This window comes from Talpa europaea, assembly GCF_964194135.1.
Source record: "Talpa europaea genome assembly, chromosome: 16".
Lineage (NCBI taxonomy): Eukaryota > Metazoa > Chordata > Mammalia > Eulipotyphla > Talpidae > Talpa > Talpa europaea.
The window spans coordinates 24,995,593-25,066,462 of NC_140084.1; the positions used below are offsets into that span (position 1 = coordinate 24,995,593).

At 50.0% G+C, this 70,870-nt stretch overlaps 2 protein-coding genes and 1 pseudogene across 3 annotated transcripts; all 3 read left to right on the plus strand.

Moving 5' to 3' along the window:
* The first annotated feature begins 13,177 nt into the window (after positions 1–13,177).
* LOC311185963 (keratin, type II cytoskeletal 8-like) lies at positions 13,178–14,104 on the plus strand (annotated as a pseudogene). Its single transcript has one exon. The product of its transcript is annotated as a keratin, type II cytoskeletal 8-like (transcript).
* A 6,392-nt stretch (positions 14,105–20,496) lies between these two features.
* Positions 20,497–27,886, plus strand: POP4 (POP4 homolog, ribonuclease P/MRP subunit; the record flags this gene model as incomplete). Its single annotated transcript, XM_084256850.1, has 7 exons — positions 20,497–20,503; positions 21,480–21,532; positions 23,312–23,535; positions 24,937–25,014; positions 25,184–25,245; positions 26,760–26,861; positions 27,750–27,886. The coding sequence occupies 7 exons, from the start codon at positions 20,497–20,499 to the stop codon at positions 27,884–27,886; spliced, it is 663 nt and encodes a 220-aa protein (XP_084112976.1).
* Positions 27,887–67,931: 40,045 nt separating this feature from the next.
* Positions 67,932–68,979, plus strand: PLEKHF1 (pleckstrin homology and FYVE domain containing 1; the record flags this gene model as incomplete). Its single annotated transcript, XM_084257519.1, has 1 exon — positions 67,932–68,979. Exon 1 carries the CDS (start codon positions 68,155–68,157, stop codon positions 68,977–68,979), a length of 825 nt encoding a protein of 274 aa, XP_084113645.1. The 5' UTR covers positions 67,932–68,154.
* Between the last annotated feature and the right edge of the window lie 1,891 nt (positions 68,980–70,870).

Genomic DNA, 70,870 nt, shown 5'->3' on the forward strand with positions numbered 1-70,870 from the left:
ACTGCAAGTGATAGAAAAACAACTCAGCAATGAGAAGTGTAGGCCCAGCTGGGTCTGGGGTGTAAACACCATCACCAGCCCTAACTCTTCCTCCACCTCCCATCTCTGCCTTCCTCTCGCGAGCATGAGTCCTGGCAGGCCCCTCTCCTGGTGGTGACTCCTCAGCTCCTGGCTTACTTCCTACGAGCTTAGCATCCAGGAAGGAACCACCTCTTCTATCAAAGCTGCAGCAAGAGCCCTGGGTCTCCTCTCATTGGTCCAGTCTGGGTACGAACCACAGCAACCAACGCACGGTGCTCTCGTTAGCCAGACGTGAGTCATGAACCTACCATTAGAGGTAAGGAATGAGGTGAAAGCAGCATGCTCCCCAAAGGGAAGGTGAGGGGCTGCTCACAAAAGCAAGTAAATGAACAACTTGACTAAAACAACCAAGTCTCTGGGCACGATGAAGAAGTTCTTACAACTGCAGTTGTTATAAATAATAGCACGCTAAGCAGTTAACCAGCACGTTCAAGAGTTAGTATCTCCTGGGTAATCCTACGCTTCTAGCTAATATGGCACGCTCCACACCCACCATGTCTGGGTCACTGAATGGCTTGGTTTGGGGTGCCCCAGATGCAGATTCCAAGACAAAAATTTGAGCAAAAATTATTTTGTTTGAGAGATTGGGAATCTCTGTAGGGGTGAGGGAAAGTGAGGCAGGACAGGGAAGGTAGTGGAGAAGAGAAGGTTAGGAGTCTGCTTAGCAGTGAGGACTCGGGGAGACGGCAAATCACACCCAGTCATCACACCCAAGGGGTGAGCCTGGAGTCCACTCACCCGTTCCTGTGTGTCATTCTGAGAATGGCTCATTCCCTTGCACTGCCAGCTGCCGCGCCTGTGACATAAGAGACGCAGGTGCTGGGTGCTGGGAAGGGGCCTCATGCACCAAAGCACCTTGGCAGGGAACAGCAACACCTGCAGTTTCCAAAGACTAACTCGACTGAACTACATTGTCTTGGAGGTCCTAAAGTCACTGAGAATCTTGCCCTTTCTCCAAGTCTATAATAGGAATCATTTACCATTATACCAAGCCCTTTACAAAAATACAGTTAGTAGAGATTTTGGATAAGTAGAATGCTGAGTAAAGTCATTTTATGAGATTTAAAAGTTAGAAATGTCTTCTTAGAGAATGATACTTTTCCCTCTTTGATATTATTCTCACTAAGAATTTCAAAACATTTTATAAATAACATGGTCTCTAAGCCACTCTGAGCAGGGAAAACTGAATTTCAAGGGTTTTTTTTAAGTCAATTTCTTTTTTTAAAGATCCAAACTGGTTGCATAACCTTCTAGAGACAAAGTAACTGACAGATTGATTTTTGCACTTTTTAACCCAATTGTTCTAACTTTTGATGAGATGCCGCCATAGCAAATATGTGACACGGCTTCTCAGAGATCACTTTGGCCAGTCCCTAGAGTGGGTCCCTCAGTGTCTTCAGCCCAAAGAGAAAGAAACGGGAGGTTAAAGAAGGAACACTTTGCTCCTGAGAGCCCAGCAGAGACTGTGATCATTACACAGGACAGTCACCCACTGCAGGTCATTGATGCGACAGGCCCCGGGCACTCTGCTATTTAAAAGGCAATTTAATGCCCATCATCTTGTAACCCTGTGAGATGGGAGGATGTGGATCATGAGTTCCACACACCAAGGGCCGAGCCTCATCCAGGCATGGGGGCTCCAAGGTCACCGGAAGAGGCAGAAACCAAACTCAACTCCAGACCCACCAGGTCCTAGTGTAAAGGTCTTTCCACAAAACTTCTGGGTCCTAGATGCCTAGTTTCTCAGGAACTAGTAAAATCATTAGATTGAACCATCCAAAATTTCCTATTTTCCAGCAATCCAATAGTAGCAAATTTATGATCAAATAATGTCAAATTTGTCATTTTTATCGTCAAAAACTGTGGAATACCAGTAGTTTCACATAGTAACTAAATACAAAACAATTCAGGAAACTGATTTTTATGAGCAAGAACATGGTGGAGGGACTCCATTATTACTACTATTTCAAATAGGAAAGACTGTTTTAATCAAAAGGTAGGAAGGCTCCATCTCAGACTGCACGACTTCATGCTACGAAGCACCTGCTGTGCTGCCTGCCCTGGGCTCGCTGGACCAAGACAGACTTTCCCCATCTTGACAAAGACCAGCCAGGGAGCCCATCCTAGGCCAATGTCATGGACACTCTGCTTCAGTGAGGCTGGCACTGCTACCCTGGCCCCTCCTCCACTGCAGTGACTCAGCACCCACCCCACTGGCCCCAGAGAAAGAAGTGGGTAGAAGGTAGGAGGCAGCTGTCATCGGGTCCCCGGGCACAGCCTGGCAAGGCACGGGAGGGACCACACCAATGGTGACGATGTGACTGCCTGGGAACCACCCCCACTGCATGGTGGAGACGAGGGAAGTGGAGCCACAGAGGAGGCTCCTCCCATGCATCTCACAGCAAAGCTACGGGCTGAACAGAAGTGATGACTCATAAAGCTCACAACTGTTTGGAGACCAATTCCTTTATAAAAAAAAAGAAGAAGAAGAAGAAATATGTCTGTTTATTCTTTCTCTGCACCAAGCTCAATATTTAAATGGAGCATTTTCATGAACAGGCCCCACAGATCATCATCTTTGCTGCATTAGTTCTAATTGCATTATTGCTTAATTGCAGAGCAATAGAGTGTGTAATTTGGGAACTGTAATGCCTGGGGGGCTGGGAATGATTTAACTTTTCATGCAAAGCTCAGAGTTGGGAAAACTGGCCTGAAGACAGCAGCCAATGTCCAGCCTCCCTCTCCAGCTGCCTTGTGGGACATCTCAGCTCCTCACATCAGGGGCAGCAGAGACCAAAGACCTCCCTCCCCTCCCTGGTGGCATTCATGCTACCTTTGCAGCAGAACCTCACGAAGAGGTTCTACACTTCTAAGAAGCTTGTCTGAGAAGGGAAGTAGATGAGAAGCTTCAGAAAGGCTGGGTCCACAGTTGCTGCATACCTGCCTGCGGGCTGGTGAGTGCGGATGGATGTGGCTTTGTGTCTGGCTGCAAAAGAGACAGACTAGCGAGGGGAAATGTGTCACAGAGTCCCTTGTGAGGGAACAGGCTGAGGAGGTTTCTTCATAAAAGGAAGCATATACCTTAGTCGCTAAAAGGAAAGTTAGACAAAAAAGGAGCTGCCAAGACGACCAATCCTTTCTTCTCTTGAGTGCAACTGCTTTTGCTGAAAAAGCATTGCTAAGAAGCCTGTAAGGGTTTAGGGAGAAGAAGCAGAAGGGGGATGGCTTCCAAGGGTGTGGGTCTAAAACCTGGCATGCCACCATGATGAAAACCCTGGAAACAATCAACCCAATAGATGATGTGTGTGTTCTGCTACATCTTACCTAATGGTGAAAGATGAAGTGCTTTTGCCACCAGACCAGGAAGGAGACAAAGATTTCTGTTTTAACCACTGTTATTCACTCTGTGCTGGAGGTGCTAGTTAGTGCAATAAGGCATGAAAAGAAGAAAATAGCATACAATTGGCCAAGGAAGGAGCAAAGTCATCCACAGTTGCTGACTGCATCTTCAGCTATGTTGAAAACCCTAAGGAATCTATGAAAAATCTACAGAAATTATGGATTTTGTAGAGCTGTAAGGAAAGGATCAATATACACAAATACATTGTATTTATATTCCCTACCTACAGTCATCAATTTAAACATGAAATAATACCATTTACATTAGCATCAAAAATTTGAAATAAATGTGGCAAGAGATACGCGAGTCCTAAGCTCACCAAACTTTGAGAGAAATGGAGGAGACAGAAACAAATGGGAAGAGAGACGCCAGCCACCACAGCCTAGAGTTTTCTTAGTAAACAGGTTTTTAACCGTAACTTTAATTTGTTAATAGACATAGGACTATTTGAATTACCTTACATTTTCTTGAGTAAACTTTGGTATTTTGTATCTTCAAAAAAATTTGCCCACTTTATGTAAATTATGGGCACTGAGTAATTTTCCTGATACTTCTGTGCTATCAGCTTTCTCCACTCTGGCCATTGGAAATGTGACCTATTCCAGCCCTATGTGAGTTCCAGAGACTGTTCCACCTGCTTCCTTCTGAGGGTTCTTTCAGTGGCCACTACCCAGGAACCCCGGGCATCAGGAGGGCGCAGTGCCCCTCACAGCCCTCGCGCTGCTCTGCTGTGGCTTTGTGATGTGCTGGTTTTGCCAGCACTGCAAACTGGCCCTCTTCCCCAGAGAAGACTTGTGGGGGGGTGGTAAATGAACAAAATTGAGAAAATGGCACAAACCACGCTTCCAAGAAGCTTGTCTGAGAAGGGAAGTAGATGAGTAGCTAACGGAAGACAGGACCGAGGGATGGGTGGGGATGCTTTCTGCTCAGTGTCCAAGTCTGAAATCTGTGCATCGTCTAAGGAGGAAAAGGCATTTACAGGTAGAGACTAAGAGGTGGAAGAAGGAGGATACTTGAGGAAGCAAGATCCCAGGGGTGAGAGCAGCAGGGAAGGACCAGCGCCAAAGGAGAAAAGATCAAAAAGAGCAAGCCTGAGGCCTAAGCACTGCTCTCCCTGACCCCAAGAGAGGTTGACCACGCATGGCAGCTCCCATGCTGGGCGATGGCCGTCTGACCATCAGGCAGAGTCATTTCTACCAACCCAAGCCTACAAGTCTGAGAGCTGCTTTGGCAGCAAGAGGCAGGAAGCCCCAAAGTGCACTGAGGAAGCCCCCAAAGTGCACACTGCCCTACCACACAGTTCAGGTCTGCCTGGGGTGGCCCCAATACTGAGGCACATACAAGACGGTAGCATTAGGTCCCACAGAGGAGGGCGGAACCACCTGATTTCTACCAAGTAAAAATGTGTCATAGTGACAGAATATGGAGCACAGACTGGTTCAGCCAAAAGAGAACAATGGGGCTGGATTTCACTCTGGCTGGTTCCAAAGCACAGCAGTGCCCAGGTCTAGCCCCATCTTCACCTCTCAGGACTCTGAACTGATGCAAATAAGGTGGGAAGCTGGGCCTCCCTGGTGGCACAAGGGGTTAAGACACAACCTATGAAGCTGTCCGCAGCCACTGCAGCCGAGTTCGATCCCCAGGCAGAGAGCTCACCCACATGGCACAGCAGACCTCTCCTGACTCGCCTGCTGCTCCCCTCAGCAGTGTATTTCAGTCAATCCACCTGTTCTTTTCCCCACTCTGTCTCTGGTGAATCCTCTTCCCTTCTGCACCTTTGGCCTGTACCCCAGTTCTTGTATGAATAAATAAATAAATCGTTAAAAAAGATGGGGAGCTGATGGCAGTGAGTCCACCAGGTCAAGGAAAGTTCCAGAGTTGAGTCCTGGTTCTGATGCCCCTGGCCTGGGTCATATGCTCAGTTGAAAACAATCACCAGAGCCAAAGGGTGGACCAAATGTGCTGTCCTGGTAAGCCCTCCCAGGATGCACAAGGGCTGAGGGGTGAAGCTCAGGTAAGTTTTTCCCGAGAGGGCCATGTGCTGGGGGCATAAACAGTTAGCATACATGGCCTACGGGAAACCTGAGGGGCTGCTCCGAGGCAGCAGGCAGGGGGGGACTGCTCCACAAGGAGCTGAGGCCTAACATACGTTTTTGTGGTGGAATTTGGTCCCACAAGGAAGATATGAGAAGGAGAGACAGCCAGCCACAGCTGGGAAAATGGAAATGTCATTCTGGAAACATTGCATTTTTCAGAAGGTGCATCACGTCTGCTTCGGAAACAGTGTTCATTAACTTCTCTTCGACCTTTGAGTTTGGTGCACCTTCTACTTTGCTTCAAATGAACCCATAATTCCATCTCGAGAATCCAACTGGAACTAATTCCCTTATTAAATAAACTTCACTGGGGGCTGACTACCTTGGCCCTGGGAGAAAATGCATCTTGCTTTTACTGAGACCAATCTAGGTCAGCAATGCAAAAGTTGCTTGTTGAGAGAGGTAACCACAGCTTAAATGAAGGTGCAGAGTGGAGAGGAGAGGGTGGTGCATGACTATGATTAGGGCGGGCAGCCTGACCCTCTGGGGAGCCCTTTGAAACAGAAGGCACCAGCAGGATCTCGGGAGCAGACTCCAGCTCTCCCTGCTGCATGGGCCCGAGGTAGGGGTTCCCAAAGTGGTTCCCACAGGGGCTGTCAGCTTGGCTAACAATTAAGTGGGTACCCCTCTCTCTGTTCCCAACTAAAGGCCGTAAGTCATGGGTCAAGATGCAGCTGATCTGGTCTTGTAAAGACAATGCTGTCTCCAGACAAACCAGTAACTTCAAAGAATGTCAACTCCAAGGATTGTGACATTGCTAAAACTCCCAGATCCCAGATGATAAGGTTCTCAATAGATAGGGCAAATTTTAACATCCCTCTTTGTCTTCCTCAATGAATATTCATCAGACAAATAGATTAACTGGACCCCAACCAGGATTTTCTTTGCAGAAATCCGGCATGTCTCATGTTGCAAACTGCTTATCATCCTCCCTGAGAAGCTCAGAGGTTGGGCTGCTTTCCTAGAGTTAACCAGAGGCTGTGCAGGGCTTGAATTCTCGCTCTGGATTCTTTTATAAACTCACTTGCTTTTGCTTGCCTCAGTTTACTTAAGTCAACCGTTTGCTCCTGTGTAAGAACAGACACTGGAAAATTGGGGGGCTGTGCCTTCTGCTCCTGGGCCCTTTGTTAGCAGATATGACCCTGGTGGCCAGCTTTCAAGATAGGCACCAATGATTCCTGTCTCCTGGCATTGTTGCCCTACCCACACTGAGTAGGACTGGCCTATGCAACCAACAGAAGTTTGCAGAAATGATGTCTTTGGAGGGGAGCTCATGAAAAAATACTGCAGCTTCTGCCTGGCTCTCTTGGCTCATTCACTCTGGGAGAAGCCAGCGGCCATTTTAAGATACTGGTGGAAAGGCAAGGGGCGGGGGTGGGGGAGTTCCACGGGCCATCTAGGGAGTTGGTCTTCCAGCCCAGCCAAGTTTGTAGATGGCTGAACCCTCACTGATGTTTGGGCTACAAGATGAGAAACCCAGTTAAGCTACCCTCAAATTCCTGACTTAGACACAGAGACAGTAAGTGTTCCTTCAAGCCACTCAGTTCAGGGGTAATTTATTACTCAGTAATAAATAACACAGCTCCACTTCCACATGCAGGCAAACAAGTCTTGTTTCCTTGTATGTCTCAGAGTTGGAGGACTGGCTCTCACTCAGCACGGTGTTCACCTCCTGCTGAGTGGAAGCTTCTGGAAGGCAGACACCAGGTTGTCATTAGTGCCCTCTGTCTCTTGACAGGAGAAACCCTGTAGGCATAAAGGTGTTTCCTCCCCAGGCAGCTCCCTTCCAGAACTCAATACGAGGAATGTAAAAGCTCTTCAGTTAAAGGAAAACATCTGGGCTCAGATTCAGTGTGATTCAGGGACTGCGTCTTGCAGAAACAAAAGCTACTTGCAAAAGAGCCAACAAGCCAGTGCAACAGTTTCGGGAGGCTGTGTCCAGCCGGCCACCTCCCCAGTCCACAAGGGCGCCCCGAAACCAATCAGCAGCACACGTCTCTTGGCCAACTGGCTGTCCCTGCTGAGTCACACAGGCTGCAGAGTACACTAGACGCCCCTCCTCCTCAAGGAATTCACAAATCTCCTGGGGAAAGCTCGAGGGAGGGCCTTCCAACCCACCCTAGAACAGTAACCTTTCAGCTGAGTCACAAAGCTAAGCAGACATCTGGGAGGAAGAAAGCCAGTCTGCGCTGCAGCAGTGGCGTGAATGAACACACATCTCTCCCCTACAAGATGCAGAAACAACGGCAGCTTGTCATGGCTGAGCATGGACCGTGAGGCAGGGTGGTGACAGGTTAAGTGGGACATGGGTCGTGTAAATGTGGGGAGACAGTGCCTCACCGGTCTCACAGCCTGTAAGCAGAGGTGCTGTCAACCTTTGTCCTGGACAATCTCTTCAAGGATATTTATGTAGTGAGCAGGCTGTGAAGAGAGACACACTCGTTCTACCACTGAGCACACTGACTCACTGTTACAAGAGTCAGGGTTGCTCGGGGTGTCTCTCCTATAACACCACCCACTGTGCATGCACTGAGCCAATACAAGAAAATGTGGGTCCTCTGGTTATTGCTACTTCTATGAGAACACAGCCCTTCCTCTCTTACCAGCATGCAAGAAACGGTGACAAGCTAAGCAGGTAACTTACAATCAGGGTGGCTCTCAGACCATCACAGTTTCTGCCAGGAAAGCCCTGGATGCCAGGTTGTGTGTCCTGCTGTTTCTTGGGCAGGAAAACTACCATGCCATTTCTATGGTCACTAACCACAGAGACTGGAGGAACATACAGGGTGTTTTGATAAAGGGTTATTTATTTGGTTGTTTGGGTTTGTTTTTCAAGATATATAGAAACATCTTAAGGAAAATTTAAAATCCTCTAGGTTTTATTTCTTAGCAGGAGTTAAATAAGAATCTGCAGGGTTAGAAGGGGAGGCAGCCTGGTGTCCCTAACCATGTTCACTGAGCCTCCAGCACCAATGCCTGGAGGATTAACCAACCTCCCATTGCCTACAGCGAAGGGCTTATGACCCCCCATCAGGATCCCCTGCAAAGAGCACCCCACTGTGGGCCTCCTTGGGCAGTGTCTTAGTCTTCTCAGGAGCTGTACAAAAAATGACAGGCAGGTGGCTAACACAGCAGAAACTTACCCCTCACAGTTCTGAAGGCAGGAAGTCCAACATGGCTGGGCTCACGTGTGGACCCTCTCCTTGGCTTGCACACAGCTACCTCCTCCGTGTCCTCAGATGGCGGAAGGAGTGTGAGTCTGCTGGCCTCTCTGCTCACAAGGGCACTAATCCCACTATGGGAGCACCACCCTGAGAATCTCACCTAACCCTAAATATCTCACAAAAGCCCCATCTCCAAATACCACCCCATTGGGGGGTATGGCTTCAACATATGAATTCTGGGGACAATATTCAGCCCACAGCAGGAGTCTGAGGTCCTGACTCCCAAGAGCTCACAGGACATACTTGCATCCACCAGTTTACCCTACAGCAGCACAAGGCTCCTCGAGCCCTCACCCGAGGGAGCTGAACATCTGCTAGTTCAGCTCCTGTTCCTGGGTGGCAATGGCAATGGTCTCCGAAGTAGGTGGCTGGTTATCCATTTTTAAAATCTCAAGGAAGCAGGTACACTCCTCCTTCTTTCTCTCAACCAGCCAGTGCACTCTGGTGGTCAAATTGGTCAAATCATCTGACTACATTCCCTTTCAATTTCATCTAAACCCAATTTCATTCATTTTTCTTCCCTGGAAAGTACTCCCTGGTCTTAGAAGCAAGATGTACTAATTGGATGGTTTCCAGTGGTGGGGGCTTCCTCCTTCATAGTCAGGATGGCCTCACCTCAACAGGGGTCACTGTGAACTATCCCCTGAGAAGAGTTACCTATGAACAGTGTTTTGCAAAGTTTACCTAAAGTTACGCCCCCAATTCCATTCTTAAAGGAATGGAATTTTTTTAACGATTTATTTATTTATGCATACAAGAACTGGGGTACAGGCCAGAGGTGTGGGAGGTGAGAGGATTCACCAGAGACAGAGTGGGGAACAGAACATGCAGATTGACTGAAATACACTGTTGAGGGGAGCAGTGGGCGAGACAGGAGATGTCTGCTGTGCCATGTGGGTACCTCCCTGGCTGGGGATCGAACTCATGCTGCAGTGACTGCAAATGGCTTCACAGGTTGCGTCTTAACCCCTTGCGCCACCAGGGAGACCCAGGAATGGAATTCTTAGAGAGGATGGAAACCCAATTTCTTGACATTTTGTCCCCGCTAAAAATAACAGTTAGTTGTTCTAACAATAATTTCTGCTGAAACCCCCTCTGCATTGTTTTTTGGAGTCAAGGGAGCCACTGGAAAAAGAAAATGTTAAGGTACTTAACACATTCTGAGACACTCTGCCATCACATTCAACTCGCAGTGCGAGGGGGATGTCACAGGTGAGGAGCCTCCCAGTTTAGCTTCTGAGAATCCAGAAGCTTCTGGGCCTAGAAAAGTGACCAGAGCAACAACCAGGCCAGATGAGTCTGTGGTACAAGGGCCACCACCATGGCACCTCCTCCTCTCCATGACCTCTCCAGGTAACGGTCCAGGACGCAGCACCAGGAGTCCCCATGACAGCCCACAAGCCAGGAGCCCTTGACTTGCACCCACTTCCCACCAGCTGGCCACACCCTGCACCCTCCCTCACAGGGGGGCAAGCATTTCTCAGGAGAATGAAATTACTCAAGAAGCTCAAAACAAAAGCTACAACTTTAAAAAAATAAGGCAACAGGGCCTCCCCGGTGGCGCAGCAGTTGAACGCTGGGTTGCAAAGTGCCCGTAGCCTCTGCAGCGCCGGTTCAATACCCGGCTGCCAGGAGAGAATCCCACATGGCACGCAGACCTCTCCTGTCGCGCCCGCTGCTCCCCTCAGCAGTGTACTTCTGTCCTTCTGCCTGTTCTGCTCCCCGCTCTGGCTCTGGTGAAATTCTCTCACTCTCCGCGCTTCTGACTGTACCCAGTGCATGTATAAATAAATTAATTAATTAAAAAAAAAAGAAAGAAAGAAAAAGAAAAAAAGATCAGGCAACAAGTCAACACTCAAACAATCCTACGAGCCTTTGCTGGAAGACTCTCCAGTTTTCTCTATATTTGACACAGTTAATTGTCATCTCTTAGCTTAATTTGCTGACAATCGTGGCAAGATATGGAGTTTAGGAAAAAAAATAGATGCAAGGATGGGGAGGGACCTGGGGTACCAGGGGCAGGTTGCTGTCATCCCTCGTCCTCAGGAAGGAGGCCCGGGAAGCACAAGATGGCCTCCTTGCCAGGGGACAGTTCAGCTGTCAGCCCTCGTGGTCACGGCCCATCTCCCCGGCCCAGTTTCCCTCTTTATTATCTGTTGAGTCAGTTGATAAAATCAAATCTCCTTTAAGGATGCAATTGCCCTAAGTCCCACCCAGTGACACATCACACAACTTAATCCCTTCCCATTAGTGCCCAGTGCGCGAATTGATGTGCTGAAAATTAATGTCATTGATCTTCATTTGAGAATATGGTCAACAAGGCATAATTTTTTCTGATCAATGTTGCTGATCAATTACTTAATAAAAGGATAAAAGGCCGGGCCTCCCTGGCAGAATGAATGTCTGTGTCTCCCACGCAGCGCTCAGACCTCGGGTGGCTTCTCTGCTCTGGTCTCGGCATGAGTAACTGATGACCCTTCATGCACAGTGACAAACTTGGGGAAGGGAACAGAAGGAGGGAAGCTCCTAAAGCCAACAGCTGGGGGCAAACTGGACACAGCAGCTGCCTTGGGGGAACACTTCACAGAAAAGCCCCTGAGGCTCACACCCCTGCCCCTCTAGTCTCTGCACCCCAGTGCATCAGCTCCTCAGTGCAGGGGAGGCCAGAGGAAAACCTGGACAAACACAATTTACTTCTCCCCCATCACACGCAAAGGAGGTGAGCCAACTTCTCTGAATTCTGACCATGTCAGAGGCAAGTCCTAGTCCAGGTCTTTGAAAGGCAAAATCACCCAGGTGTGTTCAGTCCTGCCTGCCCCTGGCCCTCTCACACTCAGACTCCAAGTCAGGGCTCAGCTGCCAGGCCTGGGCTGTCCTGTCACAGGGTAGGTTTATTTTTCTGCCCTCCCCACAGGAATTTGCATTTCAAAATAAATGGGGAGAAAGCAGTGCTCCCCTTTGAGAGAATGAGCCCACTGTTTGAATTCCAGGGTCCAGGGTTCCTGAGGCAGGAGCTTGGGAGTGGGGCACAGGAGGGCCCAGGGGCCTGTTTCAAAAGCCCCCTGTTCAGCAATGGGGCTGCACCTCTGCCTTTCTGCTGGTTTGGGACATTCTGTCACTCCCACATTCCTCCCTGTGTCCTGGGTTCCAGCGCTGAGGCTACGTGTGGTTTTGACCGACAGCGCGGTAATGACAGGGGGTGTTGCCATGCCCGCTGGCTCTCCTCCACAGGCACTTGTCCCGTGATAAAGAGGAGGGAAATTGCAATCAAGTGGCTCCAAACCCAGATGTCATGAATAAATGTCATCACATAGTTACTAATGTCAAAAAAACAAATAAAGCTTAATTGGTAGCAATTTTGCTAAGTAACTTTGGCTCCCTTTGTCTCAATTTCTACCTCTATAAACACAGAAAAGGACACTTGTCACACGAAGTTCATGAGCTCATGTTCATATATCACTGCCCAGCGTTGGGTCATTTACTCTGCGGGTTTGACTGCCCCTTTCCGTGGTAATAAAGTCATTGTTAGCCAAGTCATTGCCTTGGGGCAGAAAATCATTTCATGACAAAATAATAATAATAACAATAACAATAACAATAATAATAATAATAATAATAAAGGGCGCTTACAAAAAAACCTGAGAGGGGTAAAACTCATGTCTCACCTTCCCCCAGGTTAGGCGAGAGTCCCGTCTCACTGGCCATGATACTGCTGGCTGTGAACCCTGCCAGCACGCTGGCTCCTGCCTCCTCCCCTCCTGCCTCCTTGACGCGCCATCAATTTCTGAATGTCATCAACACTCACACTCCACCTCCTCCCCACGGTCTCAGTGTATCTCTCCTTTTAGTCTCTGTCTTATTATTTAAACCACTTGACTAACAGGGAAGGGGCTGCTCAAAATCGTTACATTCTTTGTAGAAAAACCACCCCCAGCTCATAGATGTCAGTTGTTTCAGTCCTGAGGGCTGCAATTCTTTGAAGTGGCCAGTAAACCCCATTTTCAGGAGGCTTGAAGGGAAATCTAACTCCAAGACCAGAGGAGCTGGCCATGTCAATCCTTGTGCTAGGCTGCCATCTAGTGGTGGCTGGGCTATCCTGCTGCAGACCTGGGGCATCTGTGCTAAGATTCTAAAACCTCCCTAAAATCCCTGTCAGCAAGCAGCTTCTCTGCTCCTTCTTGATTGTCTGTCCGCCTCAGCCTACTCACTTCTACTTCAGTCCCCACCATGTCTAGCAGGGGGACTCAGAAGTCCTACAAGATGCCCAGCTCCAGGCCCCAGGCCTTGAACAGACACTCCTACTCAAGTGTGCCTGGTGGCCACATCAGCTCCTCAGCCTTCTCCCAGGTGGGCAACAGCAGCATCCGGTCACCCACATGAGTCTGGTTGGGAGCTACATGGAGCTGGGGGTATACACGGCATCACAGCTGTCACAGTTACCCAGAGCATGCTGGTTCACTTAAGCTAGAGGTGGACTCCAAAATCAGGCTGTGTGCACCCAGAAGAGGCAGATCAAGACCCTCAGCAACAAGTTTGCCTCCCTCACTGACAAGGTGCGGCTCCTGGAGCAGCAGAACAAGATGCAGGAGTTGCTGAAGGTGGAGATGGAGCCTGGTAGTATGCAGGGGCTGGGAGGACTTCAAAAGTATGACGATGTTATCAATAAGCGCAGAGATGGAGGAGGATGTAGCTGAAGCTGAACAAGGTAGGTCTGGAGTCCTGCCTTGAAGGGCTGACCAGTGAGATGAGCTTCGTCAAGCAGCTGGGTAAGAAGAGATCCATGAACTGCAGACCCAGATCCCAGACACATCTGTGGTCCTGTCCATGGACAGCCACCGACCCCTAGACCTGGATGGCATCATCGCCAAAGCCAAGGCACGGTACGAGGAGATGGCCAACCACAGCCAGGCCCAGGCTGAGACCACGCACCAGACCAAGTACGAGATGCTGCAGATGCTGGCTGGGAAGCACAGGCATGACCTCCAATGCACAGAGACAGAAATAACTGAGGTGGACTGGGACATCAGCAGACTCCAGCTGAGATTGAGGGCCTCAAAGGCCAGAGAATTTTTCCAGAGGCCATCATCACTGATGCTGAGCAGCATAGGGAGCTGGCCATTAAGGATGCCAATTCCAAGATGGCTGAGCCAGAGGCTACACTGCAGCAGGCCAAGCAGGACATGGCCTAGCAGCTGCATAAGCACCAGATCATGAACATGAAGCTTGCCCTAGACATCAAATGGCTACGTACTGCAAGCTGCTGGAGGATGAGAGATAGCTGGAGCTTGAGACGCAGAATTTGAGTATCCACACCAGTGTCACTCAGCTGGGCTGAGCTCAGCCTGTGGAAGCTCACAAACCCGGCCTCAGCTGTAGCCCTATCCAACCCAGCTGTGGATCAGGCAGCGGGGCAGGGTGGGTGTCTGGCTCCTTCAACCATGTCAGCTCCTCCAAGACATGGTTGTGGAAATAGAGACCTGTGATGGGGAGCTGTGTCCCAGTCACTTGACGTCCCTCCCAAATACATGGCCACTGCAGCCCCTTCCAGCCCTGCCCCTCCCCATGGCTGCCATGGAGCTGTGGAAGTCGGGGTGGCAGGAGGGGAACCTGTGCAGGGGAACTTTGGGTTCCCTGTTGGCCCACCCTTGGGAAGTCTGCTGCCTCAAGCACCTCTTTCTCATGCTCCCAACTAAAAGTCAATTCTCAAGTGTTTTTGTTGCTTTTTTTTTCAAAATAAAGTTTCAAAAAAATAAAAACCTCCCTAGAAACAAAATATAGACCAATAAATAATGCCAATACAGGGCTTCCCCAGTGGTGCAGCAGTTGAGCTCTGGGTTACTAAGCTGCCCGCAGCCTCTGCAGTGCCAGTTGGATCCCTGGCCACCGGGCAAGGGCCCCACATGGTACGCAGACCTCTCCTGCTGAGCCCGCTGCTCCCCTCAGCAGTGTACTTCATCAGTCTGCCTGCTCTGCTCCCCACTCTGGCTCTGGTGAATTCTCTCACCCTCCCACGCTTCTGACTGTACCCCATGCTTGTATAAATAAATAAATAAATCTTAAAATATATATATATTAAAAAAAATGCCAATACAACCTGCCATAGTGCAAATGGCCAAATTAATATGAAATCCAATAATTCTTCAGGCATCAAGGAACTGCACTAGATAGAAAAATAGACTTCACAGCAGACAGTCTTTGTCAAAAACTTGAAGTTTGCCATGTCACTGAGATTTCCAGCCACTCTCTCCTTCCCATTCCACCCCCATTATCCCACCACCCACCCCCATGGGTCTCAGCCCTCTTCTCCACTCCTGATGGGACTAGTGTGGGGGCGCCCCTCTCGGCCATCAGTCCTACAAGAGCAGAAATCCACGGGCCTCGAGGCATACATTAGAGATGTGTCCTGGTCCCCATTCAGTCCACAGACCTGAGAGGAAGAGGCGCCACTCCAAGCTCACAGGGCTGCTGAGCCCTCCGGGGCCCTGACTGCCACACAACCCAATGCTCTGGGCAAACGGGGGCCAATCCTCCCCGTGATCACACTGATAGGCAAGGATAGGGCCTCGGTTGTGAGGACTGACATGGACATGGGAGATGAAAAACGATGTGGAGTCCAGCCTGGACTGAGCCATTCTCAGCTGCCAACATCCCGTCCCAGCTCTTCAGATGGCTAAAGGCTCTCAGAGGAAAAGGCCCTGCAAAGCAGCACACACACTGCCAGCCTCCCCAGGGACCTCCCCTCCGGCACCTTGGCACAGGGGCTGCAGGAGGCTGCTCCCAGCACCCAGGACTCCATCATTTAACAAGCAAGATACAGGCCCAGAGAGGCCTCAGGCTTGTCAGATTCCTATTTGTTTATCAAATGATTAAAAAGGACAGGCGTGTGTGGTCTGCGGACATTATCTCAGTCATTATGAAAAAGGTCAGTCTGAACGTGTGGGCATTTGATGGCCATCACAGGAAACACTAAATGTATTTTTTAACTCAAGAGTTTCCATCGCTCTGCTAAAACTCCTTGCTTTTCACCATTTGTCTGCCTTTTTCTAGGTTATTAGATGTGTGCACAATAGTATTTTAAAGGCCTTGTCATCAAACATCTGGTCATCTATGCTTCTATTTTAGTGACAATTCTCTTGACTGGCTCAATTACCACAACTTTATGCATAATATATATTTTGTTTTTCACATTTTAAGCTGGAGGCTGTCTATTAAAGAATGGAAGAGACTGGAGAAGACTAAAAAGCACATCCATCTCCCAGGATGGACACATCTTTTCCTGCCAGGTGGCTGTGCTCTGGCCTGACTTCACCAAAGCAAGTTTTCCTCAATAGGCTCAGGTCATGGTGAAACTTCTTCAGGGCACTGCAAGAGTCTACTATAGTTGCAACTACAGTAGCATAGTATAGTACTATTTTAGACATTTGGGATCAAGGTAACCTTGAAGAGTGACTTTTGGAGGTTCAAAGACTGGGAAACCTGGTTTCCAGAAATTGCTATTTGACCATATATGCCAAGTGTCACAGGCCTGCCATTTCCAAACAGTTGGTCTTAAATTGACTGAGAGTGCAGTGCTATCTCCTGATCAGAAGGGACTGAGCTGTCATTCTCCTGCAAGCATCTGGGGTTCTTTGATTCTTGAAGCCAGAGCACCCACTAACCCAGCAGAAAAGGGTTTGCTATCGGGAATGTCCATCAGCACTGGCACTTTACAACCTGCCTATCTCTTGCTATCAGTGCAGCTGGTCTCTTGTAACACCACCAAGCCTAAGGAATAATTCCCCTTGCCAACACACCACATCTGGGCCAGGGAAAAGATCAAGGGCAGAGTGGGGCAGGGATGTTGATAATCCTGCGCCTCAAGGACTGCTGCAGCTTTGGGAGCACGCGGGTGATGGCACTGTCTGTGCAGGCCTGTGCTAATATGAGCATCATCTCTCACTGAGTGCTCCAAGTCACCTCAAGAAGCAACCCCGATACAGACAAGGTCTTCCTAGTGTAGAAAAGCAGCACAGGCCTCATCACTATCAAATACACCAGGCTTCATCATTGAAAAGAAAAAGGAAAAATTCTAGAGTATATGCACACATATGAACACATATGTGTGCCCATGTAAATTTACACAAATGTATTTACACATATAATATATAAAATAACTGCCCTTTTTAACTCAAATTACAGCTTTCACTGAAAACAAAGACTTCCATGTTCTCATGGCAAGCTTGCAGGTATTCCCTCAGCATCTTTCCTTATACTTAAAAAAAAATAAACTAGAAATGTTTTTCTTTAATCCAATAATGGCAGAAAGGGGATGCAAAAAAATACTTTTCCACTGTATTTTTTTTAAAGATTTTATTTATTTATACAAGAACTGGGGTACGGGCCAGATGCGCAGAAGGGTGAGAGGATTCACCAGAGACAGAGAGGGGAACAGAATAGGCAGACTGACGAAATACACTGCTGAGGGGAGCAGCGGGTGCAACAGGAGAGGTCTGCCTCGCCATGTGGGATTCTCGCCAGCCGACTGGGATCGAACCCATGCTGCAGAGGCTGTGGACAGCTTCACAGTGAGGCCCTCAACTGCCTGTGCCACCAAGGAGGCCCCTCCACTGTATTATTACAGGATATTAGATAAATGGCCTCTGTAGATTATCTTGTGTTTATAAGGAATGCCCTAACTTTCAGATATATATTTAACAGTAGAGGTTTAATCTGAGTTAAGACAGGAAACATTTCTTAAGTACTCACCCTAGCAGCTTAATTGTTGTAAGGTAGCAATCAAAAGAAACCTGTACAGCAAAATGTTCACTATAGAATCTCAGATATAAGGGTAGTCACTGCAATCATCTTTCTATTTTTCTGTATATTTGAAGTTCTTTATAATAAACTGTTGGCGGGGGGCCAGGGGAGAAGGGGTAGGTTATTGACAATAACATCTTTGCCCTGTGACTTCCCAAGGAACTTTCAAAATCTCTAGTGGGAAACACATGTGGACCCATGCTCGAACACTTACCATTTATAGCCATAAAAAAAGGAAGTCTTAAGAAAGTCTTGTCACTGAATAAAATTTGGAAACCAGACAAAAAGAAAAAAGTCTATCATAAGCTTGCTTACCCAACTACAAAAACTTTCAGGATCTTAGTGTTCTATTTTTATTTGGTTTTACCAATATTTTGTACAGTTTTAAAAAAAATGATGCTATGTGGTATTCCAGTTACATAAATGTATAATTCCCAAACTTAATTACTCATAAATATCACGTGGGAACCCACCTACTAAATAAGACTCTCCAGAGACGATCCTTCAGAGATGATCCAAAGAGCTGGTGAATTCTTGAAGGGTGTAATGTATTTAATTTACTTACTTATTCCGTAGTTATCAAATATCAAGTGGTTTCTAATGTTTTACTCCTACAATCACAGTAATACCAACACCACCTAAGGACAGGTACATACATAGACAATTATTTCCTGAAAATAATAAGTGGTTTTTGCTTTAAAAAAAAAAAAACAAAAAAAAACAACTGGTGATTATGGAGTAACTGCAGCTCCAGGAGTGCCCGTGCCACCACACTCAGGGAATCTAGGGGAGATTGGCAAATCCTCCAGGGCAGTCCTGGCTACTTGAGAAGGGTAAATCAATTGGGAGTTTAGAGTTTACCTCCATAAACACAAAGGTATTACTCAAAAGGGCCTCCTTGAGTCACAGCTCTGAAACTGGCTCTTACTGTCTTGATGTCTCCTGCTGCTAGTAAAATTCAAATCTGGTGGTGGCTTGGCATGAAGCTCCAACAACAGGTTCTCAAACTTAGTTTCTCAAACTTAGTCCTAGACTTCTTTTTTCAGGCATCTGCGAGTACAATACATTTTGGTTTAAATGTGTTTCCACTTTGATGGTAATTTACAAGTAAGGCAAATGCTTTCAGGCTCATTTGAACAAGTCACCTTATAGCCATTCAATTTCAGGACCAGCAGGCTTACCTTTAAGATCAACCTGGCATAAGGTCACTGCCCAAGGAAACTGAACCAGCACTTCTCAAAATACCGGCAGAATCCGTGAACATACTCCCAGGGTTCCCTTGAATTATTTTTTTAACTTTAAATGTTTACATAGTGTTTAAAGTTGACTTAGAGCACACCAACACCAGTGCACACCACCAAGACTGGCCCAGCACTCAACAAAAATTAAGGCCACAGCACCCAGTTATTTCTGAGAGGTCTGCCCAGAATGTGCCCCCACAACTTGGAGCCTTCCCCCAGAGCAATAAGAATCAATACTTTACCTTTTATTTTATTGATAGAAACTAATATTCTGGGTCTCAAGAAAACGTTCAAAGACCATTAGTCGCTCCTCCCTCACAGCAGATGGAACAAGTGAGCACCAGAGATGGGTAGTGTATTAATGGAGGTCACAGAGCTACTAAGCAGTAGACAAGCTACTAAGCAGTAGACACAAAACTAGAACTTCAGCTTCCAACCCATCTTTAATTACCCGACTGAGTAGGAACCCTAGAGGCTTCATTCCCCACCACGGTCACCCCCAATCCCATTTCCGCCCTCTCCCGGTCCCCGACCTCCCGCGTGTCCTCTCCAAGTCGGCCCGCCTCGCTCCACTCCAGTCCTTCACAAGCACTGCAGACGCCCACGCCTGCAGCTCCTGGGCCTCCCACGCCCACAAACCCGCAAGCCCCAAACCGCAGGTTAAGCCGACAAGTCCGGCTGCTAACTGGGAATTTCGCTCCGCGGCGCATGCGCCACACTAGGTCGGCGCAGCAGTGACGTCACGCGAGGCGCCATCTACACGCGCCCAGCGCCTGCGACCCTGGCGGTTTGCTGGAGTGCATCCGTCTGTCGCCTTCGCTTACCTCGCGGCCTCTCGCACTAAGAACCTCTCTTCCGCAGACTTTGAGGAGAGACGCTTTAGTGGTCCAGGGTTACTGAATTAAGTAGAAAGAGGGAAAGAGCGCGACACTTGAAGGAAACGTCATCAGAGAGCACCGGAAGCGGCCCGAGAATGAAAAGTAAGCGGGGTTGAAAGCTACAAAATTGAAGAGGGGTTGGGTATTGAGGGTCCGGGGCCAGATGCTGATGCATGCAAAGGGTAGCTGCGGAGTTCTAACTGAAGTGACATGGTAATTGTTCCACTTTACATAAGTGAAACTGAGGGGCTGATTAGTCTCTGAGCTAAGGCTTGAGATCAGTCCTGGAGATTACTTGGGGGATAGGGGTTTCTCATGATTTGTGATGCTAGAGGCGGGCCCACCTTTGACCCGATTTGGCCACTACTTTCCTGGTGACCGTGGTCAAAGCCCATGCTTCTTTCTGCGACCTGGTTTCCTCTTCAGTAAGGTACTGATAATGATGTCTGCCCAGCCTGCTCTTCTGTGAACGACCTTTGACTAGTTAAAGCGCTGGGAGCATGTTGGGGAATGCTGTCACTAACCCAAAGCTTTAGGAGTTGCGTGGAGGAGAGGGGAGCCGATACCCAGGATAGTTATAGATAGGTCGGTGTAGATACAATTAGGCTTTGGATCACAATTTTGAGTTCCATTCCTATCTCTCCCTACCCAGATGTCTAATCAAGTTATATGTGTCAGCATAGCTGAGCTTCAATTTTCTTGTGTACAAAATGGGAATCATAACTACTCTGAAGACTTGTTAGTATTGAGATAAAATATATATGACTTTTAATCAGGCGCATGGCAAGTAATGAATGCTCAGTAACTGTCAGGTGTCTATTATTAACAAAAAGACTTACAAGACTAAGGCTAAGCAACTGTGAGAAGTGAAGTACAGTCATTCATGGGGCCCCAGGCCATGCAAATTATTCTGTACAAATTAGTTTTAATTCCCACATCCATTTGAGGGAGAACTGGACTCCAGGCTTGTTCAGATATACTCAGCGAAGCACAAGGGATCGGAGGTGGAATCCACAGAGTATAGTATAAGCCAAATTTTCTAGTCTTTTGGCTTGTAAACCAGACCTTTGTCTCGTTCATATTCCATTCACACCCATATTCTGTCCCCAGTGCTGCAGTTTCCTTCTCCAGACAAATAAGAAACAATAGTGTGGAAGTTTTTAGAGGTTGAAACTACATTGATCGATATATGTTTTCAGTTTGAAAAAAGGTCTACTGTGTTTTATCAATTTAGCACAGCATCAATTGTATGGTATATCTTAACTTTAATAGATACTAAAATGAGGGAAATCCTTTTTTCAAAGCATCTTACAGTCAACAAAATATAATATTTCCAACTATTTGCATCTTGGAAAGCTCTGTCACATAATTTTCAAATGAGTTACTTCATTAGGCAATGGCGCAAGCTTCTAATGTAGTATTTAAAATCTGTGCAATTCCAACTCTGATCTGCTGGCCTGTAATAGAACTGCAGAATCTGGGAATCTGCCCAAGAATCACCATTTTAATAAGATCCCAGAGATTCTTACACATATTAAAGTTTGAGAAGCACTGTTTTAAAGCATACCCTTGGAACTTAGATAGATGTGACTGGAGAGTCAGATAAGAGACACCCAAGAAAACTTTAAAACTATGCTTTTTATATACCGCATCTTCTCCTGTCTCGGATAAGTGTTTATATTCATAGTTTAAAAAGTCTTGGGTCTTCTGACCATACCCAGCAGGAACTGATCATTTCATGTTTGCTTTCTTTCAATTCCCAGATGTGGTTTACCATGCCTTATCCCAGCAAGAGACACAAGAGTTCGATGTTAAGGTACAGTGCCAGAGGTGATGGGTCAGTGACTGTTAAGCCTTTAGTATTGCTTTAGATTGTCTTTCTCATGTCCTGCTCCTCATTTTCCCAGCAGATTTTTTAGACTCAGTCAGGGTCTCTGTTCTCATGGCTTGTTTCCATATACTGCCCTCCTTCCTATTGTGCCAAAATGGAGTTTGGTTATCTGGGACTTTTTTTTTTTAAGATTTATTTTATTTATTTATGCATACAAGAGTTAGGATGTAGGCCAGAGGTGCAGGGGGGGATGGGGGGTGAGAAGATTTACCAGAGACAGAGTGGGGAGCAGAACAGGTGGATTGACTGAAATACACTGCTGAGAGGAGCAGCAGGTGAGACAGGAGAGGTCTGCTGCACCATGTAGGTCAGCTCCCTGGCTGGGGTTCAAACTCATGCTGCAGTGACTGCCAGTAGCTTCATAGTGCTGAGATTTAACCCCTTGCACCACGAGGGAGGCCCCTACCTGGGACTTCTAGATCTTGTGTCCCCCGCCCCATGTAGGGGCCTATACCCACCCAAAGCCTGTCCTGATTGTCACTGTCATGTGACCTTGACACTGTGCTGTGTCTTCAGGCTGCAAACGAGCCTTGCCAATATGGCAGAAACTCCACTGGTGACTCATAATGAGGACAAAGTCTTGAAGTCTAGATTTTGAAAAAAATAATATACCTTGATTTGGCTTCTCCATGAAAGAGGAGCCACTTAGGTATTTAAAAGAATCAAATAATGTTCTCCTCATAGTAATAATAATGACGGTAATGATTTTGGGGTCTAACATACAAAGCTGGAACCAACTGCCTGCCTTCCTATGAGCAGCCATGAAGATTATGTGATCACATTTTTATCTCCCTCCCCTGCTTCTGCCATGAAGGGGAGAGCTTGCTTACTGTTGATAGACTAGCTTCAGGGTGTTTACAACTGGTTAGTGCAACATGGATCCAGGAAGTGACCCAGCAATGAGATAGGAAAGTGCTGCCCGGGGCTGTGGCAGAACTCAGGCACCTGTCTGAGTGAGGAATAGACTGGTGGAGCGCCAGCTCGAGAGGCAGTGGAGTTCTCTTCAGAGTCACGCACCATCGTGACAAGTGTTTGCTCAGAAGGCCCCCCTTCTGAGGGCATGTGCCCAGTCACGGTCACACAAGGCCTCACTCTGTGGGAGCAGGGCTGAGATACCCTGACAGCCCTTTCCCCACAGTGATGTGGGTGCAGACTTGGAGAGTAGCCGTACTGCACCCACAGGACTAGAAACCCAAGTCAAAGGGATTGTAAGGTGGATGCAGTGTCAGAATTTCTGCCCCTGAGGCTCAGCCCACCCTGAAACACCTGTTACATATTCTCTGTGGTGTTGGGTGCGCTTCCTCCAAGGCCATAGCTGGAATCTACTCTGAGCTTGTCTTCAGCTGGTCATGACTGTTTAAATATTGTCATACATTCTTCAGCTTTCCTTCCTGCCATCTTTGCTTCCAAATATAAAGTTGAGGGATTTTTTTTTTATATCTTCATCGGAAACAGGGTAGAAAGCCAGCGTTTGACCTAGCTGGTTTGTGTGACAGTCACGAATTGGCATTTGAGTGTGACTTTCACATCTGGACAGCTGTTGCTGGTAAACCCTGGCAGATGGGAGATTGTGTGAGCTTCGGGCGGTAGAAACGTGGGTTGGCAAAGACAGCCCAACTGCTGCAGCAGTACTGAGGGAGCGCCTGGAGTCCCTGATTGCCCCAACCAGAGCAGTGAACACTATGCTGCCTTGTCCCCACACAGCACCCAGGAACCCAGCGGGCTGAAGCCTTTGTGAAGGCCTTCCTGAAGCGCAGCTTGCCTCACATGAGCCAGCAAGCCCGTGAGGACCAGCTGCAGCGCAAGGCTGTTGTTCTGGAGTACTTCACACGCCGGAAGCGAAAGGAGAAGAGAAAGAAATCCAAAGGTCTCTCCGCCAGGCAGAGACGTGAGCTGCGGCTCTTTGAAATTAAACCAGAGCAGCAGAGGTAAGTTCAGCCTTTCCTGCCCTCCTACCACTGAAACTGAATCTTCCTGGTCTGGGGGAGGACTTGAGAAGCGAGTGCCTGCCAGGCAGCCCCTGCTCTGCTTGCGCTAGCAAGTCCCTCCCGCTTCTGCCACAAGGGGGCAGCCTGCCTTTACCGTTCAGACTGTGTTTGGGTTTGGTTTTTAATAGCAAGGCGCTGTGAGACTCTGTTTGGCTTCTGTCCTAGCCTTAACTAATAAGACCCGTGCCATAAATGAGTCTGTTGCCCATGGCAACAGGCTGTTTTGTCTTTCAGCTTTCTTAGAAAAAGAGGAACTGATATTTCTTAATATATATCACTTTGTAGCTTTTAATAGCATTAGACAGAATCACCCAGTGGGGTTCTATTGCCAAAGTACGTGCTGCCCACATGTTTCGGAAGTTTCTGATAGGGGCACATCCCTCTCTGTGGGAGGATGTGTTCCTCCCCCTGGCTGACTCTCCATCCTTCTTGGCATTTGCATTTCTTAGTACCGTTTTGTAGGCTTTTCTTTAAGATCTGCCAAATAGCCTCCCACATCCCACAAGACAAGTAAAGTCTGTCACTTTGTCCATGGCCCCTCTTGTGAAAGCAGCTGGGCTTTGGATGGAGGAAGGATCTGCTGCCTTTCCCCAGGTTTGCTTTGCTGTTATCGCCACCAGTACAGCCCACTTAGGTTTGAGCTTAAGGTTCTCATTGCTTTAACCAGCGGCTTCATGTAAGTGAATTGATTCCCCACAAGACACCAGGAGAGTGATAGTGGCCCCAAGGAAAGCCTTTAAGGCCCTTTCAGCCCTCCCCTTCACTTCGCCACCTGCTCACTCTTCCCCAGACAGAGCTGTTACCTTACACGAGGACTTGCTTAGAACTGCCTTACTTAGAGGTTCTACTTCCTATAATAAAGCCTCCAAAAAAAACAGTGGCTTAAATACGATTGCAGTTTATTTCTCCCTGTGAAAAGCTGTCCAGATGGATGCTGTCCTGGGATGGCAGGCAACTCCACAGCTGTCAGAGACCCAGGCATTGAGTTCTGGAATGCATCCTCGCTGCTCCACCACCTTCAGATGTTGCCTTGTGGCCTGAGATGTCTGCTTGAACTCCAGTTGTCATGGCTACATTGAACCACCAGGGAAAATGAAGGGGCAAGAGAAAACACCTTTCTCTTCTCATTAGTGGAAACTTAGGCTTTTGAGGTTTCTACCAATGAGGAGACTGAGATTTAAGGAGTGAAGGCCCTTGGTTTTAGTCGGGCCATCCCAGTAAAACTAGGATTTGCGCCCAGTTCCCCATGACCCCAGATCCTGGTCCTTGCACTGTGCTCTTTGACCATTATAGTCCCAGGTTCACATAGCCTAACTTTACCTTTTTCTTACTCTGCCACAGATACAGTCTTTTTCTCCCTCTACATGAACTTTGGAAGCAGTACATCCGGGACCTGTGCAATGGTCTCAAGCCAGACACGTAAGTTGCATTTCTGAGGCTTTGTCCTTTGGGGGCAGAACTCGAGTCTGATGATCACTGCAAATGTGGCTTTAGGAGCCACCTGTCTGCATTGTCTGACTGCAGGCATTTATAAACCTGCTTGCTTCCCTCAGAACTCTATCATTTAGGGCTTCTGTTTACCCTCTAGGCAGCCACAGATGATTCAAGCCAAGCTACTAAAGGCAGATCTTCATGGCGCCATTGTTTCAGGTAATTTGTCTAAGAGCATGTGGTCATCTGGATGCCCGTGTTGTCACTCTGGCAACAGAGCACTGTGCTGCAGGCTTGGGTTCTATGCCAGCCACTTTCCCCACATCAGCAGCACTTAGGATGCAAGATGCCTATAGCCCCTTCTGACCACTTGTTGAACACTCTAAGTGGTTTCTGTGCTCTTTCCCCACATAGGGACCACTGCTGGCATCTCAGGGTACAGCAGCTGCTGGCACTCGCCCTTAGTCTGGAATCTTGAACAGAAAGTCCTTTTCTCTAGCTCCCAAGTTGTTGTCTCCAGCACAGACCACTCCCCTAAACTCCTGACTCTTTTGTCCAGCTGTCCCACTGCCACCTGGATGTCCGTTGGCTCAGTGGGTGTCGCAGGCTTACTTAACCAAACAGAACTCAGGCCCCCTTCTCAAACCAGCCCTCCCTGAGGCACAGGTCATGATACCACTGTTTACCATGGCTGTTTAGGCCAGAAACCTAGGAGGTATCTACATTTCTTCTTTCCTAATTCCCCACCTCCAATCCATTAGCATGTTCTAGCACCTGGATCTCAGCCACCATCATCTCCCCTGGATGTGGAAGCTCCTAATGTCTCCCTGCTAACACTTCCTCCCCTGCCAGAGCAGCCAGAGCAAAGGTGTTAGAACAGGAATCAGATCACGTCCCTTTTGCCTCCTTAACTGTGATCTAAAAGGCTTCTCCAACTCCTTCGGCACTAAGTCTAACCACACAGCAGTTCTTCCTGCCACAGGGCCTTTGCCTTTGCTCTTTCCCTCTGCCCAGAGCGTTCTGTGTGATCATAGGCTGACTCCTCATGACTCAGTTCCCTGCTCAGATGTCACTTCCACGGTCACTAAAGGTGACCCCCTTTATCCTGTCCCAGTTTTCTTTATAGCACTTATCACTATCAGAAAATATAAGTTGTCTGTATTTTCAGAACACCAGCTCCATGAGAGCAGGCCCCAGGACTGCCTCATTCACTGCTGTGCCCAGAACCTACTTAGAACAGTGCCAGGCACATGACAGGTGCCATTGAGTGTCTGTTGACTACACTGTGACATGGTCAGGGGGCAAACAGCCTGCTGCCCACAGTACCAGTTACTCTGGGTACCCTGTGTCATGATCCCACTCCAGTCAGAGCAAGGGGGATGTGGGATCCTGGTGGACAATGTTTATTTTGACCCTATAAAGAGGCATGGATCCACCAGAGCAACCTGATTGTGGGCCCTGGTGGTGCTGGACACAAGGGTGACATCTTGGCCCCAGCATCCTGGCCAGACCCCTATGGCTTCAGGCCTCCAGAGAACACTGCTGCCATCAGAGCACACAGGCTACAGGAAAACCTGATTCTTGGGTAGCGTGGTCCCTGCCCCTATGGGTGCCCTGTCTTCCTCTGCTGGCTTGAGGGTGGGACCAGAACCCCCAGAACCCCCACAGCCTGGTTGTTCGCTGCTTCCCAACACCACGGAAGCCTGAGCCTTGAATTCCTTTTTCCTTTGCAGTCACAAAATCCAAATGCCCCTCCTATGTGGGTGTTACGGGAATCCTCCTACAGGAAACAAAGCATGTTTTCAAAATTATCACCAAAGAAGACCGGCTAAAAGGTACGGGACTATCCTTGAGGGCGCTGTGGGCTGTGGCCCCCACCTGTTTCGTCATCCCTTGCCTCATGCTTCTAAGGTTCACTTTGGCCTCTCAAGTCAGCACCTGTAGCAGGTAGCTGCTCACCCTACAGCCTGCAGACTGTCCCCTGCCCCTATCCCTCTCCCAAGGCATCCCAAGTCCATCAGCCGCCTTGGGCACTCAATGTCCATGGGGAGGGAGGGCTGCTGAGCTGCCCCTCCAGACGTCTGGGTCTGCCTCCAAGATGGGGGCCTTCACCCACCCAAAAACTACTACCTCCCAGAGGAATATAGTAAACATAAGTTGGGGGGGTGGGGATAAGGTCACACTGTCCCTGGAGAGCTGAGAGCTGTACCCTTGGTGGTGACCCTTTGTGATCCAGGAAAGTGAATACAAGTGCATCAGTCAGAAATCCCACCCCCAGCCATGCCCATGGGCCCAGAGATCTTGAAACCACAGTTACAGGTTTTTGTTCCTTTAGCATTAAGTTGTGCGTGTGTAGGGGGAGGTTTGCGGCTTCACGACCATCCCCTTGTACATTCTTCTGCTCTCATTTTAAACCTCAGAAGGTGGTGAACAAGTTTCCCCACTGAGCATAAAACCAAGAGTTCATCTGAAAGTTATGTGGGGAAACCTGTTTCTGGAAGTTTAGTTAACAGCCTTTGGCCCTGAAAATTAGATGTAACATTTAAAATATAAAGAAGCTGGCTGCATGTCACAATAACCCCTGTAATCCTGGTGCCGCTACTTTGTGCGTTCCCCCATTGCTTACCAGCTTCTTTTTTAATACAGACTTGTTATAAATGACATTCTGCAAAAAAATCAACCAGAATTTTCTTCCTCATCCTTTTTCTCCTGCCTTCTTTCAGTTATCCCAAAACTAAACTGCGTGTTCACCGTGGAAATCGAGGGCTTCACTTCCTACATTTACGGGAGCAAATTCCAGCTCCGGTCTAGTGAGCGGTCTGCAAAGAAGTTCAAAGCAAAGGGGACAATTGATCTGTGAGCTCCTGCCACCAGATCCTAGCTTCCAGCGAGGCGTGAGCAGCTACTTCCAACTAGAGACCACCTCCAGCCCATCCAGGTGGAGCCAGGCCATGGAGTCACCCAGGAGAATCAGCAGAGCCAGGAGGTCCGGGAGGAGGGCGGGTCTGAGGTTGGTTCTGTGTTCTTCCTGCAGAGAGAAGACAGCGGGGTTAACACTGGTTGATGAGCAGTGGGATTATCAGGTTTTCATTTCTTCTTGGTACTTTCTGTTTCTGAATGTTGTATGATAAATCCCTTGTTCATGTCAAAATGAAACACACGTGTTGGTATAAACGCCACTGAAAGGAACATCTCCTGCAGTGCAGGTGGGTGGAGGGAAGGGGAACCCAAGGTGGCACCTGTGTCAGAGCCTGGGGGTGCTGAGGGACCCTGAAGGTTCTCGACTTTGGCGAAGGAAAGAATTCTCCCGGGAGTCAGTCTGGGTGAGTTAGGAGTGAAGCTTTATTGCACGTGAGAGGACACAGTGAGTGGGGGTTGGCCCAGGGTCTGAGGCCGGCTGATTTAAACACTTGCTTAGCTCGAGGGGGCCGGGGCCCACAGATGAGATCCTGAATCCCACTGTGCCTTCACATCTGATGGTGAAGTAAGGCAGTTCTGCAGTCTCAGGTCTCACACCTTACTCTGGAATGTGTATAGACTTTTTTTTCCCCAGTCCCTGGATAGGGGCGGGGGCTGCAGCCTCTGTGCTAATTCCTGTTCCTGCTCACCCAGATGGATCATGCTTTTTCGTACACTCTGCAACTCCTGCTTTCAGAGCTGCGTCTCCAGGTCAGGGGCATGGAGCATCTGTGGCACCTGCCTTTAGATCACATGGGCTGAGGAACTCTGGCCTAGCTAAGGCTTTATTTGCTGTTTCAAGAAAGTTGAAGAAAAGTTACTGGTGAAGTTCCCTGGGCTTGTCCACCTGGACCTGGAGCCAGCATGGGTCACTGACATGCTTAGTGGTCACTCCCATCCAGCTTAACCCCACTGCAGTGTGCTCCTTCTAGAACCTGTTAGACTCCAGAGAAAAATGGGTTGCAGAGAAGATAAACTGCAGCCCTTCCTGGATCTGACCCACTAGGAAGCCAGAGCCCCCAACAGCGGGCCCAACCTCTTATTTTCACTGTTGCTGTCAAAAGGCTTGACTCTTCCATCTGCCCAGCCCACAGGCCCGCGGGCCAACCACAAAGCCCCTCCAGGCAGGGCCCAAGGAAAAACCGGCCAGGGCCAGCCTTCCAGGGACTGGTATTAGAAAAGCCCCGAGGATCAGGAGACCCTTCAGCCCCTTTTCCTTTGATGAGTAAGTGCTTTCTGACCGGCATAGTGAGGGCAGAAATGCTTCCCGGTGACGAACTGTGGCCAGTTCATGTGCTTTTCTTTTCACTGCGGGGGAAGCAGCAATACCGAAGGCTTTGCTTTCTCGGTATTTACCAGCGCGACTCCACCCTAGTAGAGAACACCATTTGAAGAGGGAAGTGTGAGCACTGACTAGCACAGGAGAGCGGAAGGCCTAGCTCTCTGGCACCACGCTCCCAGGCTCACAGTGCACTCACGTCACAGGGGCCAGACCCGGGCTGAGCCTGCTTCTGTCTGTGCTCGGTGACTGCTGCTCACGGGATGGCTCTGAGTTGGCATGACTGCTCTCTCCATGCAGCCCGGGCTGCCTGTGCTGCAGAGCTCACATCCCAGCACCCTTTCAGGGCCACCCGGCTCATGACTCTGCCCACGGCTATGGCCTCCTTGTTCTGCCCAAAGGAGACTTGACATGCTCGCATGCCCAGAGCCTCACTGCCTAAGGGGTAGAGCTGGCACTCAAACTCAAATCAGGCTCCAAAGCCGCGCATGCACTGAGGGTGGCCACAAGGATGAGGCCGCAGCTCTGAAGTGCCTCAGCGTTCCCTCTACACCTGGCTTCCCACCGAGGAAACCTGCCGTGGCATCAGCAGCTGCTGTTCTTCAGCATCCGAGAGTGCCACATCAGTAGCAGCAGAGGTGCTAGAACTTCTAACCACACTGCTCTTGCCTACCCCTCTGCCATGTAAAAGGCGGCCGATGTTGTGTAAATACACAGTTGCTTTCCAGAAAAGTTGTTGGTACCACTTGCCATGTGAAATCTGTTTTTCATTTGGCGCAGACTCAAGTTTCCATGTGAGTGGCTGTTTAATTTGTACATTCTCCCCCTCTACCCAAGGAGACTTGGCGAGAGTGCACACCTGCCACAAAGCTGCTGCTGTGCGGCCTGCTTCTAGCACCCCAGCTTTCCCCGCAGCCCACCCAGGGGCCGGCCATGCCCCCGGGCTGGGGAGGGCCAGGCAGGCCGGCCGCCCACATGAAGTGAGTGTTACTGATGAGGCCGCACTGACCGCTGCACAGAATGAGACCTGAGGCCCAGGGAATGGCTCAGGGCTGTCCAGTTCCCAGAACCACTGCCTCAGGCTTATCACGGAGGTACCCTCCAGGCCCTCCTCCTGTCCCCACTGCCAAGGGTACGGGACCCCAGTAGAGCTGGGCTTTGGATGTGAAGGCCTATGAGACACAGCTAACTCTGCTGCGTGTATAAGCCTTGATGCACCTAAGAAACCTGGTCCCAGAGAGGCCCAGGGAGCAAGCGGCAGGACGATTAGCACCTTGGGATATGGCACGGAGCCAGGAGCACCAGTCCAGGGACCCACTGTTCCCCAAAGAGTGAGTGGGCCCTGAGCCCCTTAGCTTTTGCAAGACCAACCTTAGATGCTGCAGTACAGGGTGGGAGGAAAGAAGAGTAGCTGGAGGGGACTTGAGGGCAGCGTGGGTCTGGTCAGCACAGCAGTCCACTGGGCCCATGTAGCTGCCATAGTGCAGCTCAAACAATATTGTTTTCTCGCCATTCAAGAGGCTGGAGGGCCAAGGTTAAGGTGCCATGGGGTTGGTGTGTGGTGAGCACTCCTCCTTGGCCACCTTCTTGTTGTGTCCTCAGCTGGCCTTCCTCAGTGCACACTTGGGGAGAAGGAGAGCTCTGTGTCTCCCTCTTCTCAAAAGTCCTGTGGGGTTAGGTCCCACCATATTTAGCCTTAATCATCTTCCTAACGGCCCCATCTCCAGTGCAGTGCATTGGGGGTCTGGGCCTTTGCATAGAAATTTGGGGGTAGGGCATCTATCCCAGCCATGGAGCTCCCCAGAAAAACTCTAATATCCATCATGGACCCCATCCTCAGACCCTGGACCATTACCCAGCTAAGCCATCCCAGCTGCTGCACCCCAAACTCCCCTCCCACTGTGTTTCCTACCTGGTGCACAGAGGAACTTGTGTCCATCTGTTCCCTGGGTTGCCACGTTCCCTTGCATTTCTGTGAACAGCTGAATATCCTCACCTTCCCATTGAGGTCTGGTTGGGGCAAAAACACACACAATGGGTGAGCAGGGCAGGGTCCTCGGAGGAAGAGCAGTTGTGGATGTCAGGATGTGGTCACTCTGAGGCACAGGGCCCAGGTCTGCAGTGTCGTGAAGGAGGACCCAGGAAATCGCCCTTTGCGGTACTCGGGCCAGCAGGGAAGTGAGGAAACCCACAGGAGATGCCTGAGGTTCTGCCCAACTTACTGGGAGGAGAGATGGCAGGCGCTTCCAGAGAAGTCATTCAGGCCAGGACATGGAGACTGCTGGCCTCTCGCAGTCCTGGAGTCGTCTGGGGTCTCAGTGTCCCCATCTCTCAAGTGGGGCCATGAGACTAAAGCAAATTCCTGAGGGGACTCCGGGGACTTCCTATAGCAGCGCCAGCAGCTTCCCAAAAGCCAGCAACAGATCCCCGGATGTGCTGCCACCCGGGGCTGGGGCCCAGAGAGGTCTGTGTGTCCCCAGGACCCCAGCTGGCTCATCCGTCATTTATGTTTGAGGAGCCTGGACTCCAGATGGTGTCTGAAGTCTCTCTCAGCTCTGACGTCTGGGCTGTGATAGATTTGGAATTTTGGGGATGGATGTTGTTTGGATGCTGTTTGGATGCTGGAAAAGAATGTCAAATGACTGCTCTCAGGTTCTGAGGAGTAAACATGAACATTCCCCCCAAAAGCCATAAATTACGGTAAAAAGCCTTCTTTCTGGACAATGGCTTAAGTTCTAATTTAGTTTGCATTTCTTAGCTATAATGCCTAATTAAGACATCTGTTAAATGTCTATAATATTAATTTAATAGAGGGGGTGCTAATAGAACGGTATTGGAATTGTCCATTTAATTAACCTCATAGGCCTTTAATGGATGTCTTAAATAGACATCATTAACAAGAGTGCTAGACAAATTAAAATCGGAGTCAATAACATTCTTGATAACTTTTCCTGAGCTGTGAAGGACGAGCACTGTGAAGTCGACGAAGGTGGGCTGCACAGTGTGGAGCTGGCTTCCCCGAGGGGGTTCAGTCCTGCTGCACCTGATCGCATAGCCCCATCTTTTTTCTCACTAGAATGTAAACATGAGCTCAGGGACTTATCCTGTCTTGTCTGTCATTGTAAGCAGTGCAGCCTAGATATACCGCCTTGCACATAGTGAATGGTCAGTTAAATACTTATTGTCTAACAAAAAGCCAAAACATCGAGCCAAGGGTGTGGCCCTAGTAACAGAAAGGATGCACACGGCAGCTGTGACGCCAGCTCATGACCCCCATCCAGCCCAAACAGCACACCCCCAGCGCCCACCCCCTGGCGCGCCCACAGCAGTGCTGTGTCCTGAGACCCACAAGCTGCCCCACCCTTCCACCCTGGCAGGCACCCCAGATAACAGTCGTCCCCAGGTGCCACACAGCCTTGCGTCACTGGGCCCAGCCCTTCCTGGCTACTCGGCCAGATGAGCTCACGCTGTGCACAGCTGTGACACGCACCGTGCCTGGCCCGTGCTTCTCTGTCCTGTCCACTGTGCCCGCTGGACCCCAGGGGCAGGTGGGAGCAGGTGGCTGCTGTGAGTGGTCCAGCTGGAGAGACTGAGATAAAGGAACCTGGTGTGCAGAGCCAGGAAGTCCAAGTCCCAGCTTACCCTTGACCTCCAGGTTCAACCACAAAGAATGTGAATACAGGGAGTAGGTGTTTCTGGTAGGTTCATTCAGGCGACACCAATGACACTGTCCCCTCTGCCAATAGAGAGGGAGGAGCTGCAGTGACCCTGCCCTTCTGCCCAGTAGACGTTGGCCTGGCAGGGGTGTGAGATGGGAAGCATCCTTCATTGCCCTGCGTCTCCCCAGAAACTGTGAACATTATGCAGTTCACAGTAACCAGCCTGAAATGCAAGTGCTGGGGGCTCCCGCCTGCTCAGGAGAGAGATGTGTCCTTCCTGACACAGCTCACCTTGGCAGCTTGGAACCAGCCCTGGGATAAGATTCACAGCACACTACAGATGGGGCCCATTCAACACCTACCAGCCACCCCCACACACAGCCTCCGTGTGCAGTCCAGGCGGAGGGAGCGGTCCTCTTGCAGGAGGGGCTCTGTCTGCAGTGTTCCCCCCAACCCCCGAGCTTTAGTGGCTGCCTCTGGGCCCAGCCAACAGGGCCAGCGAGCGACCCCGGGCACCGGGGCTGCAAACAGCAGTGTGTGTCCTGACCAGTTGCGCGTGTCTTCCTGCGTGTGTTAAACTTCAGGTAAAAATGTTTGTCAGCAAAAGAACCATTGAGACTCTTATGTGGGTGCTTGGTAATTAACTGATAGTGAAGCGCTCACAAGTAACTGAGAGTGAAGCATCTCCCCACGATCTTGTCCTCTTAGTGGTCACACTAGGTCACCTAGTAACTCTTGCTCAAGTGTCAGGGCTTCAAAACAAGGAAACCCAAAATGCAATGTCTCACCAAATTCAAACGAACATCTCCCCACCTCTCCAGAGACCAAGATGTCAGCACGCTGTCACCAGGGTATGGTAGCCCTGGCCTTGGTCCCCACCCTTGTGAGGCTCCCAATCTAGTGGGTGAGGCCGACAGTGAGGCAAGGTCGGGGCTTCAGGGGCAGGGGGTGGAAATAACCCCTGCCAGGGCACTGGCAGGGCTGGGGGCGGGGTAGCTTCCCTTGGCACCTGACCAGGCAGGCAAAGGGAGGCCAGGCAGAGGAGCTAGGAGGGAGTGGGGCCTGGAGAGCAGGGCTGGCCAGCAGCTGGAGGCTCCAGGCCTGGGTGGGGCAGCAGGAAGCCATAGCAGGGAGAGGGGATGAGCCCGAGGGACCACCACTGAGGCTGGAGACCATTCCTGAGGTATATCCATGGTCTTGGGCAGTCTTGGCATTAGGGGGGCACAGAAACAGATTTAAAGGGAACACATGACATCCCCAAAATAAAACCTGTGTTCATAAGCCCTCCCTCCCTCTGAGTTTCCACCTGAACCTCTACTTTACAGCCAAGTGGCTAAGCCTGTTAGGTGAGCAGAGCTGGTGAACAGGGGGCAAGGCCATGGTGCAGTGCGTGGTGAGAAAACAGGAAGAGGCAGCAGCTGAGCCCCCACCCCACCCCAGAGGAAAGGGTGGGACTGGTTGTGAGGAAGGAGCCCTGAGGAGCCGGGAGCAAGGAGGAAGTTGGCAGAGCAGGTAAGGGGTATGGGCACACCTCCAGGCTGTCCTCACCTGGCTTGGCTCTGGGACTTAGGAGCTGCCACCTCATGGCGCCTGGGCTTCCTAGTCTATAAGATAAACCCCAGAATAAGGTTGACAGTGAGCATCCCCACCAGCTTGGCGAGCCCCGGTGCCTCCATCTTATCTGCCAGCCACACAGGACCCGTGGCTAGTGGAAGCTGTCCCCTCGTGGCCACATCTGGGTAGAACCTGGCTCTGGGGCCTATTTGGGGGCTGAGAACACTGAGATTAACTCCCACAGGACCGAAATGGTGGGTGGGTCACGTGGCCAGGCCCCTCTGCTAAAACTGAAGCTGAGGGAAGCTCCCTCCCCCCTGAAATGTAAAGCCCATTGCCTGCTAGGGGGAGGACAGGCCATTTTTTTCAAGGCAGGAAGCCTGCCAGCTCCAAGCTGGTACAGAATTTAAAAGTGGCAATAACTATTGAACACCCTATTATCCGCTGCCTAATTAATGTAAATGACGGTCCCTGTCCATTCACAGAGGCTGATGTTTCTCGGAGGAGGCGCTGCCAGCCGCCTGGGCCCCATTCCAGGGGTGTTGATGGCGGCAGCCCATTCTGGCTGTGCTGAGTAGAAAGGTAAATTGTGGCCCTAAATAATGAAGATGGAAGCTAATGGGGCCCCAGAAGTCAGACAGCTCAGGCACCCCTCTCCTGTCAGATGAGGCAAGCACACCATATAGGTTCTCTCCTCTCAGAGCTAAGGCCTGGCTGCTCCTGGAACCCAAGTGGCAGCATTTCTTGCCTGCAGGGAGACAAATGAGTGTTCTCTGGTCCCCTGCAGGGAGTTAAAGACCAGAGAGACCAGCTGGCCTGGCACCTGCCTCCCCTAGCCAAGTCCTACCTGGCTGGCCCAGGGCCCCTCAGAACTGGAAACACGGGTCTGGGACAGAGGCACTGCTGTCTCCAAGCCCCAGGCCCTCACCCTGGTTCTGGGAGTCATGAACTATCCAGTCAGCAGCAAAGGAGCCAGGACTGAGCCACTCCACACCTGGCCCCTGATCTTCACTCCACTCCCAGAGAAGCTCTTCCCAGGCCGCCCCAGGCCAGGCCTCTGGAAAGCTTCTGAGCTGGGATCTGAACCCAAGTGTTTCTACCACTAATTAAAAACCCACCCAGGGGTTCTGGCTTAATGTGGGGGTCTGAGGTCTTGGCTTTGTTATTGTTTTGAAAATCTTCCTTGGAGATTCTCGTGTGTAGGACTGAGCCAGACGTAGGTTCTGTCTAAAAGGCCAGCCCCAGCCTTCCTGCACACCACCAGAGCAAGGGGCTGTACTGGGCCCAGCAACAGGACGGGGCGGACAGGCCATACAAAGGCAGCTTGTTCCCCAGCTCTGGGGCAGAGGGAGGGACTCTGTAGGATGGCTCAGGTGCACTTAGTCTGCTCATCTCCTGCCACCACCAGGAGGTAAAAGGAGCCAACACTGACCAAGAATGACATCCCTGTTTTACCTGGGACTGTGCCCTGGACCCAGGGCCGAGAGGCCAGGGGCCTCGGTTAGTCATGACCCTTCCAGGCTGCGTGATAAACTTGTAACCAGTGGCCGAAGCCACAGTCTGTTAAAAGTGGTGCCCCCCGCCCCCCAGAGGGGGTTGCTGGTGAGGATAGATAGCCCCAGGAAAAATGCTAAGCAGTGGATGCAGCTACAGATAAAAGATGTAAGTGACTGCAGAAGGGGGTGCCAGGGAAGTCTTTGTGATTCAGCATTTTGGGATCCAGCATGAGGGGTCAGTGGATTTGGGCCCCCACCGTGGCAATCTTCCAGAGGCTGTTGTGGGCCTCTGAAGGTGGAGGCTTCCAGCAGCCCACCTCAGAGAGGAAGAGTTTGGACGGAGGCTTTGCAAGTAGCTAAGCGACTAAAACTGTTTTCCATTTTTGCTGCTGTTGCGGCCTGACAAAAGGCGAAAACCCGGAGCCATGTGTCTTACTGAAATGCTTGAGTGTGGCCACTGGTCAGGTCATTCCATCACTGTAGCTGCTGTTTTGAGTGTCACTGGTCTAGTGCTGTGCTGGGCATCTCGGCAGTTCATGGAGAATCTCCTGTTGTGTCTCCTGCTGTTTTCTTGAGTCGGAACCTGGCCTATAGTCTGGCTGTTGCATGTTTGCAGTGGCAGGAAGATGCCATCTTGGAAACGTGGCCTGTTGTTCATAAGAGGAGCTCTGTGTCCTCAGTGGTGGGAAGATGCGGAGTTAACTGCTTTTGTGCAGGACTGAAAAACACTGGGCACAGCTTTGGGTGAGGTAAGAGGCCATTTTTGGCCTCAGTAACTCTTTAATTTTCCCTGGTTTGTTAAATAAATCCCTTTGTTGTTGTTCCCAGGACCTGAGTAGTCTTGCAATTGTGCACATGGTAAAAAACTCAGACAGTGACCAGTAAACTATTAGGGCCATGTCCTTGGCCAGTTTTGGTGCCTCATATCAGACTCACACCTGCCTCCTGGACTCTGAGCTCTGAGAAGTCATCCTGGACACCCAGGGCTCAGCACGAGGCCTGGCTCTGTGAGGGAGCCCCAAGAAGGCATGAAAATGAGAATCAGCAAATGCTTGAGCTGGTGCAAGAAAGCACCGTGCAGCTTCGGCCACAGAGGTAGGCTCCTGGAGGTATCACCACCTACCTAGTGACCCCACCCCAGGCCAGCGCCTGGCCCAACATGCCTTGCAGAGAGCACTATGGACGGTTTCAAAAAAATGTAATTTTTAAACAATTTTAATGAGTCCTGTAGTCAACATAACAGGTAGTGACCATCACTCTGTTATTATTGTTATATCGACTCGACCCCAGAATAAGAGCAAAGTGAATTGTGCCAGTGTCAGGTCAATTTATTTGCTCACATTTTATTTTGGTTATAAGTAAAGATGAGGGTCTCTAGATGCACAGAGCACTGAAGGGTCTGTACTGGAGTGCTCCGTCCTGACCACTGACACAAGGGACCACGACAGGTGCACCCATCCGAAAGGCTGCTCAGGGGATTTGGGGGGCCCAACTGAGGTGTCACAAAATATTGGGGTTGGAACTGGGCTCTACCCCAGGTGTCTTACCCCCACTACCTACACTTAACCTGCCTGCCCCCCTGCAGAAGCCATGATCTTCCCAGCTCAGGGGGACCCAGGTGGGTCACAGTCTTCACCACTGTGGTCCCACGTGGACAGCTGTCTCAGTCACCACTCCAAGAGACACTGGCTTTGGCCATTTGCACCCGTTAGGACTATTTTGGTGGCAAATAACAGAAAACTGATACAACAGAAAGGAATTCATTGGCCCCCATCATTGAAGGGTCAGAGTTGCACTCCCTTCAGGAATGGTTTGATCCAGAGGATGAAAGTTCATCTCCAAGACCCCCCTCTCTCTTGCCCTCTGTTTGCCCTGCACTGTGTCCCTGCTCAAACAGTTCTCCTTTCACAGCAATGAGTTCTCACATTCCCTCAGTCGAGCTGCAGTGCAGCCTGTCCCTCGTCCTAGGATTCCCTCATCCTGCCATTTGGGTCCAGCCCCCTCCCTACACTGTGCTGAGGCATCCTGGGCACTGATTGCCCAGGCCTGGGTCACATGTTTCCACCCTGGCCACACCTGGATTGATTGTGGGGAAGAAGTTGTTCCTTCAAAAGCATCAAGGTACTGTTTTATAAAGAAAAGCAGATGAAGCCAGGAAATGGTGATGATGTTGGTGATGATGATGGTGATGATGATGATGGTGATGATGGTGATGATGGTGGTGTTGATGGTGTTGATGGTGGTGATGATGGTGATGATGGTAATGATGATGATGGTGATGATGATAACTTCTACACTGAGCTCTGAAGGGAAGTGGGTGTGACATAGCAAGGGACCCCCATGTTGGATTTTTTATTACATCTACTCCGTTGAGCTGGAACTATTTCCCAGCTTCCATTCCTGGTGCAGTTCCCAGTTGGTGTGGGAGGCCACATGAGACATTTGGCCTGAGATTTGGAGGCAGCACAGTGGAAGACATGTCTCCTCCTTGGTGCTCTGGAGGTTGTGCTGGCAGAGGTCTGAGCTGCCCTGGCAGTGCATGTTGGGTGATCGGCTGGTTCTACCATGTAGAGGCAGCAGCCTGTCCTCCAGTGTCTTTGTCCTGCACCAGCAAGAAGGGTGCTGGCTACTCCTGCAGGATGCCCTCATAAGTGACCTTGAAACTAGTGAACAATGAGAGGCTGACATGGTGGATCTTTTGTCCTGTGTCTTCTGCCATATGTCAATCTTCCTTTTCCCATTACATGCCACACAAGCTCCAGATGCCAGTGGAGGCTCCATAAGGGCCGTTTAGCCGCCATCTAGTGGGATAAGAGCTTCCAGGAGAAGCTCTCAGGTAAAGAGTACAGAGAATGGCTGCTGAGCTTCAACACGCTGCTCCTCCGATGCAACCTTGACCCACACAGAATCCCTGGACTGGCTGATCAGAAGTCATGTAGGTAAAGCAAAGGAATGACACCCCTGCCTCCAGGTCACCCCAGGCACCATCAGTAAGTCCACTTCAGCCAGACACCCAAACACATTTTGGAAGGAGTTTTAGCCCTGACAAAACCTGCTAGAGCCAGCCTATGGGGGCACAGAGTATCATCTGGCCTCAGGACATCTTCCCACTGCCAAACTCCAAAACTCCTGTCTCTCCCATAGCTTATGCCAATGCATATGTGTTCACAAGTTGTAGAATCTTTGTGGTTGATCCACCAGAACCTGCCCCACCCAAACAAGAACTCTAAGTCATGGGCATCTTGATCTTCTTACCAGGGGATGAGTTTGGAAGTGGGTGTGTGGTCCTGTCCTGGCCAGTGATAGCAGTTGTGGCACTTACTAGTGCACTTTGCCCGATATGATTTTTCCCCCTTTCTGGTAGGGGAATATGAGTTTCCTGGCCCCCTTGTGGTCAAGTGAGGCCATAAACCTGACCTTGGCCAGTGAGTCATCAGCAAAAGCCACATGTGTCACTTACAGGCCAGGAAGTCTCTGCCAGTATGAAACCCTCCAAAGCTCTCGCTCCCTTTGGCACTGTCACCAATGACATTCAAGATGGCGGCTGCACCCCCAGGTCAGGTTCCTGGGTGACCTAAACAAGAGAGCCACTTGCTGACCTGCTATGGCAGTAGCAATTATGAAAAAGATTCTTTTGCTGCTTTTAAGTCACTGAGACTAGGATGTCCACAACTGCACATAACCTTATTTATCCTGACTGTTAACAAACTTCTGCTGGAGGTAGGAACCTGTTGATATTTCTTTCTTTCTAATGAGGCGCACGAAGAAAGCCAATGAATTCCTTGTCTTCCTGTAGATGGTGCTGTGTAGGGATGAGCAGCCTGGAACTCAGTGGCTACCAGACCAGAAGCCAGTCTGAGGGGAACCAGGACCTGATGGCTGCCTGACAGACAGACAGAGACTAAGACCAGTGAGGCCATGGTCAAACCACTGGGTCAGTCAAACTCTTCCTTCTCAGCTTCCTGTTATGTGAAACGCACATTTCTCTCACTATCTGAAAGTGGAATGTTCCTACTTAGTATGATTTCAGAGGTTATTTGAAGAGCCTGAGGAAATTCAGAATTTTTTTTTCATATAGATTAATGGTAATAGCTTTCCCAGACCCAAAAAATAACCTACCAAATCACCACACAAGAAGGTCCTATTTCTGGATGGTGGCGGGGTGTAAGGCCCTGTAATAAAATCCCGTCTTATTTAGGTCAATTTGGAGTTTCTGCTACTTGCAGCTGAAACACCCTATTAAATGATGAGGCACATTTCTTTCTCAGGTATCCTTCGAGGGGGAAGTTTTAAACCAGCTTTACCAGTGAAGAACCTGCACCCTAGGAATGTGCAAATTTTCACCCCTGGCTGCACATCCCCTCCTCCCAATCAGAAAGCTAAGCAGGGCTGGGCCATGGAGAATCCTTCAGTGGACAGTGCGAGACCCAACTCAGAGCTGGTCTATGTGTGAATGGGGCCAGCCGTGTCTGATTCAAAGGAATAGAAAAGGGCCTCCCCTGGTGGCACAGGTGGTTGAGGGCCAAGCTATGAAGCTGTCCACAGCCTCTTCAGTATCGGTTTGATCCCAGCCGGCCAGCGAGGGTCCCGCATGGTGCAGCAGACCTCTCCTGCCGCCCTCTGCTCCCCTCAGCATTGTATCTCTGTCAGTCTGCCTGTTCTGCTCCCCACTCTGTCTCTGGTGAATCCTCTCACCCTACCGTGCATCTGGCCTGTACACCGGTTCTTGTGTAAATGAATAAATAAATCTTTTTTTTTTTTTTTAAAAAGGAATAGAAAGCTCCCCAAAGAGGTATTTCTGCTAGGAGGGACAAAGGATCTTGGACAAAATTGATGTACTTGCCTTTAATAGGAAGGCTGGGCTTGGAGGGTAGGGGTACATGACTATTAAGGCAAGTCCGGGCTAAGAGGGGAAGGGTAAGACCAGGAGAGATGGAGGCAGGAAAGGGTCAGAGACAAGTGTCAGTAGTTTACCTCTTGGCAGGGAAAGATAAACCCTGGCAGGGGAGGGGGGAGTCACAGAAAGGGGAAGGAGCAAGCAAAGGCTGTGACATCTGACACGTTGGAGCTGTGTGGGTAAAGGGACCTCAGTCCCAATGGACTCAGGGGGAGGTACAAGGCCCTACCTCAGAGTTAGCCCCCGAAGGGTGAGGACGTTTGGGTATTTATCCACCAAGGCCAGGTGGTCAAAGCTGTCCCAACAGGTTGATTCCCTGGCACATCTGGATGCCATGCAGGTGGACACCGGTGCACTCTGGAGGAAGCTCTCAGGTAAAGAGGTGCAGAGAATGGCTGCTGGACTCAACATGCAGGTAGCAGGCAGAGTCTGCTACAGAGCTGTGGGCTCACACCTCAAATCCCAGCAAAGCCCACAGAGGCAACTACCAGCTGCCCCCCAATGACCTCAGGAAATGGCCCTCATCTGGTAAGATGGAAGGGCAGGGGTTTGAACTGGGTGTCTGGCTTCAAAGCCACTGCTTCCCCCCACATGCCCCCATAAACTCATCAGGGCCAGACCCTGTCGACCTCTCAGAGGAGGAAAACCAAGTGACCAGTCCAGGGGCCTCAGCGGTCTGCCATGGCCTGGCACTTTCTGGGGCCTCTGGTTCTGGTAGCTCCCGGCCGCCCAGTGACCAGCAGTCAAGGCCTTCCCTCCTGCGACAGCAGCTTTTTTTCAGAGCCTCTTCTCAGGAATGTTTTTCTGCAGATGCTAATGAATGACCCTTAAATTTCCCAGGAAAGCCTGCCTCTCTGTGAAGTGGCTGAAGATCTCCGCTCTTGATTGCAATCTTCCAGAGCTGATTTTGGCCACTTGGCTCTTATTTCTGAAGTGATGATGGGGGCGGGGGAAGAGGAAAGTGAGGAGAAAGGTTTCGGGTCTTAGCCCTTACAGAAATTGCAGCCTCAGGAGGCAATTTCTTAGGCCATCAGAACTGGGGGGTAGAGAAGTCGACTTTCTTTTCAGTTCTGCATGCCATTTACCCTGGTTTGTGCTCCAATAGAAGCCACACTCATTCCTGCCTAAATCGTGACTTGTCCTGGAAACATTTGTCACTTAATTGTGGTGACTTTGTTGGGTTTTTTAAAGATTTATTTTTTATTTATTTTTGCATACAAGAACTGGGGTGTAGGCCAGAAGTGCAGAGGGTGAGAAGATTCACCAGAGACAGAGTGGGGAGCAGAACAGCAGACTGACCGAAATACACTGCTGAGGGGAGCAGCGGGCGAGACAGGAGAGGTCTGCTGTGCCATGTGGGTAGTTCCCTGGCCGGGTATCAAACTCATGCCACAGTGGCTGGCAAGAGCTCGATGGCCCTGAGACTTAATTAACCCTGTGCTACGAGGGAGGCCCAATCACAGTGACTTTGTTTCATCAAAGGAACAGAATTATTTCTACAAGACTTATCCCTAATTTTTAAATATAAAGTCTATGGGAAAATGTGACTTAGTTGGAGGAATCTGCATTATGTGTCACTTTCAGGAAGTCACACACACGTGCCCATGGCTGCGAGCTTTCACATGTATGAACTAAGCGAATCCTCACGCGACCTAGTGGACTAATCAGTAATCCTCCCGCTTTGCACATAAGCAGGTTGAGGCTCAGCAGGTAGATGACTCACCCCACATGGAGCTGGGGTTTGTACCCCAGCAGTTTGACCCCAGATGCTCTTTGATACCAATCTCATCCAGAGACAATGCCCTGGTGCCAGAGAGCCTCAGGCCTCTGCAACACTCTCTTGCCCACCCCCAACACATGTACACGTGCCCTCCAGCACTTCTGTGTGCTCGGAGCTCACGCTCCACCTTAGCTGGTCTTCCACCCCCCAGATCTCCTGGGACAGAGCGGAGAGAAAATGCTTCCCACTCACGGCCACTGTCGGGAATCCAGAACTCCCCTGATTTAAAACCACCTCCACACCCACACTCCCTTCCTCATCCCCTCCAAGTGAGAGGGGACCCCAGTTTCTGCAGCACCGATATCCACTCTGATGGCCTCATCCCGCATCTCGGAGGCCACTGGCCACCCTGGGGGTGTTTGTCACTGATGTCAACTCCAGGCAGAAGGGCAGCTGCTTAGGGGCCAGAGCTGTAAATCTCAGCTGCTTCGCTCAACTCCTGGGCTTCTCCGTGCCCTTTGTGTGGCTGGAGGTTTTATGGAAAGACAAAAAATTAAAAAAATAATAAAAAACAAAAAAATAAATTACTCGGGAATTTGTTTTTAATTAAGCAATAAGGCTCGCTGGGGCCTGGCTGCCGCCTCATAAAGCTGCTCCCGGGGTGTGGGGAGGCATTTGGTCCAGATGAGTGCCTCAAATCAGCCTGCAATGTGATTAGATGATTACTCCCCGGAGTTAATACGAGATGATCTTCCCCAGAGTTGTCTTATTGCTATTATAAAAAGTCTGCAGGCAGGAGGAAAGAGGAGCTGCTTTGCTGCTTGGAGAAGATGAAAATGCCGATTTGGGCTGTCAGGGCAGACACGGAATCCCTCCCTCCAAGCCACACCTGCTCACATGGCGGAACCCATGGGTGGCCCACCAGGCTGGGGAGAGGCGAGCATCTTTAGCAATAAATGGGTCCCCGTACACAGGGAGGAGAATGTTTCAACAGGGAAGCAGGCGGGGAAGGATGTAAAGAAATCTCGTGTTGAGACAATTTCTCCTCTCCTGCCAGGAGCCACAAGCCGTTCCCACTCCCGGGCATCTCAATGCATCTCTCCATGCGGCTGGCATGGAAAGGCCTGATGCTGGGAATTTTCAGCTCTCTCTCCCTCTCTCTCTCCCCAGGAGAAAGGATTCTTGCTTTCTGGTTCTGTTACGTCTGGATAACAGACAAAGGAAAAGGAAAGCAGAAGACACCAGAGAGATGAAATTGGTCTACATGCTAAAAAGCAGAGATGGGGAAAGATGCAGAAAGAAGAAAATAGGAAAATGGTCCTGGCTGAGTGTCAGGGAGAATTTGTCAGGAGACCAGAGTGGGGAAGAAAAGGAATCTTGGAGAGCTCTCATTGTTTTCTTGGCGGGTGAAATTAGTAATGGTGAGGAGGAAGGAGTTTTAAACATGTGCTGAACCTTAAGAGCCTATTTTCTCCCATGGTACTTCCTCAAGAGCCTCAGTGTAGATTTAGGGGGTACCTTCATTCCCACGTGCCTGTGGTTCTATCTTTGCACACAACTGAGCTGCTTGCACCCCCATTACATATGTGCTGCACTCACAAGGCAAAATTGGGAAGATCTAGGGGACACAGGAGGATCAGAGCAGCATTCCTGCAAAGGATTTGAATTGGATCCCACACAAAGATATCACAGATGACAGGAGTAACACAGTACAGGAGTAACCGGGGAGAAGCAAAGGTGGGTCCAAGTAGGAAGCCCACATGCGTCCATAGCCAAGGGCAAGTTCTGTGGAGCTGGAAATCTCTGGCTCTGGCAGTGGGTCTGCTACTTACTAACTGGGAGACTTGGGAACATCCTTTAAACTTTGGGTGTCACTTTTCTCATGTGCAAAATAAGATTAACCGTGGAACTATATTGTTTGGAAGATCTGCGTTATCTCCAAAGCACTTTGCACACTGCCTAGCAATTGGTAAATGGACATTTTTTTTAAGATATATTTATTTATGCATACAAGAACTGGGGTACAGGTCAGAGGTATGGGGGGATGAGAGGGCTCACCAGAGACAGAGTGGGGAACAGAATTGACTGAAATACACTGCTGAGGGGGGCAGCAGGCAAGACAGGAGAGGTCTGCTGCATCGTGTGGGTTACCTCCCTGGCCAGCCAGGGATTGAATTTATGCTTCAAAGGCTGCAGACAGCTTCATAGTGTTGTGCTTAACCCCTTGTGCCACCAGGGAGGCCCTAAATGGCCATTTTTAAAGGGTTCAGAACACTAAGCTGCAAGTAAGAGAGGTCACACCTGTGTGATCTTAGAGGGCATAAGATTTTTTTTGGTGTCCCTAGAAGATGGGCAGATTTAGGGAGTCCTCTCTCCTCGGCACTGCGTTATGAGGTACCAGAGTAGATAACAAGGCCAAAAAAGGTGGGTTTTAGATGAGAAATTCTCTGCAGGTTTTCATGCTAGAGAAGAAAATTCAAAACAAAGCAATGGAAAATGATTGCTTAAGCAATTCTAGTGTGCCTGTTACTCAGCAAACACTAACAAGGGAAATAGAGTGATTCTAATGTTAAGAAATAGAATTCAAGATAAAATACTTTGAAAACAATGTTTCATTTTGATAAAATGAGCAATTCATCAAAAATATATATGTGATTCCTTGTATGTCTTTCTCTTGTCTTATTGCTCTGGCTAGGATTCCCAGTATTATGCTGAAGCAAGAGTGGCATCCTTGTCCTGTTGCTAACTTTAAAGTAAAGGCTTTCAGCTTTTCGCCATTGAGAATAATATTGGCAATGGGTTTGTCATATTTGGCTTTTATCATATTAAGTTTTGTTCCTTCTATCCTGAGAAGTTCAAGGGCCTTCATCATAAATGAACTTTGTTGAATGAACTTTTTTTTAATGGAAGGTTTTTTTTGTTGTTTTGTTTTAAAATATTTGTTTTTATACGAGAAATGGGGTACAGGTCAGAGCCACGGGAGGGTGAGAGGATTCACCAGAGACAGAGCGGGAAGCAGAACAGACCGAAGGCACTGCTGAGGGGAGCAGCGGGTGAGACAGGAGAGGTCTACCTTGCCATGTGGGTTGCTCCGTGGCCAGCTAGGAATCCAACCCACACTGCAGAGGCTGCAGACAGCCTCACAGCACTGCGCTCAACCACCTGCTCCATCTGGGAGGTCTGTCGAATGCTTTTGAGGACTGATCACAAAGATACACAAAGAACTCACATGACTCAAAAAAAAAAGTTAACAATCCAGTCAAAAAATGGGCAGAAGAACTTAAAAGACACTTCTCCAAAGAGGAAATGCAAATGGCCAACAGGCATATGAAAAAATGTTCAACATTCATTATAATCAGGGAAATGCAAATCAAAACCACAACGTGATATCACCTTACACCAGGAAGAATGGCACATATTAAAAAAACTAGCAACAACAAATGTTGGCGAGGATGTGGTGAAAAAAAGGAACTCTCCTACATTGCTGGTGGGAGTGCAAACTCATCCAACCACTATGGAAAGTTGTGTGGAGGTTCCTCAAACTACTAAAAATGGAGCTACCATATGACCTGGCTATTCTACTCCTAGGGATCTGCCCAAAGGACACAAAAACACTAATTCAAAAGGATACTTGCACCCCTATGTTAATTGCAGCATTATTTATAATAGGCAAAACATAGAAACAACCAAAATGCCCAAAAGTAGATGACTGCAACAAGAAGATGTGGTATATATATACACATATACACACAATGGAATACTATGCAGTGATGAAAAAAGATAAACTCATGCTATTCACAGCACATGGATGGAGCTAGAAGGGATTATGCTCAGTAAAATAAGTGAGAAGGAAAAAGAAAAATATAGGATGGTTTCACTTAAAGGAGTAATATAGGGGAACTAAATGAGAGACCAAGGGTAAAAAAAATACTAACAATAATAAAAAACACAACAAAACCAAACAACAATAAAAAGACAACTACAAATTAGAGACATTCTACAGGGGAGGGGGAGGGAAAGAGACCAGGGCGAGGGCGGGAAGAACACAAGGGACTATGGTGATGGTGCCAGGGTGAATTGGTGGTAGAAATTCTATGGGACTACACCTGAGAAAAGAAAGCAAACATTGTAAAAAAAATTGATCAACAGGTTTTTCAAAAGGAAATGATTTGATTCTCAATGGGTTAAGAAAATTATTGAAACAATTACATATGTCACAAAACTATTAGAACAAAGAAGCAAGAGTCAGTGTAAAGAGGAGGCCTGAAAATGTGTGACTTCAACTTTTCTGGACTCAACTTTTATTAATGAAGAATGGGCAGCAGTGTAATTTGCGTTTTGTTAAACAGAGAGAAACATTTTCATAATTGTCTTTCATTTTGGAAGGTCGAGTGGTTTGTTTCTGCCCACCTTGAGTGAGCTCACCTGAAGGTGTTGTGCGCAGAGAGGAGGCCCCGCTGCGTGAGGAATGGACATGCAGATGTGTCTCAGGCTGTGTCATTTCCCACTACGAACATCAAACGGCAAAGACCCCTGTGCATAGTGGACACAGCCAATCACTTTCACAGCCATGGTGACAACTGCCAGGAGAGTCTGCTGAGGAGAACAGCCTGTGAAGATGGCAGAAGAGACCCAGGCAGAAGTCAGTCCATGGACCTTTCTGTTACTTTCCTGAACTGTGACCTCTGAAATTCAAATCCAGAAACACACATAGGGTCTCCCTGGTGGCGCAAGGGTTTAAGCACCGCGCTATGAGGCAATCCGCAGCCTCTGCAGCACGAGTTCGATCCCCAGCTGGCCAGGGAGATACCCACATGGCACAGCAGACCTCTCCTGTCTCGCCCGCTGCTCCCCTCAGCAGTGTATTTCAGTCAGTCTGTCTGTTCTGTTCCCCACTCTGTCTCTGGTGAATCCTCTCAGCCCCCATACCTCTGGCCTGTACCCAGCTCTTGTATGCATCCATAAATAAATCTTTTAAAAATAGAAAAAAAAAAAAGAAACCCATATTGAGCTGCTATTCTGGTGACTGAACCTTCATCTGAGGGTGGGGAGAAAGAGTGTCAGGGAGACCAGTGAAGCCTTCAGACATGGGGAAGAAAGGGGAGGGGTAAGAAGGGAAGTGGAGGGTGGGGGGGCTTGGGACAGAACACATAGGACCTGGGGCCTCCAGCTGGAGTGAGCAGGGAGCCAGGGGAGCCTTTGCAGTGGGAGGGCCAGTGCCTTCAAGGCCTGAGGGCTGGGCCTCCCAGGTGAAGCTCAGAGAGAAGGGAACAGCAAAGAGAGCTGTGAAAGGACATGCCTAGTGTGGCTCCCAGGGAGAGAACACAGGGGGTGCTGACTGGAATGCCAAGAAACCCCTCCCAACTCAGGATCAGACCTTTAGTCTCCAAACCTCTGAGGGCAGAAGAAGGAGCCTGGGCCTCCCTAGTGGCCTAGGGGTTAAGTCTCAGCACTATCACTGCTAAGGCCTGAGTTTGATCCCTGGCCAGGGATCTACGTACATGGTGCAGCAGACCCCTCCTGTCTTGACCGCTGCTCCCCTCAGCAGTGTATTTCAGCAGGTCTGCCTGTTCTGCTCCCCACTCTGTCTCTGGTGAGTCCTCTCATCCCCCACACCTCTGGCCTGTACCCCAGTTCTTCTACACAAAAATAAATAAAATCTTAAAAAAAAAAAAAAAAAGGAAGAAGGAGCAGACTCGGGGAACGGGTATGTGTGGAAACCACAGCTTTCCCCACTGTCCAAACCTGCAAGGCCAGGAAAAGCCAGGATGGAGGCAGCTGGACCTGCCCCAGTAAACCCATTTCCCTGAGGGGGGGTCCCAACTCCTGTGCTGTCCATGCAAGGGGGTGAGGGACGGAGGGCCGTGTCACCCACTGCGCTCTGACCTGAGAGTAGACACGGCTCCAAGGCTTGACTGGCACAGTGGAAAGCTCTGTCATTGAAAGGGAGTCGTACTGTGGACTGTAGGTAGAAAAAAGGTCTGGGCTGGATGACTTAAAAAGCAGATGCCCTCTGCACTGGTGCTGCCCGCAGGACATGACTGGGCAGGTGGGATGAGGCTGGACTTTGGCCTCTCACCTCTATTGAGCACCGCTGGGCTCTGAGCAACCTGCCCGCTGTCTGCATTTACCTTGGAAAGAGAACCCCTCTGGGCTCAGGACTAGGAAATATCTCAAACCTCAAACCAGAAGAAAATAAATACTGAGTTTTGGTTCTAAGCCCACTGGGACAGTCTGTTCTGTGCTTTACATGATGAATCCAGGAAAAAATGAGTCAGGGGGTCTGGAATCCAGATATTCAGTCGTTGGCCAGGCGAGACCCTGTCCTGAACTGATTGCAGCCAGAGGTCTGTGTGACCGTGATGTTCTTGTGGGATGTGGGGAGACTGGGAGAGAGTCAGCAGGATAGAGAATGAAAGCCAGAAGGACCAACTTTCCTTTTTTTTTTTTTTTTTTAACTGATTTTATTTTTTTAATATATATTTTATATCATTGTTCATTTTTAAACAATGTTTGCTTTCCCCCCTCCTAAGGTGTAATCCGCATAGAATTTCCTTCACCAATGCACCATCACTACAGTCTCCTGTGCTCCTCCCTCCTTCCCTCTAATCCCTCTCCCTCCTCCTTCCCTGCAGGATGTCTCAGGTTTGTAACTGTCTGTTTTTGTTTTGTTTTGTATTGTTATTATTTTCCCCCCTGACGTCTTATTTGTTTCCCCTATATTCCTCCTATAAGTGAAGATGTGGTATTTATACACAGTGGAATACTGTGCAGCAATCAAAAAGATAAACTCATGCCATTTGCAGCAATATGGATGGAGCTAGAAGGAATTATGCTCAGTGAAATAAGTCAGAAGGACCAACTTTCTTAAACAGCAAATAGAGATTTGGAGCTCCCTCCCTGGTCACTATACAGAAAGCAGCAAGGATGCAGCCAGTTCCTGTGCCCGATATATGCTTGTGCTGCTCCTGCTGGTGCATCAGTCCACCCACTCTGCACTGAGCTGCTCTCTACCTGGAAGACACTGCTAATCAACTGCATACACAGTTCCCTGGGCCTTGGTGTGGAAGGCTGTCTGAGACCTACTGAAAAGCTTTACAATCAGCTAAAAGAGATCAAAGAGGAGAGTGAGGGAGAAACTTCAAGATAAACCTTTCCATACTGTTTTGGTTTGGGGTTTGGTTTTTAAAACTTTGTGATTTAATCTGATAAAACACTTAAGAGTGTTTTTGTTGTTGCTGGTGTTTTATCTGTTGCTTGTTTGACAATATTTTAAAGTTTCACACATGCGCACGCGCACACACACACACACACAAACACACACACAGGCCCTTAGATAATGCAAGGCCAGTCCTGACACTGACTGTCTTAACACCTCTCTCATTTTTTCTATTAATGCCAGGCTTTCAGGTCAGCCCTGGGAACTGCTGCAGCCAAGTGAAGGGTTACTAAGGGGGAGGGAGAGTCAGTGTTTCTCCACTTGGTGGCTTGTTACCCCATATTTTCCGCTGGGGTCTGGCTGTAAGTTTCAGGCAAGATTCCTGGGTACGCTCCCCTGTCACCGAACCAGGAATGCCCACACTTGCCAAGCTGTTGGGATGATGAGAGGCAGGTGAACAAAATGGCATGCAGGGTCTGACCACTTCTTGGTGCAGACTTTTATAGGAGATAGGACAAGTTTTTGCCTCTAGAGTCTAGAATTTTGTTTCGCTGCAAACAAAGAAATCAAAGCACACTCAGCTCGAGGTGGGCAAATGTTCCTATATTTTTTCAGACCCAGCAGTATTCATCTCTTTTCTGAATCCCTGTGGAATCTGTAGCTGGAGGGAATGAGAGCAACTGGTGGGCAGGATCGCTCTGTTTTCATCCCTGATTGTGTTCCAAGCCAGGGAAAGTCAAGACAACAAGGCCTGGTGTTTCTCCTGCTTCCAAAAGACCCTGGGTGGTGGTGGGGTGTGGAAGATAGTGCTGATTTCTGCATCTCTTCCCAAAGTCGCTGATAACATCCATCTACTCTCTCTAATTGGAAGGAATTGCTTAGCTAACCTCCCAGGATTTTTTTTTTTTTAAGATTTATTTATTTATGCATACAAAAACTGGGGTATAGGCCAGAGGTGCAGGGTGGGGGGGTGCTTAGAGGACTCACCAGAGACAGAGTGGAGAACAGAACAGACAGACTGACTGAAATATACCACTGAGGGGAGTAGTGAGTGAGTCAGGAGAGGTCTGCTGTACCATGTGGGTAGTTCCCTGGCCGGCGATCGAACTCATGCTGCAGAGGCTGCAGGTAGCTTCACAGTGCTGTGCTTAACCCCTGTGCCACCAGGGAGGCCCTGCCCTCCCAGGATTTTGTATTCTTGTTCCTTCTTCCCCTTTACAGCTTTGCAGATTGGATATGAGAGGCTGGGACTGTATTAAGAACTAGGCTCATTTCTGAAATCTTGCTTCACTTCACTATAGAAAAAAAATGTATACCTATTTTTTCCCTGACCTTTGTGAGTCCATTTCTGTGCCAAGAATGTTTTGTTTGTTTTTTGTTTCTAGTTTGAATTTGTTTTGTTTGGTATGGCAGGCTTTGCATTTTGTTGTTGTTGTATGGCTTTTCTTTTGCTGATTTATTTTTACTTATTCAGAGTTTTGCTTATTAAGTTTTGGGGTTGAGAAACTCTGCTCCTGACTTAGGGGGTTCTAAAAACTCCTAAGCATTTCCCTCCCTATGGCTTTGGGAAAAGGAGGGCAAGTTCTGACCCTTGTCTCCTGCTCAGGAAATAGCTAAAGAGTCTGTAAGGGAACAAAGCTATTGGGAGAAAGTTCTTGACAATGGAAAATTGTGCTTCCTTTTCTCCCTACTCTCCTAACAACAGGTGACTTAGAAATTTTCCAGTAGGACTTTCTTTAATGCCAAAACGCCCACTAAACCACAACTTTGTCATTCCTTTTGAAAATCCAACACATTAAATTTTTGAAACAAAAAACAAACACACACACACATTCCAATTAGTTGGCAGCCATCTAAAGAGCAAATGTAGCTTATGCTGTACATGCTGTGATTTCTAATGACAAATTACATAATTAAATGTTTTACTAATATTTGTTTCTATCTTTTAATTTATAGTTGCAGTCACTCTTGTAACCTACAGCTCTATATGTTTCGGCAAATGTGTGTAGTGTAACCATTAACACAATCAAAATGCAAAAGTGCTTCCATCTTTCCAAAGGTGACCCTCATTCTGCCCCTTTGTAGTCTCCCCACCCTGTGCCAGAAGCCATGCTGATCTGCTCCATCCTTGCAGTGATGTCTTTTCAGAATGTGGTATAAATTGAAACATAGACCTATAGCCCTGAGTCTGGCATCTTTTTTTTTTTTTTTAAACATTTATTTATTTATTTGTTTGTTTGTTTGTTTATACAAGCACTGGGCACAGTCAGAAGCGCGGGAGGGTAAGAGAATTCACCAGAAACAGAGCAGGGAGCAGAGCAGGCAGACTGATGAAATACACTGCTGAGCGGAGCAGCGGGCGGCAGGAGAGGTTTGAGCGCCATGTGGGACCCTCCTCCGGTGGCCGGGGAGCAGCCGGGGATCAAACCAGTGCTGCAAAGGCTGCGGGCAGCTTCGCAACCCATTCGCAACCCAGCGCTCCACCGCTGCGCCACCGTGGAGGCTCTGAGTCTGGCTTCTTTCTTTTAGCATAATGCATCAGGGATTCACCTTTGTGGCTGGGTGCATAGTAGTCTGTTCCTTATGTCTGAGTTCCTTTCCATTTCATGGTATGAAGCTACCTACATTGTTCATCCTGTTGCCACTGGGAAGGACACTTAGGCCTTTTCTAATTGTTGGTCTTCATGAATAAAGCTGTTACAAGCTTTAGTCATCAGGTTCTACGTAAACAAAAATCTTCACTTCTCTTGAGTAAATATCTAGGAGTGAGATTGCTGGATCATATGGTGATTTTGTTTAACTTCTTAAGACATTGTGCAAAGATGAAAAAAGATGTAAGAATTATATAAAAGAAAATATTTAAATTTAAAAAAAGAAACGACAACACTGTGAAGTAACAGATATGTTAACTAAAATTATTATAAGCATTTCATAATATGTATGTATAGAAAATCAGTGTTGTACGCCATAAATTTACCCAATGTTATGTCTCAATTACATCTTAATAAAGTTGGATGAATATCCACACACACACAAAAAAGATTTTGTCAAATTATTTCTCAAGTGATTGTGCCATTTTGCATTTCTAGAAACAATATATGAAAGTTCTAGTGGATCTGCACCAATTTTTGTTTTGGTTTGGTTTTTAACCATCCTGATCGGTGGGTAGTGGTACTTTTAATGTGCATTCTCCTAATATCTAATGATTTTCAGCATTTTCACATGCTTAGTCACCATCCATATATATACTTTGGTAGAGTCACTATTGGAATATTTTGTTCATTTTTAAATTGGCTTGTTTCCTTTTTGTTGAGTTTTGAGAGCTCTTTATCTATTCTGGATATTCATCCCTTTGTTAGATTGTGATTTGCAAGTATCTTTCACAGAGCAAAAGCTAAATGTTGATAATGTCCAAGTGACACACAATGTACAGCCTGGAGGAACAAAGAATTGAACCACCAAACCACTTAATGATGAACAAAGCCAAAGAACTTTATCAAGGAAACAGGCCACCTCCTGGGAGCAAAACCCCAAGGTTTAAAGAAACAGGCCAAGCTTCTGCCAGCACGAGCAGGCCTGAGGAGATCTAAGCAAGGACAGATAAGAAGCAGAACAGCTCCTGCATGGGAGAGGTCCCAAAAAGGGTTGCCACTGGATGTAAACAACATCAGTGTTTTTGTAGTTCTGCTCATGTTTTGGGTTTAGGGAATGAGCCATGGTAGTTGTGCAATTTCTTGATTGGTCAGCCTTGGCCTATGTCCTAACACAGATAACCAGTGGCAGTGTTTTGAGATTTTTTTCTTGTTATTGACTTTTCTCTCCTCTTGTGACTCCTGGGGACCCAGTCCTTACCTTCCTGTCAAGGTCTAACCCCTTACAATATAACAGCTTTCCTTTATAGATCAGGCTTTTAGTGTCTAAAAACTCATTACTTATCCAAGCTCATTAAGATTCTCGCTAGTGTTTTCTTCTAAAACTTTCATTGTTTATCATTTTACATTTAGGTCTAAATCCATAATGAGTTATAATTTTGTATCAGTTATGAAATATAAGCCAACGCTCTTTTTTGTTTGTTTGTTTTTTGGCATACGGCATCGAATTATTGGTGAAATTTTAAATTTTAGTATGTTGATTCCATTCCAGATAAGATATATAAGGAACTGCAAAAGGGGGCATGGATTCATTCAATCTTTGGAATTCAGCATTTCAGGATTCAGCATATGGGGTCAGCAGATTTTGGCCCCACCATACCAATCTTTCAGAAGGCTGTTGTGGGCCTCTGAAGATGGAAGTTTCAGCAGCCAACCTTAGAGAGGAAAGTTTGAAGTCTTTGCAAGTTGTCAAGAGACTGAAACTGTTGCAGCCTGACAGAAAAGGCGAAGACCCAGGCGTCATACTGAGATTTCATGTAGTTGCTGTTTTGAGTGTTGCTTGTCTGGTATTTTGCTGGGGCATCTCAGCAGCTCATGGAGCATTTCCTATTGTGTCTTCAGCCTGGCCTATAGTCTGGCTGCTGCATGTCTGCAGTGGCAGGAAGATGCCATCTTGGACACATGACCTATCCTTCAGGAGAGGAGCTCTGTGTCCTTGGTGGCAGGAAGACACCATTTTAACTGCCTTTGTGTAGGACTGAAAAACACTGAACACGGCTCCCCAAGTGTCTCTCACTCATTTGTCTCTTCCAAGAACCTCTTCTAAGTGTTTCTAGAGGTCTGTCCTCCACTTGTCTCCTCCCAATAGTACCAAGGTGCAAGTCAAGGCAAGAAAACACAGGTCCACTTGCTTTCCCTTTTTAAGGTCCACCTGGCAACTCAGCTCCACCCCTAGTTCCCAGCAGCCCCCTAGCTCAAGAAGTCAGCTTCAGAGCATGCTGAGAGTTGTAGTCCAAGACACTTGAGACCTCAGCTGACACAGAGGTGAGGACGGAGTCTCTAGGGGGTGGAGTTCCATCAGAACTCATTCATGGGCTCACAGTTTGCCACTTATTGTTCCTCTAATAATAACTACCCAGCTTCTCCCAGAATAATACAAGAGATCAAAGTGGAAGTTGCATGTCCTTTATGATCTGGCTTGTAAAGTCATACGATGTCACTTCCACAATCTCCTATCCTATCCTATCCATTACATAGTTTCATTCTATCCAGCGTGGGGGAGAACAAAATAAAGGCATGAATACCACAAGAGAATGAAATTAGAGTCTCCCTCCTATCAGTCTCTGATTCTCTTTTCCAGAGGCAGTCACTATGACCAGTTTCTTGTGAATTCTGCCAGCAATATGTCACACACACACACCCAGGAAATGACTTAAGCATCCATTTTTGCAGATTTTTTCAATTACTATATTTTGGAAATTCTTCCTAATCAGGACATATAGACTTGCCTTCTCCTTTTCAATGTGTAAACTATTCCATTGTGTAAATATTACATCATTAATTTAACTAGCTCACCATTGAGGGATACTTGAGTTGTCCCCGTTATTTTCTTACTGTCAGCAGTGCTGCAATGAATGACATGTGCACACATCCTTTTGTACAAACACAATCAAGTGTAAGACAGAGGACCTGTGCATTTTTTCAGTAGGATAGATGTTGTCACATCAGAGGCACCTTAGAGGTTGAATCAAACAACTAATGTCCCCACCAGCAAAGGTGTGAATTTCTTAAAGCTTTGAGGAGTAAAAACTAAAAAGTGTGGGCCACACTGGGGAACTCAGCAAGTAAATAGCCCATCCCTGTGCTTTCAGGTCTCTTCTCAACTGCACTACCCCATTCCTCAGCTGGGGAACTTCCCCTGGTCCTGTCTCACATCAGGTTCTAGATCTTTTTCTCTCTCTTACTTGTTTTTGTCCCCTAAAATTCCTGTTCTTGCCCTCAATGCAGCAGGTAAGAAATTCTTTGCTAGCCAGGCCCAAAAGACTGACTCTCTCAAGCCAAGATGGTGTTCTGGGACATGTCATCCAACCAAAGCAATCCTCCCCCAAGAGGATCTCTGTCTTCTGCTTGGTGAGCAGTTCTCGCTCCTCATGGACATTAGGTGGTCAAGAGTCTGCTCCCCACTAGGTTGTGAACCCCCCAAGGGCGGAGATAATTCCTCATTCAAATTTGCATCTTCTGCTCAGCAGAGCCCAAAGAGGTGCCCAGTAACTGATAAAAGAATGAATGACCCAGCTGGAAACTTGCCAAACCTGTGCTGCCAGAGGCCTCTTGGATTTCCCTTATTTGAGAACAAGATAATGTGTTCTGAGGATTATATTTAGATGCTACATTTCTTTCCTCCATGAACCATTGTTCAAAGGGCATTGTTTCTTTTTTTTTTTTTTAAAGATTTACTTTTATTTATTTATACAAGCACTGGGTACAGTCAGAAGCACGGGAGGGTGAGAGAATTCACCAGAGCCAGAGCGGGGAACAGAACAGGCAGACTGACGAAGAAGTACACTGCTGAGGGGAGCAGCAGGCGGCAGGAGAGGTCTGCGCGCCATGTGGGACCCTCCTCCAGTGACTGGGGAGCAGCCAGGGATTGAACCGGCGCTGCAGAGGCTGCGGGCAGCTTCGCAACCCAGCGCTCAACCGCTGCGCCACTGGGGAGGCCCGGGCATTGTTTCTTTTCTTAATTTTCTTATTTTCTATTTTGGCCTGGCCAGGGCCTCAGCAGGAAAGTCATGATGGGAGACAGGCCCAACGGTACCTACAGACGTGAAAAGGATTAGGAATAACAAACGCGGGGTAAACATGCACAGAGAAAGGGCTAAATATTGACACTACGGAGAAGAGGGAGGGTGGGGGACCTCACTGCAGTTTCCTGGACAGCAGAGTGCAAAGGCCATCTCAGGGTCAAGCTCAGTACTTCAGCAGCCCAGTCCTCAAGATCTGCCTTTGAAATCAGTTTTCCCAATTTCTTAGGCTTCCTCCTTTAAAACCAGTCTTTGCAACCATTTGACTAGAAGTCTTTCCCACGTGTCCCACATTGCTGTGGCTTTCAGAAACTCAGTCTCACTTATGTTACTGATCAAATACAGTGGTGTAGAGGCTCACAGGACTGGAAGAGATTTGGAGCCAAGTTCAAGACCTGCAGGTTAGGAACTAGACAGCCTCTGTTTCTTTTTTTTTTCCCCTTTCATTGTTTCCCAAATTCTTTGCTTTGACTGTTTTCAAAGCAACAAAAGAATTGCAAGAATGGCAAGGAGCCATAAATCAGTGGTCAGAAAACTCTGGCCTGTTTTCATGTGACCCATAAGCTAAGAATGGCTTTTTTTTTTTTAAGTGGCTGAAAAGATATCAAAAGAAGAAATTGTTTTATGGGGCATGGAAATGCTGACAGTCCAATAGCAGGGCATCTGAGTGCCCTTTGCCCACTGCCTGCATGTTGTAGGGGTCACTTAACTCTGCAAGGCAGGGGTCCTGCAGGCAAAGTTCAGGTCCTTTAGAGAAAAAGTATGTTGGTCCCTGGCCTAGAATCATCAGGTGTTAATATTTTGCCTGTTTGTTCTCTCACCTCCCCCCTCCTTTTCTCTGTGAACCATTTGCATTAGTCTTGACACCTCACCTCTAAACACTTTGTGGCCTTGTCTCTGTCCCTTCAGCCCAAAGCTGGGAATGTTAGCTCCACCCTAGACAATGACAAGCTAATGTGAGGTGTTCAGCACACAGCGCTTGGCATAATGAGAGGACTTAAGAAATGATCCAACAAAAACTCCCAGCACATCCCCAGAGGTGTTTTCCAGGACCATCCCCTCTCTTGAAAGTCCTGAGCTTGGCCCCTGCAGTCTGGAAGCCAGCATTCCTCAGAGAAGCTCCCTACCCAACAGCAGAAAAAGCCTCAGAGAGATCTCATTTTTTCCACAGCTTGTGGTTTGGCTGACTCAACTTCTGCCTTTCCCTGAGTCACGAGTTTTTCCTCTTATTTGGAGGAGCATGGCCCTCCACCCACAGCAGCCCCTGGTGGGAAGGGGTGAGCAGCGAGATGACCAGAGCTTATGCTGTCCCCAGGGGACTTTCCAATGCCCCACCCAGATCCATAGAATGTCAGCACTGGAAGGAACGGCGCCCCCAGGGAGCCTGGACCAGCAGTGAAGGTGGGCTAGTTGGGGCCTCCGGACTCCAGGGCCCACAGGCACACATCCTCCCTCTGATTTTCGTGACTCATGAAAATGTGGCCCTTTCCTGGACAACTGCTCTGTGCCAGGAAGCATTAGATGCCAGGGTGCCGTGGCAAACACCGCAGCTCCGCCTTCACACAGCTTTCCAGCTCCCTTCTCAGGGCCACCCCCACCCCAGGCAGGCCCCACCTTCTCCAGGAAGCCCCTCTACGGGAGGTTGGGGAGTGGCCCTGAGGTATTAGTGACAGAATGTGGCCTGAGGCTCAGGTCAAAGTCCCTTTACCCCTCTCCACCCTGGGTGACAAGCAGTGTGTGCATCTGGAACAGCAGTTCTCAGTGTCTCAAGGCCCTAACTTTCCTCCCTGGCTACAACCAGCCTCTGGGGTCTCAGGACCTCTTCTCTTCCTCCTCTGTGTGGTATGGAGGCCTGACTGCACCACAGGACTCATCAATACAGATGTGTATTCAACCGGAGGCCTGTAAGTAAAACAGGTCAAGAGGGAAACCACAGAGAGCGAGGGGACCATGGTGAACGGGCCAGCACGTGCCCCATCTACGTAGACGACTCTGTGCAGAGAGGGGGACGTGGCACGGTCAAGTCTTCTGGTTTAAAAGATGCTGGAAATCCCGATTTTTACATGAAATCTCCCAAAACAAAATGTTGGCAATGAGTTTTATAAGCGTTTAAAGACTTTTCTGAGGCTGTGGTTTCTATCGGATGCTCAGTAAGCACTGTCCTCGCTGAAGAGGTTGAGAATGGTGAAGTGGGGTGGAGCCTCTCCAAGGCCCCAGGGGGCGGCCTTCTAGCTGGCCTATCAACCCCAACCTTCTTCTTTTTCTTTACCTCTTCCTCTGCTATCGTCCCTTGTTCCTTTCCCTTCCCTTCTCACCTTATGTCCTGGCCTCACACGCTAGGACTGGGGGAGACGTATCCCCAGCACCAGACCCCCCTCCCTGGCATCTACTGCTCACACCACCCAGGAAAGCAGGGCTCCACCTCTCAACCCATGTCTCCTAGCACCTGCCTCCAGGTCTGGACAGAGACACCCGGATCCCACCAGCTCTTCCTCCTCCTACTGTCTCTTGCCTTGGTAATGACCCAGCAAGAAAAACCACCTGCATGTGACAGAGACCTAGGCCTTTCCACTAAGTGCTGAAATCAGTTCTCAGCATTCGAGATAAAGGGATAAACAAGATGCACACTGGAGCCAGGGAGCTCGCAGCCTCGGGGGAAGAGACAAGCAGTGAACCTAAAAGCAAATGACTGAGTAAGATGACTGAGTTCAGGTTGGGGAAATGCTCTGCAAAGTGGAAAAAAAAAATGGAATGAGGTCTTGAGGGTGACAGGGTGGGACAGGAAACTGCTGTGGGTGTTCAGGCAAGCGTCTGAGGTGGTGACAGTTTTGAGCTGGAAACTGAATACCAAAAATGCTGCAGGGGAAGGTCCGCTGGAAGGGAACTGCAGAGGTCCCAAGGTGAAATGACCTTGGGGTTTTGAGGAACAGGAAGGAGCCAGTGTGAGATGAAGCCCACGGGAGCCTGAGACAGCCCTGTCCAGCCATTTTAATTTCCGTTCTGGAAAATAAAACATAAAATGATTTTTTCCTTTTCTTTTATACAACATCTTAGTGGTCCTGGACTCTAAAGAACTGAATTGTGTCTCCCTCTGTCCCCCAAATGTACATATTGAAATTCTATCCCTTAATGTGACTTATTTGAAAATAGGGTCTTTCATTCCAGTCTTGGGAGAGGCACAAAGGTTGGGGGGGGGTAGGGGTGCAGGGGCTATACCTCTGGTAACATGGGAGCTTCATTGCAGAGTCCATTACACTCTTTCAGTGCATGTTTAAAAATATCCACTATAAAAAGTTTAATAGATAAAATGCTGCTGCTGATTTTTAATATTATGATTAATGTTGCTGCTGAGCGGGAAGGGCAGAGAGCGAGCAGCAGGGAGGCCCGCCAGAGGCAGAGGACGGTACAGTAACCCCATGGCCTCCTGGCCTCCTTTCTGCTTCCCTGGCCAGCAGCCCCCAGACGCCCCGCTGGGCCGCAGGTCAAGAACCAAGTCTCCAGAGCAATGGGAGCAGGCGGCACGCCGAGGACAGCCCGAGGCCGGGGAGACTGCAGGGGCGCGGGTGTCCAGGCTGGGGACCCAGCCCCAGGACCTAGGCAGAAATATGCCCCGCCTCGGCCCGAGGCCAGGCAGGCGCTCCCGGCCCGCGCGCAGTTCACATTTCTCGGGAGCCCAGACTCGGAAAGTTGGGCGTCCGGGCTCCGCCCCTGCCCGCGTGCCAGGGCCCCGATTGGCAGAGCGTGCGCGGGGGGCGCGCCGGAGAGTTGGAACGCGGCGGCGTGGGAGGCGCGGAGCGCTGCCAGGGCCGGCGAGCGGAACCCGCGGCCAGGGCCGGCGCGCGGGCCAGCGGGGCTGCGGGGCTGCGGGGCGGGCGCGCGGGCCCCGGGCTAGAAGGTAAGGGCCGCGCGGCCGGGCGGGGGTTGGGGGTCGCGGGCTCCCTGCTGTGCGCCCTGGGGAGGTGGCTCTGCGCTCGGGCGCGGCGAGGCGCAGCCAGGGCGCTCTTGGACTCCGGCCCCAGCAGAGGGGAGAAGGGCCCGGGTGCTGGCTGGTGGGGTGAAGCTGCAGAACCTCCAGGAGGGCTGGGGGAGCACAGGGCGCCCCGGAGGCGAGGCTGCGTCCTGGGGCATGTGCATGTGCGACGTGGGAGAGGAGCAGGATTCGGAGTCGCTGCAGGGGTCTTGGCGCATGATGGTTCGCGGGCAGCCCCGGCCTCCAGCCTCAGGCCCGCAGGGGCCTCTCCTTGTTCCAGGGATCCCGAGAGGTGTCCTGGGACAACTGCCCACCCCCCCACCCCCCGAGGGTGAGCAGAGGGGGGGTGGTGGCGGCGCTTTCTGGGTGGCCTCTCCTTTAGGAATGGCCTGGCCGCTGAAGCCTTTGGATGGGAGTTGTCAGAGGAAACAGGAGTGGACTTACTGTCACATTTCACAGAGGAAATACCTGAGGCAGCCCCAGAGACTTGACAGTTCCTCTGGGCGGGGATCTTCCCTCTCCCAGAGCACCCTCCAGCTGTGCGCCAGCCCCTTTTGCCCTAGGGTCCCAGTCACTCTGAAACTTGATCTCCACAGCCCAAGGGGAATATTTCTTTGGAATTCGAACCAAGCTGCTATCTCACAAGGGGGGCGTGGTAAGGGAGGATTGTCCCTGGGGTCACTCTGAGCACATCATTTCCACTTATTGCTGGGGTGTTCCATCATTTCCAGTGGGGTCTGTGCAGGCAGAGATGACTCTGACTTCAGCCGGTGTCCCTGCAACACGTCAGCCACAAGGCTGCCAAGAAAGGGAGGTGAGGCTGCCCAGCTGAGCTAAGGAGGTGCCCAACCCAGCCCACCCCAAGGAAGGAAGGGGGCTGGGCAGCCCAGCCAAGAATGCACGTTCCTAGGCCACTGCAGGCACCCCTGGGGCCACGGCAGAGATCAGGTCTTTGGGGAGGGAGTTTCTGACTTCCTTTCAGCAGCTCTCGGTGGTTTGGGAGCAGAGCTTCCCAGTCACTCACCTGGGACCTTGGGCAGTGACTCTGATGAGTGGGCACCTTCCCCAGTGGGGCTGTTGTGAGGATTAAATGAGATAATACTTGTCATGTGCTTATCATTGCGCCTGGGGAGCTGTCAGGGCTAAGTTAATGGAACTTCTGATTTCTTTTCCTTTTCTATTCTTTTAATAGAGAAGGGCCTTCCTGGAAGTGAGGCTGGCCAAGTCTGGGGGGGTGAGGGGTGGGATGGGCGGGGTAGTCTGTGCAGGAGGGAAGGCTTGGATGCTGCACTGTCCTCAGCGCACTTGGGGAGAAGTGAATTGCTTTTGGCCTAAGGGTCTGCAGTCTGAGCCCTTGGGGCCCTTTGACCTAGCCTCTTACCCCTCCCTCCTTCCTCTGAGGCCTCCAAGCTGTGGGTTCTAGAACTTTTGCCTGAACCCAGCTGTTCCCTCAAGCATTTGCATAGCTGACTCCTTTGGAATGTTCAGAGTGATGCTGGTCCTTTCCTCCTCAAGCTTCCTCTTGTAAGAGAGCAGCCCCTGGCGATCCACCCTCCATTTGGGTGGGGCAGGGAACCTGGAACCTCCCCCTTTCCTGGGGACCACCCTGTTACACCCTGACCATCCACCCCAGCCCCCCTGGGCACATCCACCTTTTTCTTCCTAGCTCTTAGCACTCAGGGTTAGAAATGACCTTGTTGATTTACTTTCTTGTCCTGCTCTGCCAGCAGGAGGGATGTTACTAAGCGGCCTGAACCCCAGCTCCCTGCTAGAGCCCAGTGCCTAGCACAGCAGGCTGCTTGGCACCTTGTAGCACTTCAGTAAATGTTTAGAAGTTGAAATCAGGCTGGCATGGAAACAATGTTGGCCTGATTGGGGTTGGAGGAGAGGAGAGACTGTCCCAATCAGGCATAGTCCAAAGGGCCAGACTCCCGAGTTCCTCCCCCTGCCTTTGACCAAGTCCATCCCTCTCCCATAAGCAGCGCCTGACTCAGGATGGGTCTGACACTGCCTCCCAGCTCCTGCTTCCAGGGCGCCAAGGTGAGGCCCCAGCCATCTCTCTGGGATCCCAAAAGCTGTATCGCAGTGAGGGAGAGGCCTGGAGGGGTCCTGTCAGGACGTGCCTTCTGCGCCTTGTCAGCTGTGCCCGGTGGGAGGTGCAGCCCGAGGTAGTGGAGTTCAGAGGTCGGCTGACTTTTTCTGTGAGGGGGCAAACGGTAAACATGTTAGGCTTTGCACACTGTTCTTTATGTGGACTATGTTCCAGTAAAGTACATTTAGAGACGCTAGCAGTGGGCCAGACTCGCGCTGGTTTGCTAGCCCTGGTGCAAGTCACATGTGATACCTTGACTGCAGTGCACAGAATCCTGACCACCAGAGACACTAGGGTCCCCAAGCCCTAGTGCCCCCTAAGGGTCCCTTTAGCCCATTCACGTGTGGGATCACTAGTGTTCAGGAGGGTGAGCCCAGCAGCTTCCACGCTCCTCACCCTCTAAGAAAGAGCAGACATGTTCACTTCCTGCCTCCATCATGCACAAGTGTCCCCTCTCAGCTCTCTGCTTTGTCCTAAGGGCAGGTTCACTTTTTGGGTGAGAACAATAAAGAAGAGGATCCCCCTTCTGCCCATAAACCCTCCAGGCCATGTCAGACCAAGGTATAAAGTTACAGTGGTGGAAGGGTAGAAGGTGTGGGGGGGAGTCCCTCACCCCACCCAAGACCCACTGGAGGCAGCTGTGTTGCCTGGATTCACCTTTAAGCATTTTTTTTAAAGATTTATTTATTTTTTTATTTATTTATACAAGCACTGGGTACAGTCAGAAGCGCGGGAGGGTGAGAAAATTCACCAGAGCCAGAGCGGGGAGCAGAGCAGGCAGAAGGACCGAGGTACACTGCTGAGGGGAGCAGCGGGCGGCAGGAGAGGTCTGCGCACCATGTGGGACCCTCACCGGGGGCCGGGTATCAAACCAGCACTGCAGAGGTTGCAGGCAGCTTCGCAGCCCAGTGCTAAACTGCTGCGCCACCAGGGAGGCCCTCACCTTTAAGCATTTACTGAAGTTATACCATGTGCCAGGCATAGTCCTGCCATGCCAGACTCCAGGTTGTGTGGAGTCAGCTCAGAGCCCAGACCTCCTCCATTATACCACATCACCCCTACCCTTCTTGGGCAGCAGCTGGACAGAGGCCACCAGGGCAGGGAAAAGGCCTGCAAATCACAGCTGGGGGCAGAGCAGTGAGGGGGTGCAGTGTACCTTTTCTGTTGCCTTCTCTGAGAGCTGGGGAGATAAATGTGTAGGTTCTTTCCACCCCCCGCAACTACCCTCTGCTCTGGGTTGTAGCACACCCCGCCCCAGTTCTGCCTCACCTGGGTTCTATTGTTGCTTTCTCCATGGCACCCACCTGGACATCTAGTCAGAGGAGGACTTGGGCATGCAGGCCCACAAAGCTCACCAAACCCCACTGCTGGATAGGGGCCGCCCGCTCTTTTCTCTCTGCACACAGGCTGTCAGCCTCTGCTGCCCCGTGTGCCAGGCCTCCATCTATGACCAGATTGGGTTTTTATCACTTGTGCTTGCTGGTCTGGAACACGGGGGCTCCAGAGGCTCTGGAGGAAAGAAGTGCCTGCCTGTGTCCTCAGGGCTGCTTGCATCTGCAGACCTGGGCCCTGAGGCCATAGGCAGGGAGCCCAGCCCATGACCCCATACATGCATGCAGGTCTGCTGGCTCAACCCTCAGCTGATTGAGTTCAGGGCTCTTTACTCGGAAACTGGCCTGTCCTTTTCCTTTTGAGAAAAAAAGAGAAAAAAGAAAGAAAAGAGGCTCGTGTTCCTTCTTCCTGGAATTGGCTAGTATCCGGATCCTATCACATTTCTGTGCCTTTATTAAATAAAAGGAATACAACATTGCAGGACTATCCCTCCCCTACCCCCCCCTGCATTCCTGCTTACCTCCAAGTCCCCTCCCTGATGTCACTTTCTCTTGACTTTGACATGTCCATACTTTGTTATTACTTTCCTAACTTCTTAAGTGTACAGTTCAGTGGTGTTAAGTATATTCCCATTGTTGCAAACAGATCTGGAGAATTCTTTTCATCTTGTAGTACTGAAATTCTATACCCATTAAATTCCATAGCAACTGTCCTTTCCCCTCCCCGTGACTGTGGTAACCGCCATTCTGCTTTCTGTTTCTTTGAATTTGGCTACTTTAGACACCTCATATAAGTGGAATCATACAGCTTTCGTCATTTTTGTCTCTTCTGGCTTACTTTATTGAGTAAAGCATTCTTCAAAAAAAAAAAGATTTATTTTATTTATTTATGCATATTTATGCAAGAATTATTTATGCAAGAGTTGAGGTGTAGGCCAGAGGTTAGGGAGGGGGGTAAGATGATTCACCAGAGACAGAGTGGGGAGCAGAACAGGTGGATTGACTGAAATCCACTGCTGAGGGGAGCAGCGGGCAAGACAGGCGAGGTCTGCTGAGCCATGTGGGTAGCTCCGTGGCTGGAGATCAAACTGGTGCTGCAGTGGCTGCTGATAGCTTCATAGTGCTAAGACTTAATCCTGGCAACAGCAGGGAGGCCCTGTGCAAAACATTCTTAAGGTCCATCCATGTTGTAGCATGTGCCAAGATTTCTTTCCTTTTTAAGGCTGAATAATATTCCATTGTATGGCTATACCACATTTGACTTAGCCATTCATCCACCAATGAACACTTGAGTTGTTCCCACCTCTCAGCTGTTGTGGACTTGGGTTCAGGGATACCTCCGAGATCCTACTGCAAGTTCTTTTGGATGTTTACCCAGAAGTGGAATTGCTGGATCCTCTGGCATTTCCATTTTTAGTGTTTTGAGGAACCTCCAGTTGTTTTCCATGGCACCTGCACCATGCGACATTCCCACTGGCAGTGCTTGAGCATTCCAGCTTCTCCACTTCCTTACCAGCATTGTTATTTCCTGTGGGGTTATTGTTTTTTTTGTTGTGGTTTTTTTTTTTTTTTTTTTTTTTTTTGATAACCATCCTCATGGCTATACAGCTCCATCCTATCATTGTTCAAAGACATAGCTCTGGAGTACTTTTGAAGTATGTTATTTCTGTGTACATGGTATCCCATTCTATATATCGTATTCTATACACCGCCGGTTACTTTCTTCTGCTCAGCACATCTATCTGTCCTCTCTCTGTGCTGGCCGAAGTGCTGACAGAATTCCATTGCGGGGGTAGACTTGGGGGTGGCCCTTCCCCTGCTGCTGGCCTTCTCTGTGGCCTCTGCTGCACTTTGAGCCCCCTCCGGCCCATGCAGGACCCCTAGCACTCAGCCCAGGGACCCTGGAGTGGCCTCTGGAATGTTTCCAGATTGTCCACAGCAGAGACCCAGTGACCAGCAGCAGCAAGGCAGCTCAGGACTGTCACTAGTAATCCACTAGGTTTGCAACACACAGCCTACACCAGCAACCTAAATATAGCAGCTCTTACATAAGTGGGCAGCACTTCTCACCATGCCTTGTGGTCTGACAGGGGCAAGAGGCACGTGACTCAGGGGCCCAGCACCCCTCTTGAGCAAGAGGCTTCCCGCAAGGGGCTTGACGTGCGAAACTGCAGTGTGGTGACCCAGAAACCCTCACGTGTGATCAGCTCGGCGGGTCGTGCTGTGTGTGCACATGTGCGTGCACACAGTGTGGCTGCAGGCTCAGCGCTCACCTGCTTCCTCTCAGAGGTAAGAGCTGAGTCAAGGTGGGAGGCCCAGGGAGCTTGGGAATCATTCACTCGCTCAGCGGCCACTTAGAAAGCACCTCCCATGTGCTCGGCCCCATGTGCTCAGCTTGGACAAGACTGGGACACAGCAGTGAACAAGAAAAGGCTCCTGCCCCCTTAGGACTGAGAATGAGGGGCGGAAACAGGCAATAAGCAACAAAGAAGCAAGAAAATACCAGGTCCTATGAAAAAGAAACAAAATAAGGTACCATTCTACAGGAGGGCGGCAAGCCTACTGTCAAGATAGCAGGTCCTTCAGACTGGCCGTGGGCTGCTCCCACTGCTCAGCTCTGCCGTGGCAGCTGATTGTGAGTGAGGGGTGACTGGGTGCCAGTAAGACTTGATTTCCAAGCTAGCTGAGGGCCAGGCTTAACCGTCGGGCCATATAGTTTGCCAGCCCATCCTGCGTGCGGGAGTCACTACCAAAGCTAGGTTATCTGAGACCCTTTTAGAGAGGGAGATGGTGACAGAGTCAGGTCACAGGAAGGAGCCAGCACAGGGTGGTCTGTTCTGGGCAAGGCATGATGGCCCCGGCTGTCCATTCGACAGTGGAGTGGTATGGGGCAGGTGGGCAGGGTGGGGGAGCTGTGAGAGAGACAGATGGCAGGGCTTGCTCTTGGGTTGATTGTTGGGGTAACAGCAAAGAGGAGATTCAAGGATGCATCCCAGACTTGGGGCTTGAACAAGCAGGTGAATGGTGGCTCTGATGATGGAGAAGAGCTGGCGGGAACAGCTGGGCTTGGGCCGGGCATGTCGACTTCGAGGACCTTGTTGATGAGCAGGTGGTAGATCATCATGTGTGATGTCCACCCCCACAGCTCCAGGCAGAGGCCGGGGCCGGAGACTTGACCTGGGGAGTCAGCAGCAGTTGGTCTTCAGAGATATGAGTCTGGGTATCGATTGGGGTGTGTGTGGACAGAGCAGAAGGGGCCCAGATGAGTTCAGGGGTCACCAACATTTAGTGCATATTAAGGAGGACAGAGTGCAGGCCCTGGGTCCCCTACTTACTAGCGGAGCCTTAGATTCCCTTCTATCAAGAGGGGTTCTCCCTCCTAGGGCTGGTGTGAGGACTACACAAAATAGACATGCTTGGCCTGCAGGGAGCACTCAGCAGTGCTCCAGTGGCAGTGCCCACTGCACCTATGGGCTGAGTCGGTGGGTGGCAGGGTCCGTGGTGGTTTGGCTTGGTGGATGGAGACCAAACTGGCTAGAGGTTACAGACATCATATTGTCTGGAACGCACTGTCCCCATGCACCTGCACCCTCTACCTGGGGTCGGAGTGTAGTACCAGGTAGCTAGCACCCAGGAACAACTGATGGGAGTTGGGGCTCCATGTTCCAACTTCCTTGCCTCTCGGGCAGACACTCTTGAGGGAGTGTGTTCTATGCTGTCTTCCGAGGTTTCCTCAGTATGTTGATCACCGCAGGCCTAATGGCAGCCTGCTCAGTTACACAGCTTTCCTGCTGCCAACCACTGCTGACTGGCCTCCGCACGCCCCTTCCTGGGGATCCCTTAACCTCCAGGAACTCTAAGGTCTGGCTTCAGGGTAGTTAGTTGCTTTGGTTGGTAGTCTGGAGAGCTTACTGGGTCCCAGCCAGATAATAAGTGGGTTGTCTGTCTTGGACTAGTGATTTGGGGTGTGGGCAGTGTGCTCCTGGCCCCCAACTATGCCCAAAGAAGCTGAGGTGGCCTCCCTGGTGGCACAGGGATTAAAGACACAGCCCTATCAAGCTATCACCAGCCACTACATCACAAGTTTGGTCCCCAGCCCGCCAGGGAGCAACCCACAGGGCCCAGCAGACCTCTCCTGTCTCGCCTGCTGCTCCCCTCAGCAGTGTATTTCAGTCAGTCTGCCTGTTCTGCTCCCCACTCTCTCTGGTGAATCCTCTCACCCACCCGTATCTCTGGCCTACACCCCAGTTCTTATATGCATAAATAAATAAATCTTAAAAAAAAAAAAAAGAAGCTGATGATTCTCTGCCCCTCCACCCACAGCCGTGCCAGCAGCCGAGATGGTAGACCACCTGGCGAACACGGAGATCAACAGCCAGCGCATTGCTGCTGTCGAGAGCTGCTTCGGGGCCTCGGGGCAGCCACTGGCCCTGCCGGGCCGGGTGCTGCTGGGCGAGGGCGTGCTGACCAAGGAGTGCCGCAAGAAGGCCAAGCCACGCATCTTCTTCCTCTTCAATGACATCCTGGTGTATGGCAGCATCGTGCTCAACAAGCGCAAGTACCGCAGCCAACACATCATCCCCCTGGAGGAGGTGACGCTGGAGCCGCTGCCCGAGACCCTGCAGGCCAAGAACCGCTGGATGATCAAGACGGCCAAGAAGTCCTTCGTGGTGTCCGCCGCCTCCACCACGGAGCGCCAGGAGTGGATCAGCCACATCGAGGAGTGTGTGCGGAGGCAGCTGCTGGCCACTGGCCGCCCGCCCAGCAAGGAGCACGCCGCGCCCTGGATCCCCGACAAGGCCACGGACATCTGCATGCGCTGCACGCAGACCCGCTTCTCGGCCATCACCCGGCGCCACCACTGCCGCAAGTGTGGCTTCGTGGTCTGCGCCGAGTGCTCCCGGGAGCGCTTCCTCCTGCCGCGCCTCTCGTCCAAGCCCCTGCGTGTCTGCAGCCTCTGCTACCGCGAGCTGGCTGCTCAGAAGCAGAAGGAGGAAGAGGAGCAGGGCATGGGGTCCCCAGGGCAGCTGGCCCACCTAGCCGGAGCCTCCAGTGGAGACGACGATGACTCAGAGGAGGACAAGGAGTGCAGTGAGGGTGGCGACTGGTCCAGTCACTTCAAGTTCTACACCTCAGGCCTCTCCTGGTCATCCTTCCACAGCTGACCCGGGTCTGCAGATGTGAGGCGGGGGGTGGGAGGGGGCTCCCTAGTCATTTCTGCATCCAAGCCTGCTCTGGGCCCACCACAGGACAGCGCCCCCAGAGCTCACCCCAAGGACTCATCCCCACAGGAGGCAGGCACAGTGAGACATCTGGGCCCTCTGGACCCCAGGACCTTTCTGCTTTTCCACTACAGGTAATTATCTCTCTCCTTAGCAAACCTAAAACCTCAGGCCTCTTGAGAACTAACTGTTTCTCGGCCCTGCCAGCTGCAGTTCCAAGCCCATGAATTACATGACCACAGATATCTTTAGGGACCAGATGTGACTGGAGTGAGGTCTCCTCTCCTCTTAAACCTAAGCACACCCCCAGGGAAGACTGAGTGCTGGGAGGCCTGCAGGAAGCTGAGGCCTGCCCACCCCTACCCCTCAGACCGATGCAGGGGGGCCTCATCAGACAGGGTGTGACAGCTCACCAGAGTCAGACAAGAGTGCTGTGCTGTGGGTGCCCCCAGGCCTGGGGACTGCAGCCTGAGCTCCCCGCAGCTTCTGACCTGGTCTCATCTCTTCCACGTGTCTGGCGCCTCTCGGTCCTCATCTCTACCTGCAAGCGACAGGAACCCAACCCAGACTGACTCAATAAAAAAGAAAAGTGTATTGACCTGTGTGGTTAAAAAGTCTAGAAGTATTTTTTTTTCTTCAGATATGACCAGGGACTGTCCCTGCAGGAAGTCCCCTCTGGGTGCTGTGATGAGGGTGAGGCCTGCAGTCCTTTCACTGGGACTGGGCCACTGAAATGGACGGAAGGCCCTGGCTCCGCCTGGGCCTTCCAGAGTCACAACTTCACGTGTGGCCCCATGCCTGCGCCATTCTAGGGGGTGCTGTGTAGTGGGGGAGGCCTGGCAGAGACCCCCCCCCCCTTGCTTAGAGTGAGGGTTCATTGGGGCTGATGCACAGCTGGCTAGAGACTAGTCCCCATGGTGCTTCTCCATCACCTGGCTAGCCATGGTCAGAGCCCACTGAGGCTTGGGGGTTTTGGGGGGCGCTGTCAGCTAAGCTCCCCAGTGCTCAGCACAGAGCTAAAACCCCACCATCAAGACTGCGGTCTCTGGGTGAAGAGTTATCCTCTCTAACCAGTTCTCAGACATGCTCACGGGGCTCCTGGGAGTGTGACTCTACTCAATAGGTCCGCGGGCTCCTGTTGGTGATAGAGGCCCCTGGGTGGGGGGCAAAGGGCAAGTGGAGTAGCCAGGGCCTATGTCTGGGCCTCCCGCTGGGCAGAGTGACTGAGTGGGGAGGGGCAGAGTTGCTTCTAAGAAGTACTTGTTGGTTTACAGGTTCTTGGCCTCCTTGAGCCACACTAACTGGTTCAGACCAGTTCTGCCTGGGCCGAGGGCACAGCCCTGGACAAGTCACGGGATGAGGGGCAACTTCCTGCAGACAGATCAGGTCCCTTCTCAGAAAGCCAGGCCAGGCAGCCCCCTCCCTTCACCCCAGAGCTGCTGCTGGGGTCGGGAGTATCCAACTCCAGGCACTAGCCTGAATTCTGCTTCTGTCCCCTGGAAACTCCCTTGCCTGGGAACCTTCGAGGTCTAAGGGGGTTGGGGGAAGCCCCAGGGCAATGTTCTTTTGGACAGGAGAAAAGACTGGCTGCAGCTGCTCCCAGCGCTGCCAGCCTCCTCCATAGCTGCCTGCCAGAGGACACAGGGCATGGCAGGTGGGCGGGCTGGCCAGTGTCCTCCCTGCCAGTATTGGGCAGGTATCAACTCCCTCACCTGGGCTCCAACTTGCTTGTTTGGCGCCCCCTCCCCCACCCAGGGCTGATGGTTCCCTGACCCCTGAAGTGTCAGGCCTGTAAGGACCCAGGGGTAGGTGGCCACAGGCTCTGGAGGGGCTC